This window comes from Globicephala melas, chromosome X (genome assembly GCF_963455315.2).
Source record: "Globicephala melas chromosome X, mGloMel1.2, whole genome shotgun sequence".
Lineage (NCBI taxonomy): Eukaryota > Metazoa > Chordata > Mammalia > Artiodactyla > Delphinidae > Globicephala > Globicephala melas.
In genome coordinates, this window is record NC_083335.1 from 11,496,499 (window position 1) to 11,568,587 (window position 72,089).

At 39.3% G+C, this 72,089-nt stretch overlaps 2 protein-coding genes and 1 pseudogene across 3 annotated transcripts; 1 reads left to right on the forward strand and 2 right to left on the reverse strand.

Annotated features, from left to right (window-relative positions):
• The first annotated feature begins 2,483 nt into the window (after positions 1-2,483).
• On the forward strand, positions 2,484-31,992 carry RBMX2 (RNA binding motif protein X-linked 2). 2 transcript variants are annotated; one of them, XR_009560711.2, is made up of 8 exons: positions 2,484-2,588; positions 2,766-2,881; positions 4,221-4,272; positions 8,696-8,825; positions 10,517-10,694; positions 11,158-11,684; positions 19,793-19,834; positions 30,195-31,992. XR_009560711.2 is itself a non-coding variant. In XM_060292395.1 (6 exons), the coding sequence occupies exons 1-6, from the start codon at positions 2,584-2,586 to the stop codon at positions 11,658-11,660; spliced, it is 984 nt and encodes a 327-aa protein (XP_060148378.1). In that variant the 5' UTR covers positions 2,484-2,583; the 3' UTR covers positions 11,661-11,716. The 2 variants fall into 2 exon arrangements, 1 of the variants encoding a protein (XP_060148378.1); XM_060292395.1 differs by lacking the exons at positions 19,793-19,834; positions 30,195-31,992 and having other exon boundaries at positions 11,158-11,716.
• Positions 17,160-58,850, reverse strand: LOC115847084 (fibrous sheath-interacting protein 2-like). The gene is given in 32 exon segments (XM_070044751.1): positions 17,160-17,210; positions 22,101-22,595; positions 25,211-25,257; positions 25,260-26,403; positions 26,406-26,610; positions 26,612-26,888; positions 26,891-28,943; positions 28,945-29,843; positions 29,846-29,926; positions 29,929-29,970; positions 29,973-30,280; positions 30,486-30,639; positions 30,642-30,959; positions 30,962-31,719; positions 31,721-31,946; positions 31,949-32,316; positions 32,693-33,203; positions 33,238-35,205; positions 36,343-36,389; positions 36,391-38,198; positions 38,200-38,762; positions 38,808-39,676; positions 39,898-39,974; positions 39,976-40,281; positions 40,630-40,761; positions 40,764-40,885; positions 40,888-41,235; positions 41,238-41,540; positions 41,543-42,153; positions 42,155-45,591; positions 45,593-45,805; positions 58,824-58,850. Coding segments are annotated over 32 exon segments (18,768 nt in total).
• A 5,869-nt stretch (positions 58,851-64,719) lies between these two features.
• LOC138842525 (fibrous sheath-interacting protein 2-like) overlaps positions 64,720-72,089 on the reverse strand; it is a 9,771-nt pseudogene continuing 2,401 nt past the window's right edge.

Consider the following 72,089-nt stretch of genomic DNA (forward strand, 5'->3'; position numbering starts at 1 on the left):
CAATGACTCAAAACACCACAGAGTAGACAGATGTGTTTTATAGACACTGCAGTGACACAATTATTAGGAATTGGTGATTGGATATATATATGTATATATATATACATATATATATATACGTATATATATGTATATATATATATTTTTTTTGTGGTACACGGGCCTCTCACTGTTGTGGCCTCTCCCGTTGTGGAGCACAGGCTCCGGACGCACAGGCTCAGCGGCCATGGCTCACGGGCCCAGCCGCTCTGCGGCATGTGGGATCTTCCCGGGCTGGGGCACGAACCCGTGTCCCCCGCATTGGCAGGCGGACTCTCAACCACTGCGTCACCAGGGAAGCCCTGGATATATATTTTTGGGTGAGTAATAGGGAAGACTGACGCATGACATCCCTGTTTTTGAACCTGGGCAACCAGGAAAATGGTGATAACATTGGGATGTGGTGTGGTGGTGGGAAGTGGAGAGATGAATTTGTCTAGACATATTGTTCAGCTTTTCCTTGAATGTGGGGACTGCCTTCAGTTTCCTTAGCATTACCCACTGAACCTAAAAGTGAGCTCTGCATACAATGGGTGCTAAATGAATGTTATTGGTGGAGAAAGGAGTAGAAGCTGGGAAAGCTAAAAATCTTCCTAGTTTACCTGGGACATCTCCATGAATGTGCTTCCACTTGGTAGGAATTGGTAGGTAAGATGATGCCTAGAGATTTCCATAAGTCTGAGTGGAAAGGGGATGGGAATCCAGAGGACCCTCTGAATTTAATGTCTGAGAGGAGGACCAGCGTTTGCCATCCAAGCTGGCTATTATTTCGTTCATCTTATTCTCCTCTTTTGCTTCATCTTCTTTTTGAACTCTGATGACTAAGGCCCAGGTATTGCTCCAATTCTCTCATTTCACAGTTGCCTGAAGAATCCAGCCAGATAATACTGCATGCTAGTTTACCACTTTGCAGTGACTACTTCAACCCTACAACTAAGCAACCTAAGGTTTCTAGGAGCAGATAAAACCCATATGCAATCTGTCACTGTTTAGTTTTCATTGCCAAGGTAATTCTACAAAGTTAATGAATAGCTGGGTTGGAGTAGGGGAGGGGAAAAGACACAGAATGAATGAAGAGAAACTGTCATTTATGGGCAGCCTCTGTTCTGCTTCTTGGCAAGAGTACATCGTGAACCACTGAGGGTACAGTTGTCATCATCACCATCGTCATCAAAGTACTTTTATGAAGTGCCTAGTTTCTGGGGCTCTGAGCTAGGCCTACACAGAGAACTACACAGCTCTGGAATTTCACTTTTAGACCATGCATGATCTGAGACCAGATACTGATGTCCACATATGCAAGATGGATTCAAGTCTTCAGTATGGTTTATTCACACATTATATACCACCACCTCTTCTACATGTTCCTGATTATTTCTGGAGTAAAATCTATCAAGCAAATATACCCTGTCCCCTCGATGATATTATAGCTCTTTGAAGGCAGAGAACCCAACCTTACAATCCTGTCTACAGACTTTCTATACAGGACAAATACAGATGCTCAGTAAGGATTGATGAATCAGCCAGACCTGATGGGTAGAGAGAGAGTACCTTTCAAGCTCTTTAACTCCTTTAAACCTCAGTTTCTTCTATAAAATGGGGACCATAATAGTATCTATAGACTTCACGGGGTTGTTACGAGGATAGAGGGCCAACGCATGTAAATTGATTAGCACACAATCTAGCATTTTCTGCTCAACTGTTAGCTATTAATTTAACAATATGAATTTCTACCTCCCGCTTGAGTAGGAAAGTGACTACGGAAAAGGGGTAGCAGCTTTCACACAAATCTGGGTATTCAATTCAGCCTATGGAGGCACACTTGTCAGTTGCCTATGCATTGGGATTTGAGAGACAAAAAAGATTTACCCCCTCACGTATCTTCTTCACTTTTCTGCCATCACTCCTGAACAGGGATGATTTGATGGGGGTGTGCGTGTGAGTAATCGGCTGGAGTGAAGGATGGAGTGGGAATTAGCCCTGGGAGCGAAGGCTGGGACTCAAGTCGCCGTATCAGGCACCTTTTTCAGTCTTAATTCAGCAAACATTTATAGCTAACCCAATCAATGCCAGGCGTCGTCCAAGAGCTAGGAGTCCTGTAACAGACCAGGCTCACACTCTCGCCCAATTTCACAGAGGAAGGAAGGGAGGGACCAGAGAAAAACTCTGACGGAACAAGTTCACCAGATCAGGAATGCGGCTTCTCGACCTAGTGCGCAGGCGCCGCGTCCGCAGCGCGGCTGCGCTCTTCCGGCGCGGCGCAAGCTCCGCGGAGACCAATGGGAGCGCGGCTGCGTTCTTCCAGCACGGCGCAAGCTCCGCGGAGACCAATGGGCACACGGCTGCGTTCTTCCGTCACGGCGCAAGCTCCGCGGAGACCAATGGGCGCGCGGCTGCGCTCTTCCGGCGCGGCGCAAGTTCCGCGGAGACCAATGGGCGCGCGGCGCTGGGGCTGCGCATGTGTCTTACGGCTTCTCCCGGAAGTCTCTTCCTAGGTTCTGAGCGTGAAGGCTGTTCCTAGCTTCTGAGCGTGAACCTGCAGAGATGAAGTAAGGCCCCAGAGCTTCCCTCTGAGGGGAGGTGTCGGGGACGGGCAGCCGGAGGTGGCCTACCGGGGCTGAGGGGCGGGAGAGGCGGGGAGACTAGAAAATTAGTCCCCCAGTTTTGCTCTCCTTTACCTCAGGCCGGGCCGCGCTTACTTGTGCGCTTTTTCGCGCCCTGTGCAGCCCTTTAACTAAGGTTAAGCTGATCAACGAGCTGAATGAGCGTGAGGTCCAGCTGGGGGTAGCGGAGAAGGTGTCTTGGCACTCCGAGTACAAGGACAGCGCCTGGATCTTCTTGGGTGAGGCCCACATCTTTCTCCCGTAGGGCTCCTCATTCTCTCCTGACCTGCTCCCTAACATTTCAGCGTTCCCGCCCTTCAGTCCTCCCGACATTCATCACTCACTTTTATTTCCTTCCGCTCTCTGCCTGTGAATCCGTTTTCCATGTCTTTTCTCTCCCCCATTTCTAGTTTTCTCTCTCTGCCAAGTCAGTGCTCATGATAGGTACTGCTTGTCATCCACTATGCTAAGAATCGTGCCACTTGGTTTCTCAGAGACCTTTTTTTTTTTTTTTTTGCGGTACGCAGGCCTTTCACTGTTGTGGCCTCTCCCGTTGCGGAGCACAGGCTCCGGACGCGCAGGCTCAGCGTCCATGGCTCACAGGCCCAGCCGCTCCGCGGCATGTGGGATCTTCCCGGACCGGGGCATGAACCCGTGTCCCCTGCATCGGCAGGCGGACTCTCAACCACTGCGCCACCAGGGAAGCCCTCAGAGACCATTTTTATCACCCCCGTCCCCCCATTTATACAGCTAAGGAAACTGAGGTGCAGAGAAGTTAATAGACTTCCTTCCAATAGCTAGTAAGTGAAACAGCCAGAACTATGGGATTTTAGAACTCATGGTCTTAGCCCCTATCCCATATTACTGCCAACTCCCTCTCGCCCCATTCCCCTTCCCTCAGAATTTATTTTCCTCATCTAATTAGCTCCTGCCTTCTATCCATGGTCATATCACCATCTCTGTATTCACTTGTGTCACATCCAGTAATTTGACAGGTTATTCAAAGAGGTTATTGCACCAGACATTGTGCTAAGCATTTTATAAACATTGTTTTATTTAATTCTTATAAAAATTCTGTGAAGAAAGTACTAATATCCCCATTCTACTGATGAGGAAGGAAACATTTGCAGGGGAATTTATTTCCTATGAAATGCTTAACAATTGACTTTATAATCCTTAGTCTGTGTGAGTTGGGGTTAATATTTGCATATTTAAACTGATTTTGCATCTTAGCTGTTGAATTTGTAGATAAAGAGCACATGAGTTCACGATATGTTTATGGAATCCAAGTTTTGTGCTGGAAACTATCTGCTTTGTCCAGAAGATTTTGGGTGTGAGGAGGACTAGTTTGGTTAGGGGTGGCCCTGATCTTTCCACTCAGAGTTAATCACTGTTTTTTCTGTACTACTGCTACATCTTCTATGTGTTTCTGTGATTGCATCAGACTGTGAGTTCTTGGAGGGCAGGCCCTGTTGTTTACTCTTCTTTGCACCCCCAGTGCCTAGCTGGAAGCATGCATGGCACATAGTAGACACTTGGTAAATGTTTGCTGAACTGAAATGTGTTTTTTTCTTCTAGGAGGGCTTCCTTATGAGCTGACTGAAGGGGACATCATCTGTGTGTTCTCACAGTAAGTCCTCTTTCATTTTCTGCCTTCTCAGTCATGAGCATAGTTTGCTTCCATAATGCATTTTATGGCATCACAAAAACCATTTATTTTAATTCTAGGCTGACCGGCCTCCCTGCACAGGGAGGGCTGGAGCTTCTGCTCTAGTTTAGATCAGTCCCAGGACATGGTGCTGGTACTCTCCCAATGTGGAAGATCCAAGAAGTTGGATGATTTAGGAGGCTGTCTTGGGGATTCTGGTCTATTTTTATTACTTTTTCAGTGAGGCCTACACTGGAACAGGCTGGAACTCCCAGGAAGGTACTGTGTTGGCCCATCTCTTCGGGCTCCTACAAACCCGTGGTAACTCATGATCACGGGGCCCTTCTGGGCCCACACCTGTGTGGCATTGTAGGATTAGGGCAAAGCACAGAGAAATTGGGAAAAAAGCAACAGGTTTAGGCAATAGTTTGCTTGCTTTGTTTCTAGATTAGGGTAAGGTTAGTGAGCAGAGCCAGTCTCTAACCGGAGGCTGAGAATCACAGGCTGCTGAGGAATAAGAATGTCTAGGAGAACCTTATATTCTTCATTCTGCTATGGGATGATAGCAGCAGCACTGGGTGGGAGAGGGTCTTGGCAGCTCACACTAGTAGTGGCAGCTGGTAGGAGAGGGGTTGGGCACAACCCCAGAGCTACATAGAGTAGTTAGTCCATAGGGCCAGAGGGCCTTGGCAGCTCACAGGAGCAGAGGGCCATGACCCCTGGGCTGTGTAGCCCTCAGGGGAAGAGGACCATGGTAAAAGAGGTTGGGCAAGCAAACACGGCTAGCACACCCTGGCAGAGTCATTGCCATGGCAGGGCATGGTTGGGCCTTCCAGTGGGCAGAGGGCCCTGGCTGAGTGGTTGGGCAACTTAGGGGGCAGCAGGTTCTGGCAGAATGGTTGGGCAGCATATAGGGCAGAAGGCCATGGGAAAGAAATTGGGCAAGAAGAAGGCCATGGGGCTTCCCTGGTGGTGCAGTGGTTGAGAGTCTGCCTGCCGATGCAGGGGACGCGGGTTCGTGCCCCGGTCCGGGAAGATCCCACATGCCGCAGAGCGGCTGGGCCTGTGAGCCATGGCCGCTGAGCCTGTGCGTCTGGAGCCTGTGCTCCGCAACAGGAGAGGCCACAACAGTGAGAAGCCCGCGTACCGCAAAACAAACAAACAAACAGAAAGCAAAATAAAAACAACAACAACAACAACAAGAAGGCGGCCATGGTAGAAGGCCCTGAGAGGAACAGAGGCTGCTTCCTCCAACTCCTGGTTATTGGGAAGTTCACAGCAGGTACAGCCTATAATTTCCACTCCTTTGTGATACCTCTCCCTGATCCAGCCTTCCATCTGGGAGCTGTTTTTGTCTTATTTGCATTGAGTGTGTTTATATCACACAGCTAGTGTGTGTGTTTATTCCAGTTCTCTGTTCTGGCTATACACGTTGCTCTCCATGAAGATTGCCTTTGCGATTGATAACAGTGGCTTTCAAAAAGTATTTTGTTTTCTGATTATCAGAGTAATGTATAGTCATTATAGAACATTTGGCAATACCCTGAGAAAACCATAGTTCAAGAAGAGTCATGTACCGAAATGTTCATTGCAGCTCTGATTACAATAGCCAGGACATGGAAGCAACCTAAGTGTCCATCAACAGATGAATGGATAAAGAAGATGTGGCACATATATACAATGGAATATTACTCAGCTGTAAAAGGAAACGAAATTGAGTTACCTGCAGTGAGGTGGATGGACCTAGAGTCTGTCATACAGAGTGAAGTAAGTCAGAAAGAGAAAAACAAATACCATATGCTAACACATATATGGAATCTAAAAAAAAAAAAGGTCATGAAGAACCTAGGGGCAAGATGGGAATAAAGACGCAGACCTACTAGAGAATGGACTTAAGGATATGGGGAGGGGGAAGGGTAAGCTGTGACAAAGTGAGAGAGTGGCATGGACATGTATACACTACCAAAAGTAAAATAGATAGCTAATGGGAAGTAGCCGCATAGCACAGGGAGATCAGCTTGGTGCTTTGTGACCACCTAGAGGGGTGGGTTAGGGAGTGTGGGAGGGAGGGAGATGCGGGGGGGGGGGACGTGTGTGTGTGTGTGTGTGTGTGTGTATAGCTGATTCACTTTGTTGTAGGGTGGAGGCTAACACACCATTGTGGGGCAATTGTCCTCTAATAAAGATGTTTAAAAAAAATTTATAGTTATAAAAAAAAAGAACATTTGGCAAAAAGAAAAAGTATAAAGAAGAAAATAGAATGTACTTTAAGGAAAAGCTGTTAACATCTTGGTGTTTTTCTTTATTGTCCTCTTTTCAAAGTTGGGCATTATTTCTAATATTTTGCTGTTATAAATTATACTGCAATATACATTGTAGTGTATACATCTTTGTATGCATCCCTGATGGTTTCCTTAGTGAAATTACTGGATCAGTATGGTAGCATTTTTAAGATGTTTTATAAACATTGCCAGATTACTCTCTGAAAAGGTTGTTTCAGTTTCCACTGAAAAGGTGGTATCAATTTCCACTCTCACTAGAATGGTCATTTTTCTGAATCCAAATCATTAATCGTTATTTAAAAAAATATTTGCAATACAGCCTCTCAGTATTATTTTACTTTGCCTTTATTTCATCATCAGGGAGGTTGAACATCCTTTCATAGATTTACAGGCCCTTATTATTTCTTTTTCTTTGTAAATTGTCTATTAATATCATTTGCCTATTTTTTCCCTATTACTGTATTCCTCATTTTCTTACTGATTTTACAAGAGCTGTTCATGTGTTAAGGGTATTAACTTATTGTTGTAACACTTTATCATGTATTGTATTGCTGTGGACTTTTTTTTTATTTGATGTGTTATACTACATTGCTGTTATTCTTATTTCTTGATGCTCAAATTGTCCCAGTTTGGTCTGTAGTAGTCCCTTCAAGCCAACTCCTGTATTCTTTTTTCTTTTACTTTTTATTTTGAAATAATTTCTGGCTTAAAACAGGCAAGTTATAAAATAGTATAAAGTATACCTGTACCCCCTTCACTGGGAGTCCCCAGATGTTAGCATTTTACCACATATGCTTTGTTATTATTTCTTGCCACCTATACATATTTTTTTTAACCTTTTGAGAGTCAGTTGCAGACATGATGCCCATTTACTCCTAAATTCTTCAATGTGTATTTCCCAAAATACAAGTACATTCTCTTGTTTAACCTCAGTATAGTGATCAAATTCAGGAAATCAACACTGTTGCAGTATTATTATCTAATCTTATAGACTTTATTCAACTCCACCAGTTGTCCTGATAATGTCTTTTATAGCAAAAGGAAAAAAATGGCTTTCTAGTCCTTAATCTGTGATATAAATTGCAAACGTTTTCTCCTAGTTTGTCATTTCACTTTTGACTTTGCTTATTGTGATCTTTTTGCTATGCAAAATTATTTTTTTAAATTTTTATGCATTCATTTATTCATATGTTTAAATTATGTTATGGTAACATTGACTTTTTAGGGGATGTACAGTCTACAGATTTTCCTGAGTGTGGTTTTAGCCATATCCCATAAATTTTGGTATATATTCCCATTTTTGTTATTTTCTAAAGAGTCTGCCATTGATTTCTTTCCTTTATTTTGTTTTACTTTCTCTTTCATCCAGTTGTTAGCTTGGAGAATAGGTTTCAAGTTCTAGGTAGGGTATTTTTTGTTTTAAAATATTATTTCCAGCAGTTTAACATTGTGGTTGGAGAATATGGTCTGTGCTGTTTTTGGAGATGATTGAGGTTTACTTTGAGACCTAGTCTACAGTCAATTTTAATATGTGTTTCATGGATTCTTGAGAAGAAACTCATCTTTTTGTACAATCAAATATATCTGTACATATACTAGTCTGATGTTAATATTTTTAACAATATAATTGTTATATTATTAGTTATATGTTTATTTGTATTTATATTATATAATTTTATATTAATTAATTCCTCTGGCCTATTTTTGTCAATTTTATGTGTTATGAACTCAAAGTGGTGTGTTAAAATCTCTCATACTTTCACTCTTACTTGCTCATCCTATTTTTAATTATAATTTTTGATTTGTTGATTTATGCATAAAATTTCATGACTTTTGTTATGTATTAGGACCTTTTTCAGAGCAAAAGAGCCCTCTTAGTCACATGTAAATGTTTTTTTCTGTTGGCCTTGAAGTCATCTTTGATCTTAATACTACCACCCGTTTCTTAATTGGGTGTTCTTGATATATCTTTGTCTAACTTTTTATTTTTAACCTTTCGTTGTCATCTTGTTCTAGATGTGTCTCCCGTACAGACTATATTATTTGAATTTTGTTTTGTCATCCAATCTGAAAGTTTTTGCATTTTAAATCAATAGTGTCTTACTCTTTTATAAAATAAATAGATATGGCGAAATTGTTAACATTAATTTGGTACGGGACAAGAAGACTGGGAAATCCAAAGGATTCTGTTTCCTCTGCTATGAAGACCAGAGGAGCACAATTCTGGCTGTTGACAATTTTAATGGGATCAAGGTGAGTATGCTTACTAAGCAGAACTTTTCCTTCATGTAGGGCTTCAGTTTCATTTCCCACCTGATAGCCACAGGCTCAAGGGCAGTACTGGTCAGCTGGGTGTGTTGTGAGGGTTGCAGAGGTTTGGGGACATATTGACCAGGAAATGATCCCAGAAAATAATTCCATTGGCTCATGACTCTGCCAGCACTTGTTCCTTTTACCCATCTCTTAGCAAACCATCTCCTCAGGAGCATAGGTACCATGACCCCCCACTCCCCTTCACCCGGCACCCAACCAGGCCTCTATTTCTCACCTTTCCCTCCTCACACTCCAGTCTCATTTCTGGTATACTGGAGAACAAAGAGACTAGCAAATGCTGCTCTTCCATGCTGTCCTGTGTCAGGAAATTTGGGGCTCCATCATGGTTTCATGGCTGAGGACATAGCCATGTATGTCTGTCATATGTCTCCACTGACTTAGCAGTACTGGGCCCTGGAAATTCTCTAGTTAAAATCTGATGACAAATTCTACAAAAGTAACTCATTCTGAAGTTTTCTCTCCTCTGATCCCCTCTCTCTTCCACCCTTGTAAGTGAGACGTTTGGCTAAGAGAAGGGGATGGGGCAAGTCAGGCTTATCTGTGCTCCACGTGGTCCCTATGCTTGTTTAGGAAAAGCATTGCCGTTGAACGAGCATTGTCACAGGTCAGAGGGGTAACTCTTGACTTGGAGAGTTTGTCACTGACTGCACCAGTGTGGAACAACTGGAGATTATAGGACAGGGTGGAAAAAGGTTCTAGGCTTGATTTTTAAGAGAGCCGGCAGTCAAAGGGAGTCACCATAAAGGGAAGGTTTTCAAAAATGTTTTGAAATGGGGAATAAGATTGATGATAGAAAGTGCTCAGGCTTAAAGGTAAGAGTAAAAACTTGCTCTTGAATGGAACAGTAAAAGCCAGACATTTCAAATTTCAGATGGCTTTGTCTATAGAATAAGTCTGTATCTGCCTGAATGTTTTTGTTTTAAGTAAGGGGTCAATTTTTTGTTGTTCACCTGGAGAGTTGTGCTTTGCAGCGATAGTATCAGCGTGAGCCAGTTGTTCCAGTATGGTGGGGGTAGAGCAAGGTGTGAGGGCTTAAGAAAAAAAAAAGTAGTCCTTTCTAGATTCCTTCCCCCCTCCCAACTATTGGTCTGCTTTGGCCTTGTCCTAATTGCTGTGTCGGGAAAGCAGCTGTAGCAGTGAGCTCAATTTCAGGAATTCCCTCTTGCTGCCAGGCTTTTTCATGGTGTGTTTCACTGTGGGTGTTACAGATTGAGGGTAATTCATTGTTTGTGCGTCTGAACTCTTACAGTTTTCCGTGCTGCTTGTGCTTTGGGGCAGTACTTCCCAGGCTCTTTTCACTTCATGGCACACGTAGAACGTGAAGATATTAGTATGGCACTCTGGGGTAAACTGATGAGGCTGCCTAGTACAACTGCCCTGGGGGCTCCAGCTGCGCCAGGCCCCACCTGGCTGCCCCAAGGGCTGAGCGAATTAATGTGTAGGGATATGTGCTGTGACACACCAGTTGGGCAGGTCTGCTTTCAAGATTTCCCGAGAAATAGAATAGCGGGAGGGTAATGGGTATGGTTCAAACCATGGATTTCTGCAGCTGGGTTCAAATAGTTAGATAGGAGGGCTGTCTTTGCTGAAGCATTGCCTGTCTGTCTTAGATCAAAGGAAGAACTATCCGAGTGGATCATGTGTCTAACTATCGGGCTCCTAAGGACTCAGAAGAAATGGATGATGTGACCAGAGAGCTGCAGGAGAGGGGCTGCGGGGCTCACACTCCCTCACTGAATTCATCTGAGGGCTCTGAAGATGGCAAACCCACCAAAAAACACAAAAAAGGTAAAGCATTAAGGCCCAAGAGAAGATTCTGGGTAGGCTTAGTGTTTGCTCTTCTTAGCATACACTGAGAGTTGGTAATCAGTTCTTAAGTGTGAAGGGGGAAGGTGTGGGGAAGCTTACTTTAATTGGGAAAGGAGAGGTATCAGCAGAAGGCTAATGGTATGGGCTGAATTCTGTGACCAAAATACATATGTTGAAGTCCTAACCGCCCCCCCCATCCAGTAACTCAGAATGTGACTGTATTTGGAGGTAGGGTCTTTAAAGAAGTAATTAAGAGTGGGGGTTGCCTTATACAGCAACTCGACATATCAAGGGTGACAGACATCCAGCTTGGCTTCTCGGGGGCACGTTTCTGGAAGTAGAGACTGTGACTGCTTCACGCTGCTGCCAAGGATGCTTTCCTTTTGCATGTCCTCCATCTTTTCCATCTTCCTTTTCTTATTTTGCCCTTCTTTTCCTCCAGACAGAAAGGAAAAAAAGAAAAGAAAGAAAGAAAAAGAGAAGACTGACCAGGAGGTACAGGCAGAGCAGCCAGCCTCCTCTTCATCGCCCAGAAGCAAGATGATAAAGGAAAAGGATGACCCTGGCTCTAAAAAGCACAGTGGCAAGAACTCAGAGAGGGGTCAGAAGTCAGAGTCCAGGGAGGTGTGGAAGCCCCACCCCAGCTCCCCTGAGATCAGGGCCACCTGCTGTGGTGGAACAGAGGACCGAGAGAGGGAGCTGAGGAAGGAGAAGCCCAAGCACGAACACAAGTCATCAAGCAGGAGGGAAGAGAGAGAAGACAAGAACAGAGATAGAGACAGAGGTCGAAGCTCAGATGCACATTGCAGCTGGCACAGTGGGCGCTCTGAGGGGCGTAGTCACAGAAGTAGAAGTAGGAGTCAAGATAAATCTCACAGGCATAAAAGGGCCCGGCACTCCCGGGACCGGGAGTCCTCTAATCCTAGTGACCACAGGCATCACTGAAGCCACAGCCTGTTCAGCTGCATGGTAGAATTGGAAATAAACTGTGTTTCCTTTTTGTTTTTGTTTTTCTTTTCTCTGTACGCGCACCTCTCACTGTTGTGGCCTCTCCCGTTGTGGAGCACAGGCTCCAGACGCGCAGGCTCAGCGGCCATGGCTCACGGGCCCAGCCGCTCTGCGGCATGTGGGATCTTCCCGGACCAGGGCACAAACCTGCGTCCCCTGCATCGGCAGGTGGACTCTCAACCACTGCGCCACCAGGGAAGCCCCTGAGCTGTGTTTTTAAAATGCAGTGAAATTCAGTTATGCTTTTACTATTTCTATATGTAAAATATCTGAGGATGAGTTCTTTTAATCCCTTGAGTGTTAGAAACATTGAGAGAGCTGTAGTTTTTAACAGCTAAATGTCCTGGATTTTTGAGCAAAATCCATTGTCCCTGGGAGTATACTTGGTACTTTTGGTACTTAACCAGAGTATGTATCCTAAATTTGGGTTCATAAATTTGGCCCTTGAATTTGTGACCCCAATTTATGATGAAATGGCCAGGAAGGCAATTCTAGAATTCCAGTCTTTGTGAGATATTTAAAACCCTTGCAGTAACCTTTCCAGTTAGCAGGTATAACCATAGAGTAGAGAAGTGTGGCTTCACTAGGCTCAGACAGCTTGTGGTGAATGTGGTAAGGATTCTTAACATCAGCCTGCTCCCTTCCCACCTCCCCTCCCCTCCCCCTTTTTTGAAATTTTAGACGTTTTTTTTTGTTTTGTTTTGGTTGATATGTCTCCACATCTTTTCCTTACAACTTTATTTTATTGAGAAGAAATTAACATAAAATTAGCCATTTTAAAGGGAATGTTCAGTGGCATTTGGTGCATTCACAGTGTTGTAAAACCACCAACCCTATCTAGTTCCAAAACTTTAATCATCCCAAAATGAAACCCTGTACCCATTGAGCAGCTACTCTCCATTTCCTCTTCCTCCTTGTCCCTGGCAACCACCAGTCTGCTTTCCATTTCTGTAGATTTACCTATTCTGGACATTTCATATAAGTGGAATCATATAACATGTGGCCTTTTGTGTTCGGTGACTTTCACTTAGTATAATTTTTTTTTTACATCTTTATTGGAGTATAATTGCTTTACAATGGTGTGTTAGTTTCTGCTTTATAACAAAGTGAATCAGTTATACATATGTTCCCATATCTCTTCCCTCTTACGTCTCCCTCCCTCCCACGCTCCCTATCCCACCCCTCCAGGCAGTCACAAAGCACCGAGCTGATCTCCCTGTGCTATGCGGCTACTTCCCACTAGCTATCTACCTTACGTTTGGTAGTGTATATATGTCCATGCCTCTCTCTTGCTTTGTCACAGCTTACCCTTCCCCCTCCCCATATCCTCAAGTCCATTCTCTAGTACGTCTGTGTCTTTATTCCTGACTTACCCCTAGGTTCTTCATGACATTATTTTTCTTAAATTCCATATATATGTGTTAGCATACGGTATTTGTCTTTCTCTTTCTGACTTACTTCACTCTGTATGACAGACTCTAGGTCCATCCACCTCATTACAAATAGCTCAATTTCTTTTTATGGCTGAGTAATATTCCATTGTATATATGTGCCACATCTTCTTTATCCATTCATCCGATGATGGACACTTAGGTTGCTTCCATGTCCTGGCTATTGTAAATAGAGCTGCAATGAACATTTTGGTACATGACTCTTCTTGAATTATGGTTTTCTCAGGGTATATGTCCAGTAGTGGGATTGCTGGGTCATATGGTAGTTCTATTTGTAGTTTTTTAAGGAACCTACATACTGTTCTCCACAGTGGCTGTATCAATTTACATTCCCACCAACAGTGCAAGAGGGTTCCCTTTTCTCCACACCCTCTCCAGCATTTATTGTTTCTAGATTTTTTGATGATGGCCATTCTGACTGTTGTGAGATGATATCTCATTGTAGTTTTGATTTGCATTTCTCTAATGATTAATGAAGTTGAGCATTGTTTCATGTGTTTGTTGGCAGTCTGTATATCTTCTTTGGAGAAATGTCTATTTAGGTCTTCTGCCCATTTTTGGATTGGGTTGTTTGTTTTTTTGATATTGAGCTGCAAGCTCATACATTCTTAATGTATTTTGGCCAGCAGGCTTTGAACAGCTATGGTAGGTGCCTTTCTTACCACTCTGCTGCTCACCTTTTGACCTTTAGTTCATTAGACAAAAGAGCATTTTAAAAAATGAGGACTGACTTTATTTGAAGCTACAAATGCAGCCATTGAAACAGACCCAAGCAGTGACATCAGGACATAGTAGCTGCCAGATAGCATGTGCACATTCTCTCTCTCCTTCATTCTCACCTCCCTCCCTCTCTTCCTCTTTCTCTGTTTTCTGCCTTTTTGAGGGAGGATGTTCAATTAGACTTCTTTCTAAAGTCATACGATAATACACTTGTTATCCATAGACTATCTCGAGAAGGATACTCTATCCATTGGTAATAGAAATTGCTTCTGGAGAGGAGAACCAGGTAGCATTTGGGAAAGGAGAGGGAAGGAGCCTTACTTTGCACTGTACCTTTTGTAACTTTTGAATTCCAAACTGGATTGGTATTACTTTTTAACAAAAACAAAGCCATATGTAAGATCAGCGTTGGTCATTATTGTGAACCTTTACAAACTAACTTTAAAACTTATGCTGCTGCCTGTGATGAACTTCAGTATGTAAGGGCAGAAATGAGTGAGTAGGTGAAGGCAGCCAAATTTGGGTATATGTGATATTTGGGCAGAAGTGCCTGCCATTCTGTTTACTAAAGTTCAGTTAACATAACATTTATGGACTACAGGTGCAGCATAAGAGACATTTACTTGCCTTGAAATATTTCCCTTGGGCATTTTGTATAAATCTGAGTCCTTCCACTGGCCTAAATTCCTGGATAAAGCCTTGGTATGAGAATGACTAGTGAGTGATCTTCGTCATACGTTTCTGTCCCATGGAAGCAGTTTTTAGCCAAGCAGTGTTTGAGGCCAGCTGGCAGGTGAGGTTCCAATTTGCTATTTGTGATTCCTTGACTTTGGTGTTCTCAATGGGGCGTATCCTTTCTCTATCAGTTGAGTTTTGGCAAGTGCAGGGGCACAAATATGATTGGAAACCATGAGCTTCCCTCTGGCCACATTGGTGGTTCGTGTCTCTTAAAGGGACCAAGAGGATGCCTAGAGGCTTCAACCCCCCCCCCCCCCCGCCGAGGAGTCAGATCTCTACACTGCTTTAGGTGTTTGAGGATAGACTTTGGAAGTGAACTTCCAGGGAATCCCTCAATCTAATCAGAATTGGCTGGTGGCCCTGAGGCCATGTACCAATTAGACTTGCACTGTCCAATAAGGGAACCAATAGCCCCATGTGGCTATTTAAATTGAAATAAATCAAAATGAAAAACTGAGTTCCTCAATCATACTAGTGACAATAGCCACGTGGGGCTAGTGCCTCCTATATCAGACTGAGCAGATATAGACCATTTCTATCATCGTAGAACATCGTATCAGACAGTGCTAACTAAATCATTCAGGCATGGCAGCACTGTATGCAGCTATGTGACCTAAGGGGAAGGCCTTGGTGCTTTCCAGGCCTGTCTAATCCTACTGGTCCTTTGAGGATTGCCTCAATTCTAGTTCCTTCAGGAAACTTATCCTTACCACTCCAGCTCACAGCGATGACTCCCTTCTTTGAACCCCTACGGCACCTGAAATGTGTGATGACACGTTGTTTTATTGGTGTTACACTTTTGCTTCTAAGTTAGTCTCATCTTCCCAGCAAGGCTGCAGGGCCCTCAAGAGCAGAACTTAAACCCCACACTGCCTGTTAGATGCATCTATATGTGAGGCACAGCTTCTCTTTTCATCCCAAAATGCTTATCAAAAGCATTTATCAAGCCTTCCTTTTCTCCAGCTGCCTTTTTTTTTCTTTGCTCTTGTTTTCAGTATGTATAAAAATCAGCATGTAGGACACAACGTCATGCTTCAAAAACCATTTATTTTTTGAGGAAGGTCAACATGCTAATTGATATCAGGTGTAGCAGCGTCAGCTTGTGTCTTGGTGAGGGGGTTAGGGTGAGGAAGATTTGGGAACATTGGCATTAGATCTTGAAAACACTTTGGAGAGAGCTGATGATACCTTCCTCATCATTTCAGACCCCTGTTTGGAAGTACTGGGCTTATCAGAGTCTGTGAACAAACCAAAAGAGGAATGTGGTCAGTTATCAGCCTTTCCAATTGAGGCTGTCAGGCAAGGGGAGTGATAATTTTGGATTCAGAAAGAAGTATTTATATAATAGCTTTTGGTTTTTAAAGTGCTTTCACAAAGAGTATTTTTCTCCTTCTGACAACCCTGGGAAGGAAGCAGGAGAAATTCAGTGAGGTCAGATGCCTCATCTAAGGTCATGTGGGTAGAAAGTGGCCAGATTTGCCCTAGGGCCAAGGCTTTCTGATGTGCAGGCCAGCTCTTCACTCCCTGCACCCTGATGCTTCTTGAGCCAGCTCAGCAGTGCCTTGCCTCCCTCGTGCTAGCAGATAACTATCCAAAAAAGCCTGCTGAGCTAATTCCACATGAAAAGGTAACTTTCAACTCTCAACAGTACTGGTGTCCATTTCAAAATATCCAGGCAGAAGCAGCAGTGCATTTAAAAAGGCTATCGTTTCTCACTCACTTTGGGTAAATTTTCAGTTGACTAACCCCAAGTGATCTGTTTGTTGTGTGAGCTATAAAGGACTTATGTGGCCAATAAGAGTCTCCATTTAGACCAATTTTTCTGCACCACTTGTTTTATGCAACGGGCTCTTATTTAAAGTATATCATAGTTTATGTTAATGAAATGATTGTTGTATCTGTAAGGACAGAAATGAGCAGTTATCTATGTTGCGGATGCATCATGACAGGATGTCATGAAAAGACACAGGGCAATAAAGCACATACCTTCTTATTTCTAGTAAAAGACAAAGTTCTCCTATACCTCTTGCAGTTCCCTAGTTTTTATCTTCTCTAGCAGTATAACCTTAGGAACTTCAAGGATCTATGATTAAAACTAAGGTAGCAGATAGCAAATTTACCCCCAAATAAGGGGGAAAATAGTTCAGGTTTTCAGATTAATAATGCAGTACTGGAATGTGCTGGTAGTTTAAACAAAATAAGAACAATGAAGAAATTAATAAGGAAAAAGCCAAAATCTGCAGAGGGAAAGATAAAGGCTTGAATGGAGAGATCTCTGAAAAAGCAAGACAAAGACAGTTACAGGATTGAGATATGTACCGCAAAGCCACATTCTGAAAATGTTGAGGGGAAAAATGAAGCTTTGTTTTTGCAATTTGTGGGTCTTGTTAAAAATGCAGATGCCTGGACACGATTTCCCTGAGAATACTGACTGTGCAGGTCTGGAGAAGGGCCAGGATTCTGCAAATAAGCATCCTGGATGATGCTGGTGCAAGCAGTCTCTGAATGACACTTTGAGACACTGCCCCTAGTTTGCAGTCACTAATAGATTCTGCATATTGTTCAAGATGGGCACTGGCTAGAATAACAGCACACACAAATTTCATCCCTAGGGGCACAATGAACCCTTTGGCTAACAAGTCATATTCCTTTCAAAGCAAAGCTGCTGAAAAGAGAAATCAAGTAGTAGGTGTGGCATTCTCAATGTATTGGAAGTAGGAGTTACATATGTCAAAATGGAGCAAGGTTGGTGAGACCAGCTCTCCTTCAAGACACCCTGATGCTGCTTAGATCAGCTTGTGGGCAGCACAGTGGTCACTCTGAAGAGACCTGGTTGGTACTGGTCACTGAAGAGAGAGACATGTCTGGGGTGTTTATGGCAAAAGTGGATGGGCCGTGATGCATGCCAAGTGCTATAGAATGACACTTCATACCATGAACTGATTTAGATTCCCAATAAAACCCTATCTGTAAAAAATACACCATAAGCTATAATGGGCATGTGTTGGTCCAGAAGTCCCCCCTTTTTTGTCGGTTTTCATAAACAGGCATCATTGTAATTTCTAATAAATTATCCTCTATGGGGCTTTTACTACTTTGAGCATCTTAGCACAAGGTGGCCATTTCTGCATTTCTTCCTCCAAAAGCCCTTATCAGAGCAAAAGTATGTTATTTGAATTTATAACTGCTTCCCAGTGAGTTCCTGTAATATGCCGAATGCAGGGGTTGGGAGGAGGTGTCCCTGTCAAACTAAAGGCACAGAAGAATGATTTTACTCTTTGATTGGACATGCTAGTTAGAAACCTAGATGGGATCTTTTCTACTTGCCACTGAACTCTGCAGGCTGTCCTTGGTCACTGCTCAATTCTGAGATGCAATTCTGAGATGTAGTTTATCACCTTCTATCAATGCGAAAGTGCCCTGGCCAGCCTATATTCTTCAAAAGATGGCACTTCATGTACAACATATTTATCATTTTATAATAAAGCTCTCAATTATGTCATTTTGAATACAGGAGTTTTGATCAGATCTTTATGATTTCTTTCCTTCTGCTAACTTTGGGTTTTTTTGTTCTTCTTTCTCTAATTGCTTTAGGTGTAAGGTTAGATTGTTTATTTGAGATGTTTCTTGTTTCTTGAGGTAGGATTGTAGTGCTATAAACTTCCCTCTTAGAACTGCTTTTGCTGCATCCCATAGGTTTTTGGGTCATCGTGTTTTCATTGTCATTTGTTTCTAGGTATTTTCTGATTTCGTCTTTGATTTCTTCAGTGATCTCTTGGTTATTTAGTAGTGTATTGTTTAGCTTCCATGTATTTGTATTTTTTACAGATTTTTTCCTGTAATTGATACCTAGTCTCACAGCGTTATGGTCGGAAAAGATGCTTGACACGGTTTCAAATTTCTTAAATTTACCAAGGGTTGATTTGTGACCCAAGATATGATCTATCCTGGAGAATGTTCCATGAGCACTTGAGAAGAAAGTGTATTCTGTTGTTTTTGGATAGAATGTCCTATAAATATCAATTAAGTCCATCTTGTTTAATGTATCATTTAAAGCTTGTGTTTCCTTATTTATTTTCATTTTGGATGATCTGTCCATTGGTGAAAGTGGGGTGTTAAAGTCCCCTACTATGATTGTGTTACTGTTGATTTCCCCTTTTATGGCTGTTAGCATTTGCCTTATGTATTGAGGTGCTCCTATGTTGGGTTCATAAATATTTCCAATTGTTATATCTTCTTCTTGGATTGATCCCTTGATCATTATGTAGTGCCCTTCTTTGTCTCTTCTAATAGTCTTTATTTTAAAGTCTATTTTGTCTGATATGAGAATTGCTACTCCAGCTTTCTTTTGATTTCTACTTGCATGGAATATCTTTTTCCATCCCCTCACTTTCAGTCTGTATGTGTCCCTAGGTCTGAAGTAGGTCTCTTGTAGACAGCATATATATGGGTGTTGTTTTTGTATCCTTTCAGCCAGTCTATGTCTTTTGGTGGGAGCATTTAATCCATTCACGTTTAAGGTAATTATTGATATGTATGTTCCTCTTACTATTTTCTTAATTGTTTTGGATTTCTTATTGTAAGTCTTTTCCTTCTCTTGTGTTTCCTGCCTAGAGGAGTTCCTTTAGCATTTGTTGTAAAGCTGGTTTGGTGGTGCTGAATTCTCTTAGCTTTTGCTTGTCTGTAAAGGTTTTAATTTCTCCGTCGAATCTGAATGAGATCCTTGCTGGGAAGAGTAATCTTGCTTGTAGGTTTTTCCATTTTATCACTTTAAATACAAACATACACTGTTAAAGAGATGATTAAATCCTAGTAGCATGGGCTGTAGTCCACATATAGATGTGATAAACCCTTATTTCCTAGATATTTCCCACAGGAGCCTGGTAATTGTAAACTCATAATTATAGTCACACCACATACTTTCCACCAAAATTATTAATGAAATATTATTAGTGTTTCAGAAAAAGCAAACTAGTTGGCTCATGTTAACTAGTTATCTGACCCAGTACTCCCCCAATGTAGATCAACCTACCGGAAGGCTCAGTATTAACTTTAGGTTTGACAGGAAAATTCATCAATTCAATGAACAAAGTCTCTTTTTTAAATACTATCTAATTTGAATGAAAAAATAATCAATCCAACCTTCTGTTATTTTGGCAGTTGGATCTGAGGGATGCTCGTCATCACCACTAAAAGAAAAAGGTAAAAAACATTTCATTTTCTTTGTATTTTATACTTGTTAAAGGAATACTAGTTAAAGAACAACCTGTCAAAGTCATTATTCATATAGATGCAAACCTGGAATGGTATGTCTCTGAGTTCTCAAGTAAAAATGATAAAATGATTATTGTGAAATAATGAAAAATGATTGCTACATTGACTTTATTTGGTTTTATATGTTTGCCCTTTTCTTATGCAATGATACAAATAATTGAGATTTGCCTGCATTACTAATTATTTATGTTAAAACAATCGTGACGGGAGATAGGGCCAGTGGTAGGCCAGGAGCGATGTCCTAAAATGGCATCAGGTCAAAAAGAAAACTTAATTTCATAGTGCCAGGTGGAAAAGAATATAGTTAGAACAAGGTTGATTTTTCTCCTATGCCCTATTTCTCCCATGATACAAAGTGCTACTGTTCCCAGTTTGTGAATATTCTTGTAAACACAAGAACGATTTTAGACACATTTTGGCTATTCTAGAAAAAGTATTAATCAGACTTCAAGTCTGCAGTGTACTTTGTTCCGCCCTGTCCCTATAGGTACTGCATAGTCCAGCCTTTCTCTTGTAGTATTCTCCAACCTGGATGGTCTTATCTAAATCTTATCCATCTTTTAAGGCCCAACTCAAACTCCACTGCTTTTGAGAATTCTTCCCTGAATGCTCCAACTTACACCACCCCCTCCATTCTTGGGATTCTTCTGACAGTGCCACCTGGTTGAGCATTTAGGGACATATGGGAACTAAATATGAACTCCTTTAGGTGGGCCATTAGAGTGGGGACTATTGACTCAGGGCCTGTCTCCCAGGTTCAAGAACCTAACACATTAGTTAAAGACTTAATCTAACCATACTGTAGATCACTATACTAGAAAGTAGGTCCCAGGAGAAGTGGAGACCAGATAAATAGGAATGGGAGAGAAGATGGGAAGGGAAGGCCCAGGAAGTAACCACAGAGGGGAGTTAGGGGAAGGAGTGAGGGGAGGTTGAAGGGCTAAACACTGGCTTCCTCACAGGTTTACTTGAGTGGCCCATTCTTCGATCAGCATAATCTTCATTTCAGATTTCTATTTCCTTAGTCAACTAGTATTGCTTTAACTGACTGTACCGAGAAAATGAAGGCAGATCCTCTTCATTATATGAGGATGAACTCATAATTCTATGTATGAAGTAATGTGTCGGTTTGGTGCTAGATTTCATTTCTATTCCCTGGAAAAGTACAAGTCAGGTAAAACACAAAGGAGAGTTTACAACAAATCAAATAAAATATACTGTAACATATACTGCCAGCATTTCTGACCAAGCACACTTTGTTTGGTCCTGAAATTTCACATGGCTTCCCAGTAAATAAATAGATCCCAATAAATAGATTAGAGTCTGTGTTAAGGCTATTGACCTGATGAGCTCCTGAACTGGCCAGAATTGTATCCCTGTGTTTTATTTGGTTCAGTGCAGCTTCTGGGTTAAGTGGGAATCACTGCAAATGGATAATCCAGGGAATTGTCTTACCAGGAAATTCTAAAGCATATGTAATCTCCATACACATGATAAGATACAATTTTGGGGGTAGGGCCAACCCAAGAGGTCAGTGAGGCCCAGACCATCACTAGAAGGATACAGAACCAGGGACAAGAGCTGTGTGTCAAAGTGATAGTGGAGTTTATGGGCTGATTACAGGAGGAACATTCAACATATTCAACTAACTTGCTATGTTTCAACAAGCCGGGTAAGTAATTTTTAAGAAAATAGTTGGTTAAGTAACTTGCCCAAAGGTCACATAGCTACTAAGTGGCAAAGTCAGAATTCAAACCCAGATAGGCTGAATTTGCATGAATCTTTTTACTCCCCTCCAAGCCCATCTTCTGGTCCTGCCCACTGGCATGGAGTTTGTATGCACAAAACTTCCAATGAATATTTATAGTTAAGAGTACAAAAAAAGAATGCAATCTATCATTTTAAATAATTAGCTTGTATTTCTCCTAACTGGTTTCCATTTTCTGTTTTTCTTGTCCTTCTAACTAGCCTAGGATTCTTTCCATGATCTGTTTTTCTTCAACTGAAGCTCCTGGCTTCATCTGTTAATCATTTCCCTTTTGTTGTAAATATCGTCAGAGGTGGGAGAGACTGCCTAGATCTAGTTTGTGCCCTTGTCTTCCTACCCAGTGTATATTACTTGTACTAAGTTTGTGAAACTCTCTACCCTTTCTATAGAAACCCAGTCACTGATACTTAAAGTTCTCACACTTACGCTCAGTTGTGTCTTTTTCTCCCAAGAGGAAGAGTTTGTGTCAGTCGAGAATTTTGAGGTAGTTACATCAACTTTAGAAACAGTTCTTATTTGTGTCTGTTTAGATTCTGTCTTTTGAGCTGGTGATGCTTCAGTAATTGTAGTTACACTGGATTTTGGCTGACAACATTTTCCTAGTGACAAAAATTTTTTCAGATTGCTTTTGCTCATCAGTGGCTTGGGAAAAGCCCCTGTGCTGGCAGTGGGCTTCACGTCTTCTTTTATTTGATTTTCAGGTGGGCCTTCTGGAAATTCTTCTTTTACAACCTCTTGTAAAACAACTTCATCTTCATCAGAAGTAAAGCTCTCTTCTGCTTTCTTTTGTAAAACTTCTTGATTAATATCATGAGTTATCAACCGAATGATAAGATCTTTTTTGCTTTGGACATCTTTTAAAAGCTCCACTTTGGTGATGTCAGGCTTTATTAAACTCTGAAATGAATTCCTACTAGCAGTCTGGAATTAAAGAGACAATGAATATTAAAAACAATCGCCTCAGTCTTTTTTGCTGTGGTTCTATTGTAATAAGGCAACTTTCACATGGTATCTAGTTTCAATTTAGTAAAATTATTTATCTTCAAGTGCTTTTACTTATATATTAGTGATATATTTAAAAGAAGAAATAAATGAAGATCACAAGCAATATTTGCTCATTTCTATAATTTGTTTTGCTTTCAAGATTATCACTCCAGTTCAAAGAAGAAACCCTAAGGTTCTTTCTCTTGCTTCAAATTGTACCTTTTACTCGCCAAGAGGTGCAAAATGCACAAATACTTTAATTACACTGTTTTCATCACTTGTCTTGAAAGTTTTTTAACAGATTTAGACATGATTAAATGTTTTTCTAAACTTCTTAGTAGGGAACTAATAGACGAACTAAATACAGAAATTTTCATGAAAAAAGACAAAGTATTGGCTGACTTGGATTTTTTAAAATGATGAGTAATAGCCAAAATTGTGAAGGACTTTGAATGTTCACTCCTCACCCCTCCACACCCTAATCCTTTGAATGTATTTTCTAAAGGAAGCTTCAAAGAGCAAATCTTCATTCTCCTCACCTCCCTAGTCAAGTGTCACTTTCCATTTTGCAATGTTAAAGACAGATCAAGGAAGAGACAGTTTTAATTAAACAAATGACTTCTCCCATTTCTGCAGCCTTTTGATAATGCCACAGAACTTTTAAGTTAATTTGAGTTATCAATCTTAGATCTCTTTGCAACACTGCAAACCAGATTTTCAGATAAATGCTGCCTTAAAGGAATATCTTTTGTGCAATACAAAATTAAAGAACTTCTGTAAGAAATGGAAACACAATCAATTTTGGTTATTTGTGCTGGTGGAAGGAAAGTGGTTCAAAAAATCAAAAATCATTCTATATGGCTTTGGAATGTAACACTGTATGAGCCTTTAATAGGCATGTGTCTGGTGTATTGGGAAGTTTTGGTACCTCCAAATAGTAAATGAAACCCTGCTTGTGGATTTCTGACTGAGCAATAGCCCGGGAGTTGTCTGGGTTCCCTAAACTGATCTGTTCTTTCTGCAACCCTCATCCTCATGCTGGGGATGGATGGCACTGCTATCCAGATAGCATCAAAACATGGCTGAAACTTGCTGCACCATCTACGTCTAGTTTCCTTAAGACAGCTTTTGCTTCCCTTAAGATTAGCAGGGGTAGTTGTTTTGGATTAGCTATTCTCTTCCAAGTTCCTCTAGGCTATAAAGAGATAGTTAAAGTACTGATAAAGGATGTAAGAGAAGAAAGCAGGTTGCCAAGAAGAAGAACTGATAGATATTTCTGCACATGGTTAAGAAGTAATGACTTGGGAGTAATGTTCTACAGTTTAGACAAACAAGTTTTGTGCCCACGGAGTTACTTACATATAAATGAAGACTACTAAGTAAATGCTAATATAACTTTGAGAACCCAGAGAGAAAAGGACATTTTAGAGCTAGAAAAGACCTTCATCTAGTCCAAGAAACTAAGGACCAAGGCGATTCCATCAGTGTCTATGAAAGTCTCAGTATTTGAGACAAAACAAGTATCCATCAATGTATTCACCAGCTCTTAGACTTAGTTCAGTGAGTTGGAAAATAATGGTAATGAAAACATACTCCTAGGCCTAGGCTTCAGGCAGGCTGGTCCCATAGAACTTTGCTCCGTTTGCAAAGTTTTTACCTAGGGGCTTTGGCGTTAAATGAGAATATTGGGCTGGATCGGTGTAACTCCATCTCCTGGCAACATCATCCCTAAGATCAGTAAACAGAACTAACTACTTTTTCAATAGATGAGTTGTACCAGGGACAGCATTTCTGCATTTCAGGTCCCCGTTATTGAAGTACATTTGGAGCCCAAATATGGGACTGCAGAGAAACTAGTTCATAAAAATAGCAGCATGAAGACAACTGGGTCTAGGACAAGGGTAGAAGAGGAAAGAAACCGAGTACATCCTGAGGATGTAAGAATATGGAGAACTGGGAAGGTGTTATGTAACAAAAGTGAAATAAGGAGAAACGAACTCTAAAGAGCTTGCAGTCTAATGTTTGTTGATGAATGTTGCTAAATAAAAACAATACTACTGTGGAACCTTAAATTAAGTTTGAGGATTTCAATCTCTAATAGAGGCTAGTTTAGCTGATATTCTAACTGGTCCTTCTAGATCCATATAGTACTATGATAATGTATATCCATTAAAAAGAACTGTGGTGATTGTAAAAACTGCATTTCCTCTGAGTTGCCAAATGAGGACTACAATTCCAATCAGTCTTGTTTGCTGTTAAGGGTATTTCTCTGTACTCCCGTTCTTCAGAAAATGGCAGTTCAGTTTGACTGGCTAATGGAAACTAGCCTGCCACCTTTACACTGAGCCACATTGCTGATGGGGTTAGTCCCAGGAAAGCAGAGGATTGTATTGGAGGAATCGGAGTCCTCGGTTCTACTGGGATGCACAAGAGAAAATTGACCATATTTTACAAATGCATTCCTGTAGACCTACCTGAGGAAGGAAATCACAGAAGGACAGCCAGGTCTCACTGACTGCTCATTTCTTTTCACTAGTGCCTTTTGCACTTACCTCTAACAGCTTTATGTTCAGTCGTCCCGCCTGATCCAAAGAGATGCATTTGTCTTTCTCTTTCTTGTATCAGGTGTATCAGTTGAGTAACTCTTCCCACTTATTGACCCTCTTCTCAGTGTTTCAATGCTGTGTCCAGTTCTAGCTAAACACTCCACCTGCAGCTTCTTAAGCAATTGAGTTTTTATAGAAATGACCCCTAAGTGTTCTGTACCAATGTCTGGATCAATATTGATGGGTTGTTTCCCACGGTGAAGAATTATCCTAACTGAAAGCTCCTCTTGCCTTAAACCTTGATGTAACCCTTTTTGCTGTAGCTCAGGTTCCATTTTGACAGCATGCTCATGTGCCTTTTCAACAATTTGACCAATGTCCAGATCGCCAAAGAGATTAGCATGTGAATCTTCTGGGCTAATTGTTTCTAATGGACAATTGGAAACTTTCCTGATTATTAAAGAAGCCACCTCTTTAGGAAAGATGTGGTTTGTACCTTTCATGTCATGATAAAGTTCTTCGTGTGTTCCAGATTGTTGTAGTACATGATTATAAACAGAATCGGCCATCTAAGAAATAATTTCTATACTTTCTGGATTTAAAAATTTTTCTTCAGGATTAGCAGCTACAATACTAATGTTTTTTCTGGAAATTTCAGTTGTCACGGATTTTGTCAATTGAGATGCAATTTTATTTAACTCAGGCTTTGATAAGTTTTTAGCATCTTTGCTTGAGGCACTTGGCAACTTTACTAGTTTAGCCAAGAACAAGGCAAGTGTTTCCTCTAAAAACCTGGCATCTAATACAGCCTCTTTTTTGGATGAAGGTTTTTTCTTTGACTTAAGATCATCAGTAATCTTAACCATCTTTTCCATAATTTTGACAGCTTCCAGAGCTAACTCTGAACTTGATGTTTCTTCCTCTACTTGAGGATGAAATTCTGAATTGGAAATTTCCTTCACCATTAAAAATCCTATTATATCAGAGAGGACATTGTTCTTACCTGTTAAATCTTTATATACTGAAATATGGGAGCCAGAGTGCTTTAAAACAGTGTTATAAACAGAATTAACTACTTTTTCAATAGTCGCACTGTCTGCTAAAGATACAGTGGATGATTCTTTGACCTGTGGTACTACTGTAATCGGACTTTTAGAGATATATTCTTGGAATGAATTTAAGATTTTTGAGCTTATTTTTTTTGCATTTCAGCATTTAGAGAATTGTTTTGTTCCTTATCCGCTTTTGGAAACTTAAATAGAAGCTTTGACAAAAAATTTATAGCAATTTCTTCTATTATGTTAAAAGGCAGTTTGTAAGCCTGTGATGGCTGAGGCTGGGGAATTTCAGTGGTTTGGATAACATCTTTAAGGATATTTTCAACAACACTGTCAACTTCTTTACAGTGGCGTTAGTTCTCCAGAAAAATAGTTCTGTAGGTGATTTCTGGTCACTTCTTGTACAACTAAATTAACTATGCCTTCTGAAAGGATTTTGCAACCACTGCTGACACACTTTTGTATGCTCTCTTGAGATCCAAATTGTTGCAAAAGATTATTATAAATAGTCTTAACCACTAATTGAATAATTTCATCATCATTAGGATGTAAAGATTCTACATAATGTATAATCATATCTTCATTTTTGGAGATCTCTGTTATAACTATACTTGCTAATTTCATTTAAGGAAGTCTAATTCTGTGTACAAATTATCCTCAGATATTTCTGTTTTAGCATTGGCTACTGTTGAGAAAATTTTTGAAAGAAGAGAAGAAATTATCCTTTCTAAAAATTCATAAAGCAGCATTATGGTATATAGCGATGATGTCTAACATTCTTTGCAGGCTGTCTGGGCCACCTTATGGACATTTTTCATAACCTCCTTAGATTCTAGAGGCAAACATACTGAATCTGGAGTCTCATCATAAAGTAGCAAGTTTAGCTGATACTGAAAAGTTTCTTCTATTACTGCATTAGCTAGCCTTCTTGCTAATTTTTCAACATTACTCTTTATGTCCTCGCAAATAGAGTCTTGAGATCTATATTCCTGCAAAATATTGCATATAGAGGAGTGAACAATCTTATTGACCAAAATTTTATTGATTGATGGTATTTTAGCTATAAAAGATGCCTGATCTGAAGAAGGTATTTTAGTTGGAGGTGCCGTGTTATGCATGGGTGGTATATTATCCATAATTATCTTTTTCTTGGGAGGTCTTTTTTCCACAGACAGTTCTTTTTGCCTGAGAGGTACTTTATGAACTGATGAAATGTTATCTTCAGATGGTAGGAACCTACTTCCTTGATCTGGCTTTAATACTTTAATTTGAGCATCTGAAAACTCCTTTAACAGGGAATCAATCAGTTTCATAGCCGTGTCATAGAGCTCAGCTTGATTTACACCTCTGCTTACATTTTGACATGCATCATCTGTATCCGATGAGGAAGAAAAAATCAATTTGTTAACTATTTCAGAGATAACATCTTCTAAAAAGTTAGCAGGGAAAATCCCGGGTTTATATTCTGGTGGGTTCTGAGGATTGTCCCGTTTACTAGGTGTACTTTTAATCTCTTTATCTTTACTTTTCTCATTCTCTTCCTCTTTTGCAGGAGCATTCTGTTTAGCTGAATTCATTGAAGCAGGTTTTGCAAAATCCTTGCCATCCGCTTGAGTTACATATGCTGCTTTATCACCTACAGGATTTGGGGATTTTGAGTCATCCACTGGTCCTTGGAAAGAAGATATTTCTAAAACATTTCTGTAAATGATTCCAGTGACATTTTGGGCATGTTTAGAATGCAAGATCTGTTTGTCATCTGTAACTGCGTAAGCTGGAGAATCTCTTCTCTTCTTTTGGATCTCTCTGTATCTCACCTTGGATTTCAGAGATGGTAATTCAAAAGGTTTGTCCCCTTTTCCTAATGAACTTTCTTTTTTCTTGTCACTCTTCTTTTTATCATCTATTTTAAAATCTGGTTCCAGGACAACCTTGTTTTTTGTATCATCGATAGCTGGTGAAAGATTTTGGTATACCTCATCACCTCACCCTTTCTCATCTTTTCTAGCCAAACGGTCTTTCTTCTTGATTTCATTCTTTGTAAGTTCTGTACCCAAATCTGGCCCCTGAGTATCTTTACTTTTCACACTGGTTGTTGTTGAAGTGAGTTTCGATACCTTCTCATTATCTTTTCCAATTGAACTTTCCTTTTTCTTTTCATCCTCTTTCTTTTTCTTTGGCACACCTCCACCTCACCCTGATGCTAGGGTAGTTACTTCGCTCTTCATAATGCTATGTATATTGGTACATACTGGCTTCTGGATGCTGCCTGTTTTCATTGATGTCTTCTCCTTTTTGAAGTTCTCTTTTCTGTTAAATGCTCTTCCATCTATTTCCGAAGTGTCCATTTTGTCTTTCAGGTCTGAGGTTAGAGGAATAAGTGTAGATAATTGTTCTAGTGAAGAAACTGGGCTCTCCTTCAAGCTTCTCTTTATCTTTGTAAAGGTTTTATATGGTAGTTGTTGAACTCTTTGGATGATGCTATCCACATCTAGAAATGAAAAGAAGGTGGAAGACCAGCTTCCCGAAAAAAGTGGTTGAATCTGGAAAGCAGAGATTGCCTTCTTGGCCAAAACAGCAATCATCTCTATAACAATGTTACTTCTATCATGTTTCTGAACATTTTTAGATCCATATATGTCTATGACCTCATCATACACAGAATCAGATACTTTATCGACTTGTCTCTTTATCTATCGGTGGAAATGAAAACATTTTTTCAGCATTCGCTAGAACTTTAATTTCACTTTTCCTAAATTCCCCTATCAGGGCATTTGCAAATTTTATAGCTAGACCCATGATATCTCTTTCTGATATCTCTTTGTCCTTAGGATTTTCAGCAATTCTTGGTAGAGTATAAAATTTGCGAACAAGGTCAATTACAACATCTTCCAAAAATGCAGCAGAGTATACAGAAACCTGTGGGAAGGACTGTATTTTTTCTTTCATGGGATTCAAGAGTTCAGTGACATGGTCATTTTGGGGTAAGTCACTGGGAAATGATTCTTCCTCACATAAAAATAGCTGCGGATGGTGGTCCACAATTACCTCCATAATGAAACCAGCTATTCTCCTGAGGAATGAGCCTCCTCTTTTGCATGTATCTTTCTGTACTTCATCTTCAAACTTAATTTTTTAAATAATATTGTTACATATGGAGTCAACGAAGTTATTGATTACCCCTAATTGCCAACTCTCCACATGCTCCTCTGCCTTGGCAAGTCTAATCTCATGTTCAGAAATTTCTGTTATGATATCATCAGTTAGTTTTGAAGCACTGTTCACAAACTCATAATCTGGTGACACCTCTTCCTCATTTGGTTCTGTTTCAGTCTCAGATGAAGGGAACATATGTGCTAGAAGCTTGTAAATCATATCTTCTAAAAGGGAACGAGGCAATACAGTGATGCATGATGGCAAGTCATGGCTATCATCGTTGATGGTGTCAAGTACATTTCTGATGATGTTCTCCTCTTGGAGGGAGGAATAGGAAGAAGTTGCTAATTCTCCTGTAACTAATGACTCCACCTGATAATCATAAAATTCTCCTAACAGCAAATAATACATTTTTCCCCCAAATTGACAGCATCATTTTGTATAGCTCTATAAACTTGAACCAGAGATCGATAATCATCTAATATTTTTTCATAAATAATGTTGATAGTTTTTTAACCATTTCTTTATATCCTTCTGAAAAATACAGATTTCATCCAAGTGATCTGCAACTAAAATTTGTGATCTGGTGAACTCCAGCACAATTGATTTTACTAATCTTGTAACAATATCAGTAACATTGGCTTTTGCTTTACATGGGTTTTCGGCAGCCAGGACATTATGTGAGAATACATGAAGGATTTTGCATAAAAGCTCAGAAATTACTTCCTCCAAAAAGATGGCTGAATTCACAATGAAAGATAATTCTCTTTGTTTAGGATCTATTGCTCTCTGTTGATAAGTTTGATCCACTGTACCTGAAGGAAGAGTTTTATCTCCAGATAAGAATGACTCAAGATGGGGGCTTCCCTGGTGGCGCAGTGGTTGAGAGTCCGCCTGCCGATGTGGGGGACACGGGTTCGTGTCCCGGTCCGGGAAGATCCCACATGCTGCGGAGCAGCTGGGCCCGTGAGCCATGGCCACTGGGCCTGTGCGTCCGGAGCCTGTGCTCCGCAACGGGAGAGGCCACAGCAGTGAGAGGCCCGCGTACCGCAAGAAAAAAGAATGACTCAAGATGATGGTTAAATATCTCCCTTATATAACTTGCTATTTTTGTAACAGGTATATTACTTATGCCTTTTTTATCTTTTGAAAGAGACTGGTATAGATTTGAATTAGAAATGTCATTATAAATGGCATCAACCATAGCCTGGATATCTTTTCTGAAATCACATTTTGTTTTTCACTTCCATCTTTAATAATGCATGTTGCATGTTTAGAAATTATTGACATGATCTCATCAATCATTCTCACAACTGTGTTGCTGAAGTGTGACTACGAAAGGCATGGGTCTTCTGCACTGCAGTTCAATGGACATATCTGAGATAAAACCCGAGTGACTATATTTTCCAAATGTGTATATGATAATATGGTGGTATATATTGTACAAGTCTGTCTTCGGAGTCTTGATTTACTGATCGCATAATGAACTCTCTTTATCAAAACATCAGCATTGAGTTTTGAGTATGATTTAAAAGGCAGGAGGAATGTGGAGGAATTCGGAAATCAAAAACTTCAGCCAGGATAATTTTAGTTACCCTCTCCGCCAGTGTCTTGGTGTCACCGAGAAGGTCTTTATTAGGTTCCAGTTCACATTCTTGTAAAACTTTGCTATATGCCGTGTCAATAATTTTTATCACTATGTCTCTATCTACTAGGGGCAAGCACAATTGTTCCTTAGCATTTTCTAGGATGCTAACTTGAACTTTTGAGAATTCTTCCATTATCAAATATATGAGTTTTCCAGCTGTTTCCAACAGTTCTTTTTCTGAATCTCTTAGTGATTTTGTTTGCACAATACCTAATACCCTGTGGAATATTTTGCTTAAAACCCCAGAGATCACATCTTCCAAAAAGGCTGAGGAGTAAACACTGGCAAAAAAACATTGCCTTCTTCTCATACTATCAAAGTATGCATATGATGAGGGAAATGACAACTTTCCATACACAAATGGATGAAGATGTTGTTGACAGATATTTTTAATGATAAAACCTGCTATTCTATCAATAAGAACATTGTCACTGCTTGTGTTATCGTGCTCAACTGCTTCTTGAGACCCAGAGTTTTGCAAGATATTTCTGAATGTGGAATCAACGAGACGCTGAGCATCATCCTTTGAATAAACAGATTCGGTTTCATCTTCATCTTTTGAAAATCGAATTTCACGTTGGGAAATTTTCATCCTAATATCACTGATTAACTTTGAAGAGATTTCGCTGTGATTAATTCCTGATCTATCTTGGAGTTTCACTGTATAGAACCATGTTAGATGAAGAAGGAAAGATTCTAGATAATAATACTCTGATTATGTCTTCTAAAAATGTGTATGGCAGCAAGGTGTTATATGGAGATAAATGCTGGCTTGGCTGGGTAGGTTCAGTGATGCCACTAAAGATGTTCTGAATAATGTTTTCTGCTGTTAAAGTAGCATAGGAAGAAGCCGACAAATCCCCAGAAAACAGTGGATGAAAAGATAATCAGAAATATCTGCTATGATTAAATTGGTAATGTTTTCCACAAAAATATCACTGTCTTTGAGTTCTTTATTATCAACCTCAGGGGCCAGCCCATGCTGTTTCAGAACATTTTCATAAACTGGATTGACAAGTTCATCCACAGTGTCTGTATCTACAGTGGGGAATGGCTGCTCTTGGTCATCATGAAGAATGCAGATTTTAGCTTTGTTAAAATGGTTGTTTATTGAGTTTACTATTTTTTGGGTCACTTTATCCAAATCACACTCAGTGTTATATTTTGGATCGAAGAGCTTTGCAAATAGTCTGGCAACAATTTCTTCTACAAATGCATTAGGATAAAAGTCCATACCTAGTGGGGTTTCCCTGGTGGCGCAGTGGTTGAGAATCTGCCTGCCAATGCAGGGGACATGGGTTCGAGCCCTGGTCTGGGAGGATCCCACATGCCGTGGAGCACCTAGGCCCGTGAGCCACAACTACTGAGCCTGCGTGTCTGGAGCCTGTGCTCCGCAACAAGAGAGGCCGCGATAGTGAGAGGCCTGCACACCGCGATGAAGAGTGGCCCCCTCTTGCCGCAACTAGAGAAAGCCCTCGCACAGAAACCAAGACCCAACACAGACAAAAATAAATAAATAAATAAATAAATATTAAAGGCAAAGAAGAAAGGGGAAACTGTAGATAGAGTAAGGATCTAGTTTTAAAAAAAATAAAAAAAAAAAAGTCCATACCTAGTGATGATGGCTTCTGGGGTCTGTGTGACCCTGTGACTTCACTGAGAACCTCTTTAACCATATTTGGTATTTCATCCAATAGAGTCGTTGAATGAGGTAAGCCCTCTTCACACAAAAAGGGTTGAAGATGATTTTCAATAATCTCTTGAATAATAAGACTGGCCATTCGGTCAACCATTATTAGGCTTTGGCTTTCTATACTTTTCTGTATTGATGCAATCAAGCCAGACATCTGCAAAATATTATTATAAACAGACTCCAGCATATTTTGAAGGGTTTTTTCTGTATATAGATATTGACAATCGTATTTAGTGAGCCAAATCTTATGCTTTGAAATGGCTAACAAAACCTTATTTATTATATAGGTGGCCATCTCATTAAAATCCAAAGTCATTAAGTATTTATTTCCCAAGCATGAAGCCTCGCTGGGTGGAGGAATGAGCTGAGATAATAGTCTTCTGATGACATCTTCTAAAAATGCGTGTGTTAGGATGGTAGTATAGCCTGTTGAATGTTAGGATGGTAGTATAGCCTGTTGAATGTTGACCTTGGTAATTAAGTTCACTCAGGTTGTTTTGAAGTTTCTGTAGTATATTTTCAGCTTTGAGAGGGTAATATGAATTAGGCATGAGCTTTCCAACAAAGCACAGTGGGAGTTGGTAGTCTATACTCTCTTTCAATATGCCATTAGTTATCTGTTCTGCTACTGACGTGGCAGCATGTGCCAGATGATTGCCACAGGTAACTTGAAATGCATAGTCCCACAAAACATCATTATAAACAGAGTCAACAATCTTACTAACAGTTTCTTTATAGATTGGTGGAAAACATATCCTTTCTTCAACATCCTGTAAAACAGTGACTTGAGCATTATTAAACTCATTCACCACAGAGTTGACATCTAATATGTTCATCTCGTTGAGCTGGGCTTCAGTGATATTTACATTTTTGCCCTGCACCGAGGTGGTGAGATTAAGAAAAATGTCTGCAATTATTTCCTCCAGAAACGTGGCAGAGTACACTCCTGTGTTCATGCCTCCTGGATATCACATGTTAAGAAAGGCTGTTGCATTCAATTCCTTTTTACCTGATCTTCGAAGAGGAGGTAGAGAAGGGAATTTTCCTGAAAATTGCTTACGGAATGGGGTTTGCATTTTGGAATGAATCACCCTATGATTATTCAATGGTCCTGTCAGAGGCTTGCTGTCATAACTCATGAATCTCACAGAGTCTTTACCCTGTCCTGATTCTTTTAATTCTGGCCTTTTTGCTTTTGGGAAACTAGGAGGTCTCTCTCTTGTCCTATATGCTAAATGCTTGTTTCTAAGTGGTAGACTTCTGGGAGGTTGCTGTATACTGCATGACAATTTTTCCATTAAGGATTTTACCAAGCTATGGGAAATAATACTAAGCATAGATTCTTGATCTATTTCTGCCAGATTTTCCAAAAGGTCTGATATGTCATATCCTTCAACTGGTAAGCCATAGTCCATTGTTCCCCTGCAATAATCCTCTACATTTTGAAGTATGTTGAACAGTTGACATTCTGTTGATATTTCATCAGAAAGAGGACCATCTGTAAGGAAGTTGTTGGTTGTGCATTCTTCCAAGAGTATTCTAATAAGTTTCTCACACACAACATTCAGAAGAAAAGCTGATTTGGGGGAGAGCCCTAGGTTATTTCTAGGAATTCTATGACATTGCTGGTTATTTGAAGATAGGAACATTTCTCTTGCTATTTTACCAGAATCTGTATCACAATTTGGGCATTCATCTGGCAAAAACAAATTGAAAACAATATTGAAAATTTTGTTGACTACTTCTTTGAATTCATGAGTTCTTAGGCTGCCAACCAGAATGTCTAACTTACATGCTAGAGAATTTAGTTTATTTTTCTGTGCTAGTTGATTAATTTGGTGAGTAGGAGCTGATTTCCAACCTCTGGCACCTATCTGTCTTTTCATAGTTTTGGTTTTGTTGCAAATGGGAAAACTATGGCTTTTAGGTGTGGACGGTGATTTGTTTCTTCCTTTGCTGTCAAGGTGATGATTTATTCCTATTTCTTTGGACAGAACATGGGTTACTCCTATTAAGAGATCCTGAAAGAGATCGCTGAAGTCAGCCACAGCTGGTTTTGGGCAATAAATATATTTTGCTTTTACAGAAACGACTTGTGTAACGTCTGCCTTTAAAATGTCACTATTTAAAAGGCTTCGAATAATGATTTCAGAAATGCTTAAAGCAAGTCCTCTGATAGAACTTGACCGACTCTCAAACACTTGGGAATGAACTAAAATAACCTTGCTAAAAGTTGCATCTTGGTTTTCCAGTGATTTCTGTATTGTTCCACCATCTTTGGTACAATCAGAAATGCTTGAAATTATATAGGAAATAACCAATTCAGTGAGATGTTCACAAAGTTAATTAAGTGAAGAATCACTGTTTATGCTTCTTAGAGGCTGTTTTGATTTGTATTTTTTGCTTAACAGCATGGAAATAATAGACACTTTTTCATCAAGAGGACCTTGAAACAGAAAACATTGGTATTATTAACATGCATTAAGGAAAAATGTTGACCATTCAAAATACTGGCAATATTTTACATATGAATTTCACTTTGGGTATACCTCACTCAAGAAATAGGAAAAACTAGTCAAGAAAGGAACTGGATTTTCTTCAAATCTCTGTTTCCCACCTGTGGAATCTTTACTTCTGCTGGGCAGCCCATTTAGAATTCAAATCTCTAATTGCTGGTTTCTTCCTTGGCTAGCTATGTTGCTTTAAGAAGCTGAAATCCTGGGGCAGAGAAATGATTTCTAGCTTTTAGTGTTACAAGGCCCTAGAGTGATTCCAGTGATATCTAGAGGTCTCATATAATTCTTGAAAACATTTTTGGCTCTTCAGCTAATTATCCCATTTGGGACTAAATAGTATATAATAAATAGAACAGAATGAAACTGCTGATGTTTGACATATAAAAATGGCTATTTCATATGGTTCAACCCAATATATGCATGTAAGCATTCATAGAAAGGGAGTGCAGATATCATACTCGTAAGCATGGGTTTAGAGTATTATACCTAAAAAGGATTTAGGTCAGAACACTGGAACATGAACAGAACAAGAAGTTTAACGCCACTGTTCTTATAAACTATCATCAATAATTGTAAAGACTTTAACTGTATACCTCAAAAAGAAGTTGGATCATTAGTCAATTAACTATGCATGAGGTCTGACTATAATGTAAGAAGTCTTTTTTTAAAGAACTTTAAAAAAACCCTCTTGGAACTTCTGTTTGGGAATTTCCTTTAGAGCAGTTGTATGTCCCAAGCAAAACATCATTTCATAGCCATACCTCATGCCCAACCAAAATATCCCACCTTAAATTATGCCCATTTAATCTCATCTGTAGATAGGGAAAACTGAAAAACACTCCTCCATATAAAAATTATGTAAATGGGTAACATTTTTTCTTTTATCATACTGACCAGTTGAAAACACACAAGTAAATAAACAGCCACCCCAAATCTAAGGCTATTTTCAGAGAAGCAGTGAATGTAGCTTCTTGCGTGTGAGGTTTAAAAATAAAACTCTTAAAATTATCAATGACTTTTTTTTCCCTAAAATGATGCCAACTCTTTATAAGTCAGTCCTCACTCACCTCTGGTTTCGAAGTTCTTGAAATGTGTGACCACAGATATAGTAACATCTTGCTACTAGATGGATTTCATGTGGTCCCAGTTCCTGATCTGCAAAAGCAATGACCTCAGCCTCTTCGAGAGTTGCTATTTTCTCTAACTTTGGGTACTTATTTTTCCACTTTTCCAGTAAAGTGTAATCTTCTCCACTTGCCACAAAGCTTTTGTTTTCTTCTTCAATTTCATAGCTGTTTCTTTTCCCCCATATTTTAAGCAAGATTTTCGCATCCTTTTGTTCTTCACACATTACAGAGAAAGGCCTTTCCTTTGATACAAAAAATGGCTTCATAGTTTTCATACTTTCGTTAGTGTGTGGGGTTTGACTTGAAAGGCCATAACTCAACAGCATGGTATTGACAATATTTTCTTCAGCTAAACATATTTTGAGTGGAGAAATGGTTGTCTGTATTTGGTTTGGATTAACAACTGGTTTGGGGGGATCATAGTGAAGCATTCTTTGATTTTTACCTTCTCCCATTTCTCTGAAGGACATGGGGTGCTCTAGTGCTGCTTGTGCAGAGTCACTAGATTTCTGAGATGGCTTTTGTAAGACAGTGCCTTCGAGGAGAGAGCAGTATCCTTTCACAGCTTGATCAAAATGGCTGAAGACTTGAGCTTCACTTCTAGAAGATGATGGTTTAAGGTCAGATTCGAGCCCTTCCATTGGCTCTGTGGTTTTAGTTGAATTTCCTGCAGAGTATCTGACATCTGAAGGTATATTTGAGGAAGTCTTGTCCTTTATTTTCATATCTTTCTCTGAATAAGGCAAGGCAGGGATTTGTGGAGGATCATCCCGGAAGCTAATTCCCTTTGACTTTGAAGTGGACATTCCCATTCCAGTTGCAAATCTGGACCAATTAGCAGTGCAGGCATTTTTAGCTCCTTGGAGCAGATTTTCCTTTGGGTGGCTTTGGCTCATCAGCTCATAGAAATAAGTGCACTGGTCCATCAGTGTGCTGATGATCTGACTTGCTACAATGTTTTCTTCAAACATGCTAATTGAAGATGGTTCCTCATGGCATTTTTCTTTGTCTAGTTTGTTCTTAATTATACTAAGCATGTCATTGACAGTATTAACAGTATAAGTAAGCAATTCTGAGTGGAATGAGTAAAGCTGTTGAAGGGTATTCTGTATGTTTTCCTGGGAAATCATACTACTTGATTTAGATTCATCAGGAAATTTATTCAGTGTTTGTAACTTGGGCAATATTATTTTCATTAATGGTTTCCTTTGCACAGCAAAAAAGTTTTCAATAGGTGTTCTCACAATTTCGGAAAAAGCATATGTAGAGACATGTTTAAACTGTAGGTCTACAAATGACTCTAAGGTGTTCAGAACCCCTTCCAAGATCTCTTGAGCAATTTATCTCTTGAGCAAATATAACTTTGTGTTATAACATGGTACATAATTGAGATTGTTTGTTCTCAAGGAACTACGTTTACTTGTAGCAGCAGTTTCTTTCTTGCTTTCTAGGGTTTCTTTACTATCTGTTGTGAACATCTGAGTCAAGAAGCACAACTCTAATTTTTCGAATAGTTTTTCAACAATTTCCTGGCCAAATGTATTAATTTGTGTTTGGGAATCCTCAACTCTAGAAGCAGCTCTTTTAAAATTATGGTGCCTGCTTTCACAAGGCTCAAGAACTGACAAACTTAAAAGTGAAACAGATTGTTCTAATTCTTTTGCTTTCATTGAAATTTCATTCAAAGCAGCCTCAGCTATCGTCGATAGCTTATATTTTTCGTTATCCACGTCACTTGGTTCTGTTTGCCATTTATCAAACATTTGTTTAAAAATATTTTCTTTAGGAAAGATTTTTTTCTAGTTGTGAAGAAACATTCTCCGAAGAGAAATGGGCTTCTGGATTTGCAAAAGAGATTGTACTAAAATATCCCTGTGAAAGTTTGAGATCATCTGAGTATGAGCCTTTTATTGGATGGGCCAAATTATTCTTTGTAGCGTATAATCCTTGCAAAACTGCATCAACTATTTCACTTGCTATCTCAATTTGATCAGAAGGTAAAGTATTTACATTTACCATTGCTCTATTTTGCCTCACCTCTTGAAATTCATTCACAGTTGTTTCCAGAATATTACTTACTATATCCCTGGAATACACTTTTACCTCCACAGTGGGGAGTTTTGCTCTCACTGAGAGATTTTTGGCATCCCCTGTGGATAGCAGGCCTGGTAGCCCCATGGAAGTCTTGAACTGGTTGCCTCTTAGAGTCTTCTCTCTAAGACCTAACTTGGTTTTGCTTTTGGCTTTAGCTCCACCAGGTCCTAGCTGTGGCTTTGTTCCAAATTTAGCCAAAGAGGTAACTTTTGATTTTGTTTTAAAATTTGTTTTAAAACTTGCCTTAGGGCTGCCCTTGGGGCTAGCTTTAGAACTGCATGGCCTCAGATATCGAATTTCATCAGATTGACCTTTAAGGGATGAACTCTCTTCTAGATTCAGCAAAGCAAAATCTGTGTTCTTTTTGAGAACCTTTTGGACCAATTGTTCACCCAGTCACAATGGAGAAAATTGCAATACAATGTTTTCCAATGAAGTGACACTTCCAATACCTGTGTAAGGATAAACTTGCGGTATCACAGGTTCAGGGGGAACACTTCTTTTTTCTGCTTGTTTCAATTCTCTAAAGCACGATGGATTCATCATCAGTTCTTCATTGCCAGATGCTTCCAATTCTCCCCTGGTCTCACTGTTTTCATATAAAGATGTCATAATTATTGAGAACATTTTTCTGAAAACACTTTCAACTATGTCATTTGCGACACTGTTTATATGTGACTGGAAAGCTTTTTTGTGTGCTGATGTTTTAATTTTAGAATCAGATGTAAAGTGGGGGAGTTCATTAAATGGAGGCCAATGGTCTGTATCTTCCATTACCCTTTGATATACCTTCTTTAAAATATCCTTAACTACACTTAACAAAGAAGTTATTTTTTCCTGTCCATATTCTCCATTTCTAAATATTTCTTCCAAAGTCCTTCTTTGGTTTTCTCCTTCTGATATAATTTGGTTTTGATCTGAGCATTTTGAAAAGAGAGGCAGTTCAGTGTTGTCTTCCATTTTTCTTTGACCAGGCAATATTTCATTTTGTACAGTTAGTTGTGTAAAAAGACCAGGGTCCTGCTTTGAGTAAAAGCTACTTGCCTTTAAAGATATTTTATCACGTAAACTCTTTAAGATGTTGTTGACAGTTTCACTTGCAATGATGTTTTCTTGGAATGAAGTATTGTTTTGATATGTATACATCTTTTGGATTTCTAGGTATATGTCATTTTTTATGTGTCAAAATGGTACTGGCGGGCTTCCCTGGTGGCGCAGTGGTTGGGAGTCCGCCTGCCGATGCAGGGGACGCGGGTTCGTGCCCCGGTCCGGGAGGATCCCGCATGCCGCGGAGCGGCTGGGCCCGTGAGCCATGGCCGCTGAGCCTGCGCCTCTGGAGCCTGTGCTCTGCAATGGGAGAGGCCACAACAGTGAGAGGCCCGCGTAATGCAAAAAAAAAAAAAAAAAAAAATGGTACTGGCGATTATGTCAGCATATTCCTTAAGACTAGCTTGTGATACATGAATTGCAGGTCCCATGTTTTTCTCTGAAATTAGCAAATATGTAATTTGTGACTTGTTGACTGAGAACGGTTTTAGCTGTTGATATTTTCAGGATATTCATATCTAATGGCATTTGGTTTGATTCAAGAAACACGCTGTCATCTTGTTTACAGTTTGTAAATTCTGATCCAACATATGGTTTTTCTCTAGTCTCCGTATGAGGAATAAGTAGCAAATCTATTCTTTCTGTGGCAAAAGATTTTAATCTATTCAAAATAGTTTTAGTAATGAAATGAGCATTTTCCTCACATGGCTCAGGAGCAGATTTCTTGGCATCTTGTTTCTTTCTTTCTTTTTTTTAAAAAATTTTTATTTTATTATTATTTTTTGGCTGTGTTGGGTCTTCACTGCTGCACGCGGTCTTTCTCTAGTTGTGGCGAGCAGGGGCTGCTCTTCCGTGCGGTGCGCGGGCTTCTCATTGCAGTGGCTTCTCTTGTTGCGGAGCACGGGCTTTAGGTGCCCGGGCTTCGGTAGTTGTGGCACGCAGGCTCTAGAGCGCAAGCTCAGTGGTTGTGGCACATTGGCTTAGTTCCTCTGCGGCATGTGGGATCTTCCCCGACCAGGGCTCGAACCCATGTCCCCTGCATTGGCAGGCGGATTCTTAACCACTGCGCCACCAGGGAAGTCCGGCATCTTGTTTCTTAAGTACAGCTGTCTGATTATCATCAGAATAAGCTGATTTCAGCTGTACATCTCTTTCATTTCTTGCAAATGGAAATCTCTCCCTTTTCCTTTCATTCATTGAGTCTATAACAGGAGATTGTTGACCTCTGCTATGGGAAATGCGTCAGAAAATATCAGAGGCAGTCTTGGAGAAATAGAATCCTTTGCATTTACTGCAAGCATGATAGCAGAAGTGAGATTTTGAAGAACAATATCCACCATACATTGGAAATCATAGCAACATACTCCTTAGGAACTAAAAGCCTAAGAATAGCCTTATTTGCATACTCGGGATCCCTTTCAGAGTTTGTTTCTAAATGTCTCCCACTTACATTACACTTAAGAGTGGATACAGCAAATGGGAGATTATTCTCATCTATTGTTTCCTCACAGATGTCAATTAAGATACCTTCAATGGTATCTAGTATTTGACATTGAAGTTTTTCCCGATAATCACTTTTATTGAACAGCTTTTCAACAATATCTTCTGGCCGACCTGGATCAGTCTCTCTGTCAAATATATTCTTTTCATATTTGCCTTTAGTAGACACAATATCTAACATTGTGTTAACAACTGACTTGGAATACTTTCAGAAGCCACAACATTATGAGTTAAGAATGGAGTTTTTATTTCTTTATCTAACTTACGTTTGATTCCTTGTAAAATTTGTGTAGCCACTTCTGTTGCATATATATTTAATTTAGAGGCACTCAGTTGACATATTGAGGTGGTCTTTCCTGATTTATTATGATCCACTGAGCAACAAGAAAATTGGTCATCAGAATATGAATCTTTGGTTGATAAGCATGGTTGGCTTGAAGCAGTCTCATCCTGCTGTAAAGGTAAAGCCATTGGAACTGTGAAATTGATAAGAGGACAAAGAGGGCTTTTACTTTGGTACTAGCAAATGTTTCTAAATTTGTTAATACTGACTGTATAATATCTTCAACTACACTTATTTTGGTCAGTTTACCAATATTGAGTGTGGACTGAAGTGTACATGGATTTCTGTCCAGTATGGTAGAATAAACAGGGGACTTTCCTCCACTGGTATGTTCAGTAAAAGAGATATTTGCTGGAAAGGTGATAGTATTATACCTATTTTAATTTTCATTTCTATCTGTCATAGCAGCAGAATAAAGTTTTTGAAATATGGTTCTAACAATATTATCTGCAACAATGGTTACATCCGCTTCAGACACTAAAGGGCCCATTGTTTTATCCAGGGGTTGAACAGATGTTTGAGCAAGTGGCTCATCACCAGCATGAGGAATGTCACATAAATGGGACTGGGGAAGAGGAAGCACATTTGGTTGATCAATTAAATCATTCTGAAAAATTTCATTCAAAATATTTCTTATAATGGGCACGACTGGGGACTTTTGTAGCTCTTTGAATTCTACTTCAAATTTTTTTAATGTTCTTTCGAGTTCCTGTTGCTTAAGAGAATCTGATTTAGTTTCTTCTTCTGTTGGTCTTTCCTCTTCAGCACTTTCTTTCTGTTTCTGCAGGGTCTTCTAGATATGACTCTGGGTCAGCTCCTCCAGGAAGAAAATTTCCATAGGTTGGCCTGTATCTATAATTTTCAATGCCTCTCTCTTCTGGTTCAGTTTCATTAAAGATATCTGGAGAAATTGCATCCAAAATGAAATTGACTAAGTTCTTAAGTGTTTGTTTCTCTTGTAGTGGCTTGCTTATACATGTTTCCAAATCTGGCAAGCTCACGTTTAATTCAGTTTGAATAGCTTTCAAAATAGTACTTGACACTTTCTTTGCATGCATGTATAAAGTCGACTGCAATCGTTTTTCACGTGTGTTAGCACAAATGTTGGTATTTTCACTTTCCCAGTATGTCCTGCTGTTCTTTTTATTTCCACTGATTATAGCGTCCAGAGTTTCTAAATTTCCATTGGCAAACCCTTCCAATTTAGCAAAAACCATTTTAAGGACATCTGAAGCCATGATTTTCAGTTTATTTAGATGCTTTTCTTTTGTGGTTCCTGTTTTGGGGGCAGTAGTTTTTCCCTTTTTGTTAGTCACCTCTTGGCTACCTGGCCAGGTCACATTGGGCACCATGCTGAAGATTATGTCAGAGGCTCTGCTCATTTCCTCAAGAAGCAAAGCAAATGACAGGCTGTCAGTGTCAATATACTCTGAGATAGCTTTAAATTCTGAATTTTTGAAAATGCAATCTATCTCAACACCACATAATTTTGAAACAATACCTTGTAGAATTGTATGAGAAATTAGCTTAAGATTGGACTGCAATGTACTGGTTGTTCTCAACTTCTCATTGATCCTCTCTGTATTTTGCTCATCAGGTAGGGGAGACTGTGGATGGTCTCCTATGAGCTTGCATAACATGTCATATAAGGTATCTCCAATTCTATCTAACACTTGCAATCTAGTACATTGGTGAACTTCCTCCTGCATGTGCTGGCAATGAGAAGGCAAAAGTTTTTGTTGATCAATGCCACCAGTTCCATATGAGATTTTAGACCTTAGTTTATCTGAAGGGAGTAAAATATTGCTTTTATCTGTGTTTCCACTTAACACCTCACAAATGCAAGTTGCTAATGAACTTGTCATAATGTCATTACTTAGCTTTGTGACAACAGAGTCTAATTCATTTTCAGTGTCAGTGAAAAATCCTCTACCTCTAAAATTCTTGGGAGGGCTACCCCTGCTAAGATTTAGATTTTTCTTATTGTATTGTAGTCCTTCCTGGATAGCATCCAAAACAATTTTTATCACTTTAATTGTGTAAACACTAAGGTGAGATCGAGACAAAGATTTCTTGTCAGGCGCAGGCTTTGAATGGGCAGCATGGCTTTCTGGTTTGAAGTGGTTTTGTAATTTTGGACAAACAAATGAGTTCAACTTCTTAAAAATAGTGTTAATGATCTTATCATTAATGTGATCTACAGGTTCAGATGTCGAGCCACTTGCTCCAGATTCTAACCAGGTATGTTTTGTAGAGTCTACACCAAGTGCAGAAAAAAATTTCTTCTGTTTACTGTCAAACCATGTTGCTAATGGCTCTTTATTTGGTATGTCAGTATTATCTAGAGAAGTTTGATGTACTGATGAAGAATGTCCGATAATGTGACTAGAAGCCATGTGAAGTATTTTTAACACAGCATCTATAATATCTTGAGCTACCGTATGGATTTCTGACACAGAGAACATCTGGTCCATCCATTCTTGATGTGACAGATCTTGTGGTTTTCCTGAGGTAAGAAGTGAAGCCTCTCTACCATTTTTATAGTCTAAGTGTTCAGAGAGCCCAGAAGATATATCTTTGAGCATCTGTGCTAAAATACTTCTAACTATATTTTCTAAAGCTTTTTGTATTTGATACGTTTCATCTTGGCTGAAAAGTAAAATGTCTTTATTCACACCAGGCTTGTCCTTAAAAAGGTCCTTATTATTAAAAGTTGGAAGGTCAGTATTTAATCCCTGATCGTGAAATACTACTTTGTCTTGATAAGCAGGCTTTGTAGGTAAGTTCATATTGCTTTTGTGTTTAAAACCAGCATTTTCCTTTGTTAACCAGTGATCAGGAACCTGTTCTTGTAATTTTGCTTTTTCATCTTTGATAGATGAAATCAATACATTTTCTACAATTTTGTCTATTTCTTCATTTTTGTCTTCAGAGTAAAGGACCATACCAGGAACATTAATAGGTGGAAATAGGCACACATACCTAGGAGCATTAGTTACTCTAGTGCTGGTGAGTCTGTTGTCGTCTTCAGTGCCAGAAGGACTGCTCATTCTGGAGTGTCTACTCTTTTGGACATCTGTTTTCACTGGTGTCTGATGTAGCTGAGCCAAGATATCATCAAGTAGCTGAAGGATGATCACTGTTTCTTCAGTTGCAATGAGCCTTTCATTATTAAGTCCAATTTGTATATAGCCTAGTATAGTGCTGATTGCTTCCTCTATATAACCAACCAGAGAGGACTGGGAAAAAATATTTGACACTGAATTTTGTATTTCTTCCTTGCCAATCAAATTGGCAGCATCAGGTTCAACACTGGATTTCCTTTTGCTGGCTCTTTGAAGGAACGTATATGTTCGATTTTCCCTGTGTTGCTGATAAGCCAGTTCAGTTGTGATTTCAAGATGAAAAAGTTCACTTTGCTTAGAAAATGCAAGAGCCGTCAGCTTTTCTAAAATCGCATGAACCATATTCTCTGCAATATCGTTCATGTTTTCCAAAGCATAGGGCAGTGAAGCTTTTGAAGTTTTTTCTTTTGGAGAAATGAAATGTTCTCCACTGACTAAGTTTGATTTAAAGTGAACGGATACATTTTCTTGTGAAAATTCCTCGGTACATTTTTTCTCAACTGCAGACTGTAGCTTCTCAAGCACATTTTCCATAATTTCAGCAGCTGCTGAGGAAATATCAACACTGGAGAGCAAGTCTCCTTTGTCAGTGTCAGTTTGGTCAACCAAAGCTTCGGCCGTAACAAAGGAAAGGGTGGGGATGGTCTGGGTTAATTCAGACACCATTTCATGAAAAATGTTTTCTAAAATCAACTCAGTTTCCTTTTTTAGGTGATATTTAAAGTTAAGTAAAACATCATTTAACTCCTGCATCTCATTTACAGCTTTTGCTTTTTCATCAGGAGACAGTGGGCGTTCTAAGCCATCTGTTTCAGTGGTAGCATCTTTACATTTCCTTGTGCCTGTTTCAATCAGTGCAACAAGGTGACTATTGGACTTACAGGTTTTAAGCTTGGAGGGTTCAGATTTCTCATTATATTTAGGTTCGGGGGTTTTAGGTTTCTTTTCTGAGTGTTCTTTCCTATGATATATTCTTTCTACATCTGTTCTTTCTTTATGGGCAGAAGATGATTTTGACGGTGCCACTGGTTGCCCTATTGACTTGTCAGCTGCCTCTGCACAGGGCTCTGCCTGAACCATCTATCTTACTTGTTTCATATAGAAATGTTTCACGGCATGTGCTACAGCAATTCTCACTATCAGAAGAGAGGGTAGAGTCATCAGGCATTGGGTATATAGTATTTCGTGACCTTTCTTCATATTTTGTGATGGCTGGATATAATATACTAGTCACTGCAGCCACAACGCAGGTCATTATATTTTGAATTATACTGTTCAATTCTTCAGAAGTTATCTGGAAAGGAGGTGAGCGGGGATACAAGGGAAATCACATATGAATTTACTCTATTTTAGGGACAGGGACTAACCTTTAATTCCTTTTATCAAACAATGCATAGCTACAATCCAGCCACGGTGTATAGAGAGAACATAGGAAATCTATTTAGAACACCAGATTAGTTTCAAGTTGGTTTATTCTCTGTGGCTGTGATCTATTTTTTGAATAAGATTTTCTTTGATTCAAAATCCCTTGGACCCTATACTTGTGCTCCTAAGTGTATAGTTATACCACCACCTAGATTGTCTAATTGTTGAATATATTGTGTAGTGTTAAATACATTGCACCCTTAAAGCTGTCTGTCCATTTTATCTTTGTTTCAAAAATCTGAACATAGGGCTAGCATATACTTGAGCTCATTGTTGGTGAAATTTAAATGTTAATAAAATAGTACACCCATTAAAATAAAATAAAGCAGAAAAAAAACCCCAAATCCCTTGGAACTATAAAAGTTTATTGCTGAGGATAAATGGCTTCCTGGTTAAAAAAAAAAAACAGCCAAGTGGGTGTCTAGGCTCGTAGAAAACAAATGCCCTGGCAAGAAGTAAGACTGTGTTTATGACCCAAGCAATATTTCTTAAAAATACAAACCAGGTTACCTCTAACAAACTATTTCATGAAACAAATTTGCAGTTCAAACATTTATGTGCCTTTGTGGATATAGCCTCCTTTTACTTAGGCATCCATTTAGCTAGGAGATGAGGGTAAAAAATGAAGCCCCATAGTGGAGGGATCAGCCTGTGGGTTCTGTGGCTGGCCTATTGCTGCCTTCCTCTGTCAATTGACTGTGTTTATATATGCAAACGACTACAGCTAGTTGTTAAAGTTTAATCAATGGGCAACGGTTAGCACTGATGATTTAAGGGAAATGAACAGGCTTAGGTCCAACGAAAGATTATCAGTGCAAACTCTCTTGGATTGGGAGGCAGAGGACAGCTCAAGAAATAAAGAAACACATTAATTTCGGAAGGAAAGAAGGTTGAGCCAGAACTCGTACTCAAAGGGCCAGAAGGCCAAGCAGTGGAGGGAAGTTGGGGCTCTTTTAGTATGAGCTGAAGTAGAAACCCAGGGACCAGACTTGAATGGCCATTTCCTCATGGTTAATTATGCTCACTATTACAGCTTAGACTGGACCAGGGGCAGATGCAAAGTGCACCTGCCAAACTCTATAACTGTTTATGTATGTGTACTTATTGCAGATATATTTTGGGATCATAAAAATCCTTTTGCCTATAATAAAACAGTATTCTTTTTAAAGTTGTTATCCTCAAGACAGCCAGACCAGGAGTGTGAACCTTCCACAGGAACTCTACTTTTCAAGGCTGTGGCTACAAGTCAGTGGCAGCAAAGGCTGGATGCCTGGCATTTTAGCTGTGCATTGTTTGATATCCTGGCATTTGGGCACCCGATTCCCTATAATGTTGTTGTTGCCTCAGAATTATCTCCAAAGGTAGCCCCAGATTGTTCAGGTTTAGGCCAACAATCAAAGTTAACACCTTGCCGTATGTAGCATATTCTCTCCTGACCCATTAGAGAAGGTTTGAGGGACGCTTCAAGGAAAAGCTGTTTTATTCGAGTCCATTTCCCAAATCTCCTAATGCATTTTTTATTGTGATAAAATACACATAACATAAAATTTACCATTTTAAAGTGTATAGTTCAGCAGCATTAGGTACATTGACAATGTTGCACAAACATCACTACTATCTAGCTCTCGTAATGTATTTTTTTCACCTATTGTGCAGACCAGAAAATGGCTACTGAGTTTGAAAAACATAGTTTGAAATGACAGCATATGGTTGAAAAAGACTTGTTTTACTTATGTAAAATGTCCTAAATCAAACACTTCTAAGAATAATGTTTAAACATTAATAAGTAAGTTACTCACCTTCTTGGTCTAAATTGATCTAAATCCGTTCCAATACATATGAGCTAAGGATTTCAATATATATTATTTTCTTATCACCAGAGATAATGTACAGCAGACCTACATTACTACTCTTAGGGTAGCTGAGAAGAAGCATGTCCAACTTTGACATATAAAATTGGAACATTCATCAAGTTTTTAATGAAGCGAAATGCGATAAGTAGAATCTGATTATTCAGCTCATTTTCACTATACTATTAAACCAAGAAATATCGTTTTGGTGCCAGTATGTCTCAGCCTTTGTGTTTGTTGCACATTCTATGAATTGATCAGGTGTATGTTTGAAAGAGTGTGTGAGTGTGCTACTCCCCTGAACCCCTTTCTTGTTCATGATTCCTCTGTCTAGCCCCAGAGTTGGGGCTTATCAAATTTACCCTCTTCTCTGCCAGGCCCAAGTTGCAGCTCTCTTGTGACCAGGTCCCTTCTTTTGATGGAGTAGCTATCGTAAGACTCTTCTTACTCCCAGGAGAATTAAGAGACAGATCTAGGCACCCTGGCTCACCTGCCTGAGGGGCAGGATGCTCAGCCCTGAGCCAGATCTGCAGGGGTCTGCAAAGGTATTTCCCTTAATGTCTTCCCATTATGAAGTGGGTTTGTGGTATTTGATGCTTTCCCCGTGATGATTAAACCTCCTAAGCCTCCCCCAATCTACCCTCCTGAGCCCCCTGGGCAAAAGGCCAATAACAGTAACTTTGTACCCCCCTTAACAATAACTCTTTTAACAATAATTTTGGACCTCTGCAAAACTCAAGATTAACTGAGAGTGAAAGGCAAGGAAGAGAAAACGGCCAAGAGGGAAACTGACTAATATCAGCAGATGATTTTGCTGGTTGTCTGATTCACAGATTTTTCTCTAATAACATATTAGAAAATATAGTTAATTGCTTTATCAGTGAGTTTCATCGTACATACTTTTTCTTGACAGTGATTTTGATGGTAGTCTTGTTGCCTGAAAAAGTAAAAAGAGATTGATTTTATTTCTTATGGTTAATAATTTATGTAACTTTCCTCCAAATTCCTAATCATTGAATCAGATTACCCGCTTTGTGCTTGGGAGTTTTTTTTCCTCCCCAGCAATTCACAGAGAAGAATAAGCTTTATTTTTTTTATCTAACCCTCCTATTTAGCCTCTTATTTAGAAATTGGCCCCTGGGTATAGGACATGCTCTATTAATTACTCAGAGGAGTAGAATAATTGCTGCATAAAGAGTAGAATAATAGGTGCTGAGTAAACTAACACCTATCTGATATTACCACTGTTGATCCACCTTAGCCATGTTTGTTCTGTAGTGAGTTGAGAAGAGCATGGATGGGGTTGGCGAGAGAGGGGATGGGCTAGTCCTTTCTGCCTGTCCTGCTTGATCAGAGCTTTCTGATAATTCACTTTCTACCCACCTCCTCACAATTCCTAATCTCCTCTCCTTGCCCCACAGTAGGAAAAGATCAATGGATGATCCACTGACAATGATAGATTAAAATAACGGGTTTCAGATCATATGCAATACCAAATTAGATGGAGCCCTTTTCTAGGTATCACAATATTCTATTCTGTGTTCTAATCAGAATTATTTGTTATGACCTACTACATGGAACCAAAATTATATTTTACTAAATTGTAGCAAGAGAACAACAAAATCATGTAAATTATAGAATAATAACAAAAAGTTTTAAAAAATCAAGGCCTAAGACTAATTATGATTTACTTTCATATTTTTCTGCCTCCATGGATCCCTTGCCTCTCTTCTTCTTGACCTTCTTAAAGGAAACATGGTGCTTCTATTTTCATTTTTACTTGTCCTGCCTTTATGTTATCAAATTTACTTTTTCCTCCAAGGCCTAACAATTTAATTTTGAGACATACAGTCAGACTGTGAAATTACAACCTAAATCCTAGCAGGAAAAGGTCTCAGTTAGGGTTAGGCATCAATAGCCCATCCATAGACTAATACCTTTTTGCAGTATAGAACCTAGAACATGAATGCTCACATCAGTGACATAATTCCTATCCTTTGGCTTCATTCATTTTTCTAAGACCCAGTTTCTTAGGCCAACTCCAGCACAATTTCTTTTTTGTAGATCCTCGGCAATCCAATGCACCCAGATTCTTTTTTTCTGCTCTCCCTATCTTATACCACAGGCAGCAAGTGGAGTCCTGTGTATGTTTCTACTTCTCCCCACAGACTTTCTGTCCCAAAGGCATGCATTTAGATAAAAGGAAATAGCACAGAACTAAGAACAAAACTAACGATATAGATCAGAAAAGCCTTATATAAGACCACTAGAAACTAGTTGTAATATTGGATACAAATCTGCAATTTGCAATGAATTATCAGTTTCTCTTTGGAGTCAATTGAGCAGAAACATGCAAATGAACTCACTGTTATGTTGGAAAGTTCCACAACAATTCTAGGAGTGCTATAATATTCCATCCACTTTTCCCTAGTCTTAGGTGGTTTTCCCTAATAGGCTGATGCTACTAAAGCGTCTAAGGTTTAGGTCATTTGTACTGCCAACTCTCTACTTCTTAAATAAAGAGGGCAGTGATATTAATGATAATTAGTTTAGAAGCCCCAAAGATAAGGCACAGTTTTTCACCATTTAACTTGCTATGTCATAAAACTATAAATATAACCTTTCTCTTCCTAACCTTCTCCTCCATACAACCTCACTTTAGTCCAAAAGATAACTGGCCAACCGCCCCTTGAAGATTAATGTGACAAGACTGAATTTTAGTCTGTCTGCCTAATCCTTCTGAATATCTAAGTTTTAATGTAACTGGTGGTCCTCTACTGGTACCTCAGGCCCACAGCTTTGGAGTGATGTCTCATACCTCCTGATCATACATACATGTAGTCCATTCTATTGCCAAATCCATTTACTCATTCCAGTGGTTGAATGGGATTTAAAAGCAGCACCTCTGTATCCTAACATCAGTGGTCCAATCTGATAAGCCAAAAACTGGGTAGTTCCATGGGTGGCCCTCCCTTTGCCTAACATTTTATCCACTGTCCTGCCCTCAATTCACTCTCTGGTATTGCTCATGTCTCCCTGTCTTTTCTCCTCGTGCTTTGTGAAGCACAAATGAGGTCAGGGGCAGTGCTTTATTCATCTTGGTATCTGTCTAATAACCAGCACTATACTTTGAACATAGTAGGTTCTCAAGAAAGTTTGGTAAATAAATTTCCATTTAACATATTTTAGCTCTATGTGTACAAATGAAGGCCACTGTGCAGGCTACAAATCATTAATGGACTTCTGCAGAGAAGAAGTGTCTGTCTTCAATTTGTCGTATATGATGCTATCAGGGGTGTTCAGCAAAGTTACTGATTTGATAATATTACATCTCTCCTCAAAACCATAGACTGTCACTCAATGAGTGAAATACAAACTTCTGAGCACAGTCTTCAGGGCAACAGACTCACTGTCTTCTTTACTCTGTTTCTCCTCTCATCTTCTATCCCAATCATCAGAACATACTCAGTATCTAAATGCAAAGCTTAATAATTACAACTGTTTACCACATCGCTATCTTATCACATTTGCTCCCTCCTGTCCTGACTTCTTTGGTTCCTAATTCTATTTTATTAAGCTTACTGTGTATGTCCTTTACGTTAGCATTAGAAAAAACAGAGAACCAGGGAGTTGGAGGAAGAGAAGAGAGAGGAGGTAAATGGTGGAACAGACATGATGCGTCCACAGTTGAGTCTTGGGAAGCAAAGAGCTGCATCAGAACAAGAGGACTAAGCCAAAGGCCTTGAACCTGGGTTCTTTTCTGTAAGGTAAAGGAATGTGACGTGGGTGCAATGGGCAGAGCCATACCAGATGTGTTGTAGCTAGGTTTTCTTGTGCTGTGTCCTGGAATTGTCCTAGGTATAGCTAAAGGTATTTTAACCCTGTGTATTTGAAAGGAATGGGAGAGAAGCTCCAGGTCATATACAGAGTTCTTCATCTTAGCTGATTTTTAATAAAAGGGTATCCAGAGCATTTGCTATTGAAAAGACTCAAGTGATTCTGTAGTCTAGGGTGGGAGTTGGTCAGGAGGAAGAGGGAGGCAGGAATTAACACTGTATAAAACTACACATAATCATTATTCTCTCACTTTTATTTCTTGAAACTACCTTGATACTGAGCTAGTCAGTTTCCTTCCTTCAGCATCCTTGTATCCCATGAGCCCTCAGCAAATTAGACAAGCTGACTGCTATCACTCCTACCCCCAAATCCTTTTCTAAAAACCTTGGTCTGAACATCAACACCATTTACCACCACACACTACTTCACTTTACCCAACCATTTGCATCAGAGTTTGGGATTTATAAAAACTATCCTGAACCTCATTTGGTTTGTTGAGTGTTTAAAAGATGATGGTGTTGGGTATGTGTGTTCCATCAGGAGTTATTTTATGTGCATGAACTATTATTCAAGTTTGAGGGGAATAGGACATCAGCAGAATGGATGGCCACCAAGGTTTGAGGGGTGAAAGGCTCCCAGGCCAAAGAAAAGTTCTCCACTGGCCTTTATTTTGCATCATGAGAGACTGATTACTTCGGATTACAGTGCAAATATCCTTAGGGGGGTAACAGATTAAGTCATTAATACTATATATATAACAGATAAGGGGGGTAACAGATTAAGTCATTAATACTATATATATAACACATCATTGTAAAGCAATTATACACCAATAAAGATGTTAAAAATAAATAAATAAATATATAGTAAACTAATTTATCATCATTAGAAAACCAGTAACCTCAAAAGGCAAAAGTAATGCAGCATTTTTGAGTGGGGACAGGGGAAAAGAATAGATCCAGATCCCAGAAGTAGTGCTCCCTGAAAGGGGAGTGAAAGTACTGTCTATCAGGGGGGCACAGGACTAAAGGGAGAACAAAGAGAGAAGGAGGTGGAAGAGCGCGAACAGCTAGCTTTGCCTACTTTACAGTTTTAGCTTAGTCCTGAGAGGTTGCAAAAGGGGAGAGTTTTACTACAGACAAGTAAAACTACAAGAATGGAGGATTCAAACAGCACTCCTGTGTAATTATTTAAATATTAATTTAAAGCAACACATTACTTTATTAAGTTTTCTTAGATATTTACTTAATTGATGAGTCGTGAGAAAAGAAGATTCCGGGAGCTGCAGGTGAATTTTCAGAGAGAAAAAGAAAATTACTGTTTATTGGTATCCTTCATGGGCTACTTGTAACATGGTAATTAACATATCTTAATAGGTCTTTTATTCCCTGCTGTCAACGCTCTGTTTAAACCCTCCAGGGACTACCAGTCAGGCATCAAATACACCTTAAGGTCTGGGATGATTGCCTTCCTCACCAGCCTCATCTCTGGTCACCATTCTACATATATTCTATGCTCCAGAGATACTGAACAACACTCAGTTCCCTTTGCCTCTGCCCTCACTATTTCCCTTGTAACTCTAGTGTCCCTCTTAAATTTCTCATTTTTAGGACTCATTCAGCTTGTGTCACCTCCTTCAGAGAGCCTTCCTTGATATCTGCCTAGATAGACGCATTCTCTGTCAATGCTCCTGAAGCACCCTATACATCCTTCTGTTATAGGACTTACTATGCTGTATTGTGAGTACTAGATTACAGTGCCTGGCATATACTAAGCACTCAAGAACATTTATTTGTTGAATTAATTCTTCTTTTTTTATGGCTGCGCCACGTGGCATGCAGGATCTTAGTTCCCCAACCAGGGATCAAACTCGCACCCCCTGCAGTGGAAGCGCAGAGTCTTAACCACTGGACCTCCAGGGAAGTCCCTTGAATTAATTCTTTAACACACGCGTTGGCTCAATGTTTGTTCATTAGTCTGCCTGTCATTAATCTCTTCCCACTCAAATACTGTCTAACATGCTTTGTATGCCATCTAGCAGAGTTCCATAAGTGGATTTTAGTAACTATTTCTGGATAATGATACTAAAGCAAGTCTTCATGTAGAATACATCCATAGGAATACTGGGATGGTGTATGTCAGTTGTGCACAATCATGACTAAACAGTCTTAAACAAACAGAATACTTTGAATAATAGAAAGTATTAGAAAGTATTGGTAGTATTACCAATTAAAGCCAGTTCAAAGTCAAGGTGAATATCTATTTATTTTTCTCCCAATAAATGTAAAGTGTATTGTGAATAACCAGTAAATTCCAACGATCTGCATAGAAGTTTTACTTAAATTTTATGTACCTTCTTGAGTTTCTTTGTGTATGAGTATGTTTTTGAGTGTGTACAGTTTTGGAAAGGAAGGAGCTGGAATTAATAGTGAACAAACCTGAAAAAAAGTGTGAAGATAATACTGTTGTGGTGTTTTTGAAATATATCTACAAATTCTTTCATAATACTCCCTCCTGTGGTGGAGGTTAATTCTTTTCTCCTAAGTGTGGGTTGGACTTAGTGACTTGCTTCTAATGAATATGTAGTGGAAGTGATGGTGTATAACTTCTGAGACTAGGTTGTAAAATATAGTGTGGCTTCAGCCCCTTTCTCTTGGATTGCTCACTCTGGGGGAAGCCAGATGCCATATCATGAGGATGCTCAAGAGATGTATGGAGATGCCCACATGGTGAGGAACTGAGACTTCCTGCCAACAGTCATGTGAGTGAGAAACCTTAGAAGTGAATCTTCCAGTCGCAGTCAAGCCTTTAGGATGACTGCAGCAGCCCTGGATGACATCTTGACCATAACCTCATGAGAGACCCTGAATCAGAACCATCCAGCTAAGTTGCTTCTGTATTCCTAACCACAGAAACTGTGAGATGATTTTTTTAAGCTGCCAGGTTTTAGGGTTTTTTTTTGGTTATTCAGCAATAGATAAATAATGGCGCGGTTAAAAGAATAAGGAACTCTTCTATGGTTTCTAGCAACATGGTGCATTAAATATCCTAAAGAGCCTAACTGTGTAAAACCTATTAGAAATGCAATGGGAATTTGATAAAAATACAATTATAGTGTAGAACTTCCATACACCTCTTTGATGGCTGGATACATCTAGCAGGCAGTAAGAAAAGAGTCTAGTAGACAAAAAAATCAGTAAAGACATATAATAATTGAATAATATAATCAATAAATATAATTTAAAATTCATTTAGAGCCTTACATCCTTTAAATAAAGAATTATACATTTTTTTGTATGTCCATGGAACACTTTCAAATATCAGTCACATATTTGGCCACAAAGAAAACGTTAACAACTTCAATGTGTTAAAGATCTACAGGCTACATTCTCTGAACCTAACTTTAAAAATGTGGCCAAAAATATTAATTTCGTGATAATTAAGAAACATACTTATGGATAACTCTTAGGTCAAAGAGGGAATAAAAAGGAGAAAGTATAATCTACCTTAAAAAGAACACTTTATACCAAACCTATGGGAACAGCTTTTATTATTTCCCATAGGTTTTGATATAAGGTGTTCTTTTCACTGCTTCTCCCATGCATCCCAGACCAATATCTACAACTGCCCCCTTGACTATTCCACTTAGATGTCCCACTTGGATGCCCTCAGGCATCTCAAACTCAACATATTCAAAGCTGAACTTATTTTTTCTCTTCCAAACTTGTTCATCTTAATGTATTGCTTGTCAACTGAATGGCATCACTATTCACTATCCATTAAGTTGCTCAGACTAGAAATCTGGGAGTTGTCTTCAATTCATTCTTCCCCCATATTCAATCAGTAACCAAATCTCATCCATTTGACCCTCTTAGTCTGAGTCCAATCTGTGCCCAGCTCTTCATCCTCACTGCCACTGACTTTGTTCAGGACTCATTTCTAGCCTTCACTATTGTAATAGCCTCTTAATTGTAATAAGGGGCAGTATGGTATTGCAGTTAGGATTGGTTGAGCAAGATAGACCTAGGTTAAAACCCTGGCTTTGCCACATATTATGTGAAATCTTGGGCATGATAATTTACCACTCTGAGACTTAGTTTACTTATGTGTAAAATGTTAGATAAAAATACTTTTATTGTTGGGAGGGTTAAATGAGAGAATATAGTTTAGTATGGTTCCTGGTACATAGTAAGTGTTCAATATGCTAACTGTTATTTTTATTGTCTCATTGCCTCCAGTCTCTTCACGTCTACTTCCACTTTCCTTTTTTATAAAAGGCAAATTCTTTTTTTTCTTTCTTTTTTTTGGTCATTTTTTGAAGTCTAGTTAATTTACAATGTTGTGTTACAGGTGTACAGGAAAGTGATTCAGATTCTTTTCCAGATTCTTTTCCATTATAGGTTATTACAAGATATTGAATATAGTTCCCTGTGCTATATAGTAGGTCCTTGTATTTTATTTATTTTATATATAATAGTGTGTACCTGTTAATCCCAAACTCCTAATTTATCCCCCCCCACTCTCCCCTTTGGTAACCGTATGTTTGTTTTCTATATCTGTGAGCAGAAAAGGCAAAGTCTGACCATATTATGCTCCTGCGAATATTCTTCAATAGTTGCCCTTCGATAACAGGATAAAAGGTAGATTTCCTGGCACAGCTTACCAGAATCTTAATGATCTAACCCTTATCTACCAGTCAAGCTTCATCTGTAATTCTCTAACTTGAACTTTTAGTTAAAGCAATTCTGAAAAAAAACTATTTCCACAAACCCACTATGCTCTAATGTGTATATCTTGGTAGATGTATTCCCTTCTCCTGGAAGGTTCTCTTTCCATTTGTCTGCTTAGAAAATTCTTTCTCATCCTTCATGTCTCAGCTCAATTGTGGCACCTTCTGTAAAAGCTTCCTTGGCTTCCCTATGGAGAGTGGACTTTGTTTATATACCTCCTTTATTGGGCTTATTATATTGTGATTGTGATTACTGGCATGACTGTTCTACACTAAACTGTAAAATCCAGGATAGGGACCATGGCTTCTCTACTTCATGTGTTCAATAATTAGCATAATGCATGGCATGTAGCAAAAGCTCAATAAATGTTAGTTGAATGAATGCATTAATGGATTGCAGGATTTCCTTAATAGTTATTGTTAATGTTTACCTGACTCATAGTTTAAGCTTGATTTCTTGGCCTTTTCCCCATTCACATCAGCATATGTCACCTATACATGCCACAAGAAAAAACAAAGAAAATCCTCAAATGAGTTTTCAAAGAATTTGAACATCATCTATTTCTCACAGAAATTTAATAAAGTGATTTAAAAAGTCCATTTATAATATACACGTGTTTCATTTGGTTTACATTACGTACATTACTTACAGAATTCAAAGGCTTATAGAATTCATTAATCTACTAAAATTAACTAACTGAGGAATGCACTGATCAGCATGGAAGGTAATCAGTTGAATAGCTAAAAAGAGTATGTGTGGTTTTTAAAGAAAGTTAACTATAGGGAAAATGTTTTGAGAGAGCTGGAAAGCACAGAGCAGGTTTTCTGCACACAAGGGATGTGACTCTTTGATTTGGCCAAGAGCTCTACCTGCTTAGGTAATTATACAGGAAGATAAATCCAACAGAGTAGACTTTATTTGTTTTCTAGGCCTGAGAGCTGAACACAAGCCACCAGAAGTACATTTCCTGACACTGATGGGATGGGTGAAATAAGCTGGAAAATAGCATTGGATTCTATTGTAATAAAAGTGGTCATGCTATTTCTCAAAATAAATTAGGTATTTGTGACCATTTGATTTATGCATATTGTCCAATGTATTTTAAAGCCTTCTTTAAAAACAGATGGTCTAAATTCGTTTATTGGGTTTTTTTGATAACATATGTAGTACTAAGTTTGCCGTCCATGCTACACTCAGAGAATACTTTTTTTTTGACTGTATAGTGAGGCTAGTGAAAAAAGTTATTAATTCCTGATGTGCAACTACTAAACTATCTTAAAGTAGTTAAGATTCTTTAATTAGATACTAAGCATACAGATTATGGATGTTAGCACAGTAGCACAGTGCCCTAGACACAGCAGGTGTTTTATAAATATGTGTTTATATAGAGAAGCATATTGTGGCTAACATGCTACATTTGAAGAGATATGTAATCGGGTCTGTCACTTTCTATGCATTTAACACAGAATATGGCAAAATATGTTAACTTTTTAGAACAGGTGAGCCAGTTAATGCAGTGCTAACGGAGCCAAGGAGGTACATTTGATTCTTATAATGAATGACAAATTGGCAACCCACAGAGGTAATATATGTTGTGACCAGGTACCCTGAATGTCTGTGGCCAACTTCCTGCAATCAGATGAGTGATCACTGGTCACAAAGGGGATAGGGCGAGGCAGTATGGCTGTCTCTGCACAACCCATCAGCACTAGAAGAGAAATGATTCACAAAAGCCCAATATATTGATTCTTCTGCAGGGCATAGGTATGGACCTTGAAGCTCTTGAAGCTCATCATTTAGGAAGACTGTAACCTAAGGGCTAAGTGGGAACACTCAAGTTGTTTCTGGTAAATCTCTATTAAGAATTGAGACAAATATTCAAATTTTGGATCTATTTAACACATTTAAACTCTCAGGCTCACCATTTTTCTTTTGTTAGCTTACAGCTTGTTACTGATATTCCCTACACTTACAGTATGGCAACGTTAACATAACTGATAACCATGAGTGCTGGAAGTCTGAAGTAGCACAGGATTATTCCTTTGGGTTCACATTTCAATTTTTATAAAATCTTACTATAGGGTGGTTAATTTCAGGGAATAAGGCTGTTCTGAATTGTCATTTAATACATGAAACTGTGTTATGCCAATCTTGATCATAATTTCATATGTCATTTGTTCTGTCTGTATCTGGAACAAAAGAAATATTACTTGCCTCTTGTTTTGAAGTATCCTGTAGAGAGTGTCTATAGACATTTGCTGTTTTTGCAGAAACACCTGGAGTTTGAAGTGAAGTACTTGTAATTTCTGGGGGAAAGAAGAGGTACCTTTAAATAAGAAAAAATGATATAGTTCTCCTTGTTGGGCTGCCATAATGTCTAGAATTACCATAGTCAACGATGTATTTATTTATGGAAGTTAAGGCAGTATCTCTAAGTATAAAAGGCCTTTTTTTGAAGTCCCCTGCTTACCAGCTTCCAGTGGCCCACCACTGCCATCAGGGACAAGCCTGAACTCCCTAACTTCTGGCCCTAAATTACTTTGCCAGCTAAATCTCCCACCACTCCCCTGCCCTAGAATGAACTGTTTTGCACTTCATTCAGTAGGCAAGGGGGAACCACCGAGGACTTTTTGGTCGAGGAATTATATGTCCAAAGCTGTATTTCAGGAAGATTACATTCACAGCAAAATGTAGGATAGATTAAGAGGAAGAAGAGATTGGAGGCAAATTATTGCAGTACTTAAGGGCATGGGTGGCACGAATGGAAAGGAAGGGAAGATTATGAGAGAATTTAAGGTGGTGGATTGGACAGAAGGTGGCAACTTTTGGATGTAGGATATGAGCAGTAGGAAAGAGTCAAAGACGACTCAGGTCTTGTGCCTGAATAAAATTAAGAGAATCAGAGAACGGGTTTGGGGGTGACTAGAAGATGATGAATTTGGTTTTACACATATTGGATCTGAGGTGCTTGTGGGCTGCCCAGGTGGAGATGTCCTAGTGCTCTTGGTGAGTGTGCAGGATATGCGTGGGAATCTTTTGCAGAGACTAACAAAGACTTAGCTAACCTCTAGTCCAGTCCTGGGAGGTGGGAAACAGGATGTATTTTTATGTCTGGGGAGAAAAATGGCATTAGAGGGTAGAGACCTTCATGGGGAGAATTCTCTGTACTAGGACTCCCTAATGGCAGTATGTTGGGAATTTATATAGGCAGCCACAGCAGAGGGTCTAACTTCCCCACGCTTTCTTTGCCAATTCCAAAGGGCCTGTTCACCCAGCAATCACTCAAAAATGTGTGATACTAATATTTACAATCATGAATAATTTTTATATCTTCCTTTATCAAATTAATCATAGATTTTATAATCAGGGTAAAAAGCATAACTTGGAAAACTGTATGATAAAACTAACTGGAAGATATCAGAGCAATTGCAAATATTGTTCATTTTCTTACCTCCATCATTTAAAGGATATGATGTCTTAATTGTTTCTCTATCTTTCTGTATGGTTTAACATTCAAGACAAAAAATTAATTAGTACTCAGCCTTCTAAAAGAGACTTTTGCTGACTCTAGAGCAATCAAATTAATACAGTATTTCCCCTTTCCCCTCATCCCCTACTTCTCTCCTAAGCTCTGGTCTCAATGCTAATATCTATTATTAACCTCTTACTGGATATCTTTTACAGGTACCTAAACTTAACTAGTTTAAAATGAAGCTTATCGTGTACTCAGGTACTCCCATCTTTCCAAACTTGCTACTTCTCTGTCTTCCATATTCTGATTAAAGGCCTAACAATCCATCCAGTGCTCCATTCCAGAAAGCTTAGAATTGTTCCGTTTATTTCAGATAAGGCTAGTTTAATCCAATCTGTTGCTTATTGAGTACACGGCTTGTAACTGAAATAAGGTACATAATTCCCGACCTCAAGAAGTTTATCATCCAGTAGAAAGGACAGGCATATATGATGGAGTATAATGAGTTCTGAGATAGAGGTAAGCCTCAGCACTATGGGAGCACAGAAAACCCATACACAAAAATTAAATCATCATCATCATCATCATCATCATCATCATCATCATCATCATCATCATCATTGTCGTCTCCCTTTCTCTGGTTCTACTCATCTGTTGAGTCACCAAATCCTGACATAGTCTGATTCTGAAATATCTTAAGTCTGTGGCCTCTTGTTTACCCTCATTGTCACTGCTTTAGTTTGGGCCTTTATCACTTTTATCTGGACTATCCCAATAGACTCAAAACTATCTTGCTTCTAATCTCTTTTCTCTATGTATCTATATCACACACTGCAACCAGATTATCTTTTTAAACCCAAATCATTCTTATTTCACACCCCTACTCAAAAACCTGCATCGGCTCCCTACTACTGAGAGAATAAATTCATACCTCAGCAAGGTATACTAAGTTCTGTCTTCAACCTACCTTTTTAGTCTGCTTTCCTCCTGTGCCATGGTTTTGCTGGCTTGAACTTTCATGCCTTCACTTAACACTTTAAGCCTGTCTGTAATACGGCCTCACCATATCCTCACATCTACTCATCTGGAAACTTCCCACTCATGTTTCAAGACCTAATTCAATTAAGCCCTCCTTTTATAAAGCATTTTTAGATTTCTCTTGGCAGGACTATTCTCTAAATCTTATGTGCTTCTACATTTTGTACAAATCAAAACTCTTCACTCCTTTGAGTGTAAGGACTTCTGTTTATGTGTGTCTGATCCCTGGAAGATGAGTCCTCAAGAGCAGTGATGATGTCTTTTCCATCTTTGTATCCTATGTCACCTACTTTCCCCCTTTTTCCTTCCTTCTAGCTTAGCACAGGACCTGGCCCACAGCAGGTTCTCAATCAATGTTAGCTATCATCATCATCATCATCATCATCGAATATTTGTTAGTTTCTGCTCAACTACATGGTACATTTAGCATGAAGCTGACTCAGAACCTTCTCTACCAAGGAGAGGGTCCAGACCTGTGTAGAACCCCATTATTTCTAACCAATCAGTACCATGCCAGTGAAGGGGCTATCCCATAGACAGGAAAGTTAACCAGATAAATAAATGATCAATACAAAGCACCTGAGACATACAGCTTTCTACCTTTTGTTCTGTTGTGTTACTCTGTACATCATGAGGAGAAGATAACGAGGGTGATGTTTTTTCAGGAATATTTACAGAACTATACAAATGGTGAGATGGTCCTATAGCAAATGAAAGAGAAATCATTTAATTTTTAAACTTTATTGAATTATAATTGAAGTACAATAAACTGAACATATTTAAAATGTACCATTTGTTCAGTTTTGACATGTATATAAACCTATGAAACCATCACCACAATCAAGATAAACATTTACATCACCCCCAAAAGCTTCCTTGTGCCCCCTTATAGTTCATCCCTCTCTCTACTCCTGTCCCCCAGGAAATCACTGATCTGTTTCACTATAAATTAGTTTGCATTTTCTAGAGTTTGCTATAAATGGAATCAAACCGGATGAACTAATCATTTTTTTGGGGGGGGTGATCTGGCTTCCTTCATTCAGCATAATTATTTTGAGATTCATCAATATTGTTGCCTGTATTAATAGTTTTTTCCTTTTTGTTACTGAGTAGTATCCCATGGTATGGATGCAGTACAGTTTATCCATTTGCCTGCTGAAGGACATTTGGGTTGTTTCCAGTTTTTTGGCTATTATGAATAACGTTGCTATGGACATTGATGTACAAGTCTTTATGTGGACATATATTTTCATTTCTTGTGGGCACATACCTAGGAGTGGAATGACTGAATCATGTGGTAGATGTAAGTTTAACTCAGGCTGCCAAAATGTTTTCCACAGTGGTTGTACCATTTTACATTCCCACCTGCAATGTCAGAGAGTTCTAGTTGCTTCACGTCCTTGCAAATACTTGGTATGGTCAGTTACTTAAATTCTAGACATTTTACAGGGTGTATAATGTTATCTCACTGTGGTTTGGTTTATATTTCCCTAATGACTAATAATGTTAAACAGCTTTTTGTGTGCTTATTTGCCATCTGTACGTCTTCAGTAAAATGGTTGTTCATGCCTTTTGCCCAAGTTTATTCGGTTGTCACATTACATATATTGCATGTTTTTCTATATTTTACACTTTTTACAGTGATCATGCCTTCTACATGTAGGTCTGGAGACCATCTTTTGCTGTGCTCACTTTTGGGGCTTGACAGATGCGAAACAGCCATTATGCAACAGGGCTATTTTTTAAATTGTATATATTTTTTTTCATTTTTGACTCTCTAAGTACAAGACCTCTACCCTAGTCTTCCATAGGCATCCACCTGCCTGGGGGTGGAACTAGGGGAGGGGAGGTTAGAATTTTTAACAGGAGGAATGCCACGATAAACACCCAGGTAATATTCAGCACCTGTCATCCCAAAATACGATGACACAGCCAAGACAGTATGACCTGCAAGCCATGCAATTGTCTCAAGAATTTCCCTAAATTTTATCTTCTTTTTTGTGTAGCAAGAGCCTGGAATACTTAGAAAATTCTCCTTTAGTGTACTGGAGATACCCTAAGCCCACCAATAACAGTTATCTGGGCTCAGAAAGAAGGGATATGACTTAAGAAAAGTTAGGGGGAAAAAAGTCCACTCCTTTAGCAGCCCAGAGATGGTGGGAAAATGGAAAGGTGGTGGGAGAGGCTGGAGAGCAAAGATGGGTCTTCACATTTGGGCCTTGGTGCTTCATAACTGAGGTTAATATGGAGAGAAAAGAAGAGCTATTGCTCTACTCTGTTTTGGACTCTAGAAAGAGATTTTTTCGGCTACCCCCGCCCCTGCCACCTCCTCCTCACCTGGGGCATGACCCAGAAACGTTGCAATACAGTGTGGTCAGGCAGAGCAAGGCTCTCTCTGAAGTTTTGTTTTAACTATCTTACAACTGACATAAAATTGTAAGACAGTTAAAGTATACATTGTGGTGATTTGATATATATGTATACTGTGAGAGGATTTCCCCCATTTAGTTAATTAGCACATCCATCACCTCACATATTTACATTTGTTGTTGTTGTTGAAAACATTTAAGTTCTACTCTCTTAGCAAATTTTAATTATACAAAACAATGTTTTCAACTATAGTTGCCATGTTATACACCGGCTCCTCAGAGCTTATTCATCTTATAGCTGAAAATTTGTACCCTTTTACCAACCTCTCCCTATTTCCCCTTGAGGTTTTGCTTTCTTAAGCCACTCTTGGTTCCCATGTGGTATACACATGGCCCAGAAAGGGCTGAGAATCTAGCTGGGAAGCTTGCCATGGGGAGTCACTAGGCTGGGGGTAAGAGGTCTCCATCCCGAGTGTTAGTGGAGCAGCCAGCCAGAGCTGAGGTGGAATGGGAAAGCCAGAGGATTCTACTAAGCCCAGCGAGACTAGACCATGAGTCATGGCAGTGATGGCCAAATCAGCTGTGAATGACAACAGGCCAAGGACTATCTCAGTGGAGATAAGGGCATCTCTCTGAAGACCAGAGAAGGCAGAGGACAAAAAAGTCATCCAAGCCCCCTTACTTTATTCCACCTCCACGAGGTCATGGAAGCCAGTGTTTCCCAAAATTTAATGTGCATATAATACACTGGGGATCTTATGAAAATGCAGATTCTGACTCAGTAGGTCTGGGGTGGGGCCTGAGAATCTGCATTTCTAATAAGCGCCCTGGTGATGCCCATACTGCTAACACTTAAAGGAGTAAGAACATAAGCCACACCTGTTGCCCCAGACAACATCTTTGGGAAAGCAGCAGAAAAGTGGGGAGGCTCTCTGAAGGTCTGAGCCATTTTGGGGACTCCATAAAGGCAGAATCTAGAGGAGTATGTTAGAAAAATCAATGACTGAGCCAGAAAACAAAAGGAAGGAAGGCACTTAGATCCAGCAAATAGTGCTAGCCCTACATGTGCTAAAGAAGCCAACTCAAGAAGTAGGTTGAAATGTTAAAATGGCAACAGCTACTACTCAGTTGGGCAGTTCTAAAAGGAACAGGGGAATAAGAGTGGTGACACTGGGGCTTCCCTGGTGGTGCAGTGGTTGAGAGTCTGCCTGCCGATGCAGGGGACACAGGTTTGTGCCCCGGTCCGGGAAGATCCCACATGCCGCGGAGCGGCTGGGCCCGTGAGCCATGGCCGCTGAGCCTGCGCGTCCGGGGCCTGTGCTCCGCAACGAGAGAGGCCACAACAGTGAGAGGCCCGCGTACCGCCAAAAAAAAAGAGTGGTGACACTGATTGCACACTCCACTGCTGCAGAAAAATATGTGGCAGAATGAAATACTTCTGCTGCTAGTAAAGTGACAAGTTACTTCAGGCCTGAAAAGTCCAAAGCCTAAGGAAGGGCAGGGTTTTGAGAGAAAGCACTGGTCCGGGTCTTGATCCTCACGAGGTCTTTAGGGCCATAGGCTTCAGAAACATCAGTAGCAAGCACCTCCAGTGAGCAATTTGCAAGGATGATGCTCCAGGTGAAACCAATGAGCTTCCCTAGGAGGCAGAACTGCTGAGCAAGGTATGGGAGCTGTGGTGGCAGCAGTCGGTGAAGCACAGCGTAAAAAAATGCTTTGGGATCTTTTTGGGAATGGAAAAGTACAGAAATGAGATCAGGAGCAGGGGCTGTGTGTGGAGGGGACAGGGCTCTGCACTGGGCTTGCAGAGTTGTCAGCTGCAAAACGTGGGCTGTCCTGTTCAGAGGCGTGTGGAGACAGTGACTCCAACTGAGTAATTAGGACCGCAAGAGCGGCTGTAGCATTGTTGGTAAGAATTACTCAAAATCCATCATTTATAACAGAGGACAGAGGATTTATCCATCTTATAAGCAGAAGCAATCAGTACCAAATCCAGTATTTACACAAATTACTATTTTAGTATTTCTAATCATAATATTACAATTACGTTTTTGTCCTTGGTGTAATTTCTGGTGACCGGCAGTGATACTCATTTCCTTGATCTTTGGATAAGAAGCTTAAAAAAACACAATATTTATTTTTAATAGTGCTGATGACAAAGTTATTCAAGATAGATTTTATTTATCCTTTCATGCCCAACAGGAGGGAGCCATAGCCTAATCTGTATATGGGGTTGTGGAGAGGAATTAGAGAGGATAGGTAGTGGGTCTCAATGGGAGGCAGTTTTGTATCCCAGGGGATAATGGAATTTGGACATGTCTGGAGACATTTTTTAAAAAAATATATATATATTTTTTACATCTTTATTGGAGTATAATTGCTTTACAATGGTGTGTTAGTTTCTGCTTTATAACAAAGTGAATCAGTTATACATATACATATGTTCCCATATCTCTTCCCTCTTGCATCTCCCTCCCTCCCACCCTCCCTATCCCACCCCTCCAGGCAGTCACAAAGCACCAAGCTGATCTTCCTGTGCTATGTAGCTGCTTCCCACTAGCTATCTACCTTATGTTTGGTAGTGTATATATGTCCATGCCACTCTCTCGCTTTGTCACAGCTTACCCTTCCCCCTCCCCATATCCTCAAGCCCGTTCTCTAGTAGGTCTGTGTCTTTATTCCTGTCTTACCCCTAGGTTCTTCATGACATTTTTTTTCTTAAATTCCATATAGATGTGTTAGCATACAGTATTTGTCTTTCTCTTTCTGACTTACTTCACTCTGTATGACAGACTCTAGGTCTATCCACCTCATTACAAATAACTCAGTTTCATTTTGGTGCTCAGGCTCTTCGTTGTGGTGTGTGAGCTTCTCTCTCGTTGTGGTGTGTGGGTTTTCTCTCTCTGATTGTGGTGCGTGGACTCCAGAGTGCATGGGCTCTGTAGTTGTGGTGCATAATTCTTATGTTTAAAAATTTAATATCAACTTGCCACTGGAAATGCAAAACAAATACTTCAAATATGATGGTACATTTGAAGGGAGCCCTCATTCCTGTCTTGAGATTTCTAAAGTCACAAAGAGTATAAGGCTAGGAAGGTAATAAGGGTAAGTTTCCTTTTGTTGTCCAGCATGAAGAATGTATTTTAATAACTAGATCTAATTTAACTCATTTCCTACTTTCTGGAGACTGGTCGCATTTCAGACCAGCCCTTGAAGTCCAGGTTCAGACCAGACTCGCTCTCTCCATCAATAGATATCCTTGTGAGTTTAGGCCACTTCTGAAAATTCACACTTTAAAATATCAAAATTGGCAAAAGCCTGTCCTCAAAATAGCCCAAATTATTGGTCAAAGCTCACTCTACCTTCTGGTGAGCTTCTTCTTTGACTTTTCTATGTTGTTCCTCAACTCTTGCTTCTCTTTTTACTTCTTCTCCAATCTTTGTTAGAAGTAACATTTCCTTTTTTTTTTTTTTGTTTTTGCGGTACGTGGGCCTCTCACTGTTGTGGCCTCTCCCGTTGCGGAGCACAGGCTCCGGACGCGCAGGCTCAGCGGCCATGGCTCACGGGCCCAGCCGCTCCGCGGCATGTGGGATCCTCCTGGACCAGGGCACGAACCCGTGTCCCCTGTGTCGGCAGGCGGACTCTCAACCACTGCGCCACCAGGGAAGCCCAGAAGTAACGTTTCTTTTGTTTTCCATTCCTAAGGAGCACAATGTCATGGTAGTCAGCAGGGGTTCTCTTTCATAATCTTTTTTTGTTTTGTTTTGTCTTTGTCAGTAGGTGAATTAGGTCAAATCAAGGGCCTTACAGAAATTTGGACAACCATAATGAAACTCTTACATTGGCTTTAGAATGGGCTTATCTTACTGCTTTTTTATTCAGAATATATTGGTGGATGCAACAGAATGGCAAAAGGAAGGAAATTATTTTCTTACTGGAAACAATTCAAACATAAGCCCGGCTCCAAAGATGGATCTAAAAAGATGCTGGCAAGGGGACTTTCTCTTATGGATTTGGGGGGTTATCATATGTGATCTGTTGACCTTAAATGTATTTTGACAGAGAACCTAAACAAGTAGCCTTGTCTGAATGTTGAGGAGTGAGAGTACAGGCATGGTTATTTTTCACTAGAGTTAAATTCTAAAACTTTAAGAGCAGATGAAGTGTGACTGTACTGTGATGGATATATAATGTGTGGTATCAGTCTCACTGTATTAACTAAAAACTTGTCTGTTATAACAGTGATATAAGATTAATAGCAGTTTATTATTTTAAAAAATTATAAACAGTGGTTTACTTTTTAGACCTGAAATAACTTCAGGTAATATGGTGGGACTGTTAAAAATGTTTATAAATAAAACAATCATGCACAATTTTCCCATCAACATTTAAAATTTGGTGTTTCTCACCTCTTCAATTTATCTACGGAGACTAAGTTTTCTTAGAATGTGGTCCCAATGTCCTCTTTCTTCTTCCTTTATCTGGAGTATGTTCTGCTTTTCTGCCATGTGTTCAAGCTTGTTTAATTCCCTACTAATCATATCTAAATATCTAAGTAAAAGTGTAAATATAAGTGAAGATAAATTGGGTGTTTCCCTTATGATGGTATTATCTATTCTGACATTCCCAAACCACCTTCTGGGTTGCTTTTTATTTCTTGAACTACAGGAAACGTAGAGATTTTCAGGGACTTTTAAGCTAGTCAGATCCACCAACTCACCATGATGTACTAATTTTATCAGACTCTGTTGTTGTGGCTGGGACAATGGCAAAATATAGAACTGAGTGATTAAAAGCATTTTACACGGGGATTAGTCATAACTCAGGAGTTCTGGGAACATGAGTTTCCAAAGACAGCTGAAATCAACTTAAGCACTGACTTCAAAAAACAAGTAGATTTGAATTTCCTTTAAAAAAATAAGTGGGTACTGGCCTCTCTGTAATTCCCAAGTTCTTGAACAACCTCTCATGTATAGATAGGTCTGTAGACTACTAGTCTGCCACTCTGGTGAATCAGTATATATTATGGCATGTCATGACATGAATCCATGAAATATAAGAGCCAGGTGATGGAGAACTGGCCCCCATCCCTGATAAAGGAGAAAGAGGAGGAACTATATATAATTCATCGCTTTGCCTCCTGGGGCATGGGCTTGGCCGCTGAATGGTAACATTGAATGTGTGTGGGTAATAGCTGAATGAACATACACAGTTGGTTGGGGAATAACACCTGTTTATATTATCATCAGATGAAGTTACAGCAACTCTCTCTTTTTGATCTTGCAGTAATTTCCTTAAACTTAAGTTTGAAATGTGCTAATGACACCTTCTTTCCTCTGTTACTATGGACTTGGGTTTCCCAAGGTCAGGGATCTGTACTTTGGAATTGTTCTTCAAATATCAGTTTGTCTTACCTCTTGGGCTCCCTAGTGACTCCAGTTTCTCAGGTAGAAACTCTCCTCCCTAGCCATGGTACCAAGGTTCCCAATCCCTGTTACCTCTTAATCTCCTTTCCTTTCTCTCCACATTGAAGACTACAGGAGATTAAATAGTGTCTAATACTTTTTTCATTCTGCTTTCAATTATTTCTAGTACTTTTACAACTTTCTGGGGTCCACAATATGTCCGCAAAAAGATGCATTAACTTTGGTCATACCTCTGCTTTATTAACAGCTCTTGGTCTGGAGTTGTTTGTATACTTTCCTATAACAGCCAGTCTTGGAACTGTGTATTGTCATAATTGTCACAGGCTCTCTTGGTTTCATACAACTTATTTACTTGTTTTTCAATCATTTTCTGAGAGAGAAAAAAGAATTAAAAGTTTTTATATTGGCCAGAAATAACCCTGTCCTTTGATATGCCTTCTTATGTTTAGGGCTTGGTAAACTTCCTATAGTTTACAAATGGTTAATTAACCTGCATTTAAGTCTAGTGTGGCTCCACTCCAGATAAGTGAAAATTTCTCTGTAAGTGAAAGGCAGAGGTCTCATTTTTATCTCACAGATATTTAGAGATATTTTTTGATTTGTTACCTTAATACTTCTAGGTCAGGATATCATAAGAAAATATTCTGTATAAGACCAAACCTTTTTTCTACAACCTACATAAAAACTTTCTTACAGGCCTCAAATAAAACAAATTTAAGTGTTTAACTTACTTGTTCTCTTATGTAGTTTCTTTCAAAGTCTAGTTTTAAACTGGTGAGATACTGCCTGTACTTATTCAATTCCTTCAAGGTACATACAACCTATAAAAACAAAAACCAAAAACCAAATATATAAATAGAAAGTTGTAACAATCATGAAACTTCCCAGAGAAGAGAGTCATAAGAACATTCATTTTAGTAACAATTTTGGGATCAAGGGTAGTGATAGCATATTTTGGTAATAATTTGGAAGGCAATATCTCTCTATAGTGGTTTATCACCAGGAAATTTCTACCTAAATAATATTATTTCAATAATATGGTTCACATCATAATCAAGAATTTACTATGCTTAATGAATTTGTTATTAAAACACCAGTATAGGGCTTCCCTGGTGGCGCAGTGGTTGAGCGTCCGCCTGCCGATGCAGGGACACGGGTTCGTGCCCCGGTCCGGGAAGATCCCACATGCCGCGGAGCAGCTGGGCCCGTGAGCCATGGCCGCTGAGCCTGCGCGTCCGGAGCCTGTGCTCCACAACGGGAGAGGCCACAGCAGTGAGAGGCCCGCGTACCGTAAAAAAACAAAACAAAACAAACAAACAAAAAAAACCCCAGTATAATAATGATGTTAACTTTCAGAAGAATTTATTCTATCAAGCTGTATTCTGCTAGGTTTCCATTTTGTCTCTAGTCTTCTCAAAGGGTATAGGAAATATTCCTTGACAGGTATACAGTGCCATTATTACTTTTAGAGCCAGAGGAAAGGCACTAATAATACAGCTGAGAGAAAATACATAAATAAATAAATGTGTATGTATATGTCTTTACATATTCAAATCATTTGGTGCTTATCTTTTGCTTTTATCAAAGAAAAAAGATCAAGTGGGAACAATTTTATTTAGAAACAGCCGCCTGATTTCTCTTTACTCAAATACTGAGTAATTCATTGAGTTTTCTGTTAGGTATTCTTTATTGCTCAATTAAAAGTTGACACAGGCTCCCAGTGAAGTACAGAAGCAAGCATCTATCAAGTCCATATGTTTTTGCTGGTTAACAGGAAGCAGGATTCAACCCACCTTATTATTGCTGGTGACATAGCCGCCTTTCTTTAATCTCCTCAGGATATCCTTTCGCCTATAGTATATTTTTAAATGTGGATCATGCAGGCTTTTATAGCTTGTTTCCAAAAGTTGACAATAAGAATCAGTCAGGTTAAAGTCATAAGAAGGTTGATAAAGCTGCAAACACACAGATTCAAAAGTACTACGTGTAAAATGAATGAAAGCACACTTTTAAACTTCAATTTGTTGAAGTGATTAGGCTGTTTGTTGAAAATAAAACATGCAAGAAGAATCTGAAGTGAGGGAATACTCCCTCCTTCAGAGGGAATCTGAGGTGAGGCTGATTTGGGTAAATCTAATGCCTTTCTCTTCCTCTCTATCAGAGCTGACTTTAGGCTGGAGGTGGCAGCCTCAGCCTCAATCCCATTCCTGGACACTGAGATATGGCCCTAAATGTTCCTGTAAGGTAGGTAGGATACTAAATATGAGCAGAGGAGTAGACAGGAAGGGGCATGATGGGTTCTAGCTTTGTTTTTCCATTGAAAAGCTTCTTTTGTAAGTTTCTGACTACTTGATTGATGCCAGCCTCTTGTCTCTCCCAAGGGACCTATATAAGGAAGCTGGATTCCCTGACTACCAATGTCTTCTTAAAAAGGCAAAGAAAGACATCCTTCTGGGCAATGATTTAATTTACAGTGAAACTAAACAGGAAGCCCATATCTTTCCTAGAAGAGAAACAATCAGCAGTGATGGCAATTGAAACAGTGCTGCAGTTAGTGGGTTGATTATTGCTTCTTTTAGATGTTGACTTTTGTTGGTGATGGCATGTGTTGACCAAACCTTGGCTACTGACCTATCAGGAAAGAACAAATCCATTCATTAAGGCCAGGGTAAGCTTTCTATTGTCAATCAAAATAATTGGTTTCCCTGAACAGAAGAATTTATTATGTCATCACTACCTGCCGGTGGGAGATCATAGGGCAGACTTTTAAAAGTAGGCAAATTGTTCTTTTCACTTAACGTGGTATCTTTTCCTGAAAGCAAAGTGTCAAGGTTAATTGGCAAAGTATTTACTATTTACTTTATGGTAAAACCAATTTAAGGAGTTTGTGAACAGGTGCTACTCAAGTATAGTATACTAATAAGCAAATTAATTTATAGATAAATTACTTGAGAATAAGTTTACTATCAAATGTTGAAGGACTATAGCCAGTACTTTATAATAACTATAAATGGAGTATAACCTTTAAAAACTGTGGCTCACTATGTTGTACACCTGTAACATATAATATTGTACAGAAACTATACTTCAATTAAAAATGTTGAAGTAATAGGATCAGTTGTCAGGTTTGGATTAATGAATAGCTAGACAGGTACATTACATTGTTATATTTTAATCTTATTGAAAAGAAGACAGTAGAATACTATAATTTCCCTTACACTTGCATTCAAAATAATATGAAAGACCTTTAAATTACATTTCTGTAGCACTCTGCTAAAGTGGTTTGCAGTTCAGGAAGCAGCAAGGTCAGGTGAAGGAGCATGGCCTAAGAAATCAGGAGACTGTGGTTCTGGTCTAAATTCTGCCACCATCTACCTGTCATAGCTTCACCTTAAAAGGTGGTCATGAGGGTAAAGTTAAGTTGAAAAAAA

Coding starts and splice junctions, on each gene's coding strand:
- RBMX2 (XM_060292395.1), top strand. Junction 4,273..8,695: donor ATCATCTGTGTGTTCTCACA/GTAAGTCCTCTT, acceptor TAAAATAAATAG/ATATGGCGAAATTGTTAACA. Junction 8,826..10,516: donor ACAATTTTAATGGGATCAAG/GTGAGTATGCTT, acceptor TGTCTGTCTTAG/ATCAAAGGAAGAACTATCCG.